Genomic DNA, 72089 nt, shown 5'->3' on the forward strand with positions numbered 1-72089 from the left:
TGATATACAGACAATCACACAAAAAATAGGACAGAAATCAGCAAAATTTCCACAGTTAAAATTAATATTATACATTAATTAAATACTTAGATCTTTAAAACTACGCAACGGATTTGAATGCGGTTTTTTTAATAGATAGAGTGATTCAAGAGGAAGGTTTTCAAGTATAATACCTGTGCGAAGCAGGGGCAGGTCGCTAGTTTTTCATAAGCGTAAATTATATAGTTTTATCCCGACTGTCTCCTAACATTTGGTCACCCTAAAGCACGTGACGTGTTCATTGGGCAATGACTGCCAAAGAAATAGATCTCTTTGAAAACAAATAATGTTTCAAGGTTTCTCTTATTGTTCGTACCCGCAGTCAAAGTTAACGTAGATGTTTCAATGTTTTTTCCAATACTCGTTATTTTTTGTAATTAACAATAAATTTTAAATGTAATAAAATAATACAGTCCCCAATTAAATTTTTCACTACGCATTAGTTTTATTGATATGTACTTACACTATGTTTTTATAGCAAAATCGCATTTATCTTAACGAAATAAGATGCCATATTTTTTATCTAAATGAGCCGTTGTCTGTACTAAATTTATGGTACATAAGTACCACTATAATGTTTACAAATTAAATAAAATGTACCATTAGTTTGGCAATTGACAAAACCAGTGTTAGCTATACAAAAACCGTGATACCGGTCTACAAGTTTTTTTTTTCTATTTACGTCATTGAGCGTCAGTATAGGTACCCACATGTACATTATGTACTTATTGTCCATATATAATTTTTGAGACACCATTTGCGTCAGAGAGCCTTTCATATCATCAGTAAAAGTATAAACGGTTAGCGAAGTAACTTATTCATATTATTGTTTACTGAAAAACCAATGTTTGAAATTTTTATTTCACTTCAATGCTTATTTCTCAGTTTAATATTTATTCATGGTGCTTAAAATGTTGATGTGTCTTGCTTGTGGTTCTAAAATCATGGGACTCTATGCTTACCCCACTCCTATCTCTTCCCGTAGTCAAGTCGCCTGTTCACTACTTATGGGTTGTAATAATATTGAAAGATGAATGGACGACACCATAAATCAAGTTAATACAGTGGCATATTAATTGTTGTCAGGCTTATTTTGCAAAAAAAAATCATAGTCTGATGTGTTATTGATTGTACCAGTATTATAGAGTGTTGGGGTTACTAAAATAACCGCCTCTGTGGTCTGGTGGTAAGACCACCTGCTGCAGAGGTCCCGGGCTCGATTCTCAGTAGTGGCAGATTTTTCTGTTCGGTTTGGTTGGTTGAGCTTGTTCCAAGTCCGCCTGGCTAGCTACCACCATCTTACCTAAGTCTGCCGCCATAACAACAATGTTAACAGCATTGTTGTGTTCTGGCAGTTAGAGGTAAGATAGCCAGTTCCTCCGTGATTGAGGATTCCGGGTGAAGCTCGCTTCCACCTTCGGGCCTGATCATCACTTAGCATTAGGTGAGATACAGGCCAAAAGCTTCCTCGTTATGGATAAAAAAAAAGTTCAATTTAGCTACTTTTTTGCAAATCTTTAATAAGTAGTTAAATTAAATATTCTTGAAGAAATGTCTTCTTTACCTTTGAAATAAACTCACGCGCGTATACAATTTCAGTATCATTTTATTATTTACTTAATCGGCTAAAATAGTGTAACGTAAAAAACCTTGAACTTTGCTATGCTACTCGAATTTGATCCTTTTTATTTTGTAGGCGCATTATTTTATAATACTTTTACATTAAATAATTCTAGAACCGATATCAAATGACTTTTCATGGATTATGTAAGTATCCAACCTATTTAAAAGCTTACAAGACACTTCTGGTGAAATTAAGTTATCTTATAGGTAATTAAGAACGAGTCCATTTTTACATCATTATGATTTTCAATTGATGGGACTTAATTATTTACAATTTATTGAATTGAATCTACCTCAATTAATAACCATCTTGATCTGAACACTTCAATATTAATTATATAATATTTTATTGGTTCATTCATATTATAATGCTTTGAAATGATCTATGTTAAACATTTAAGTAGTACCCTAGTACTAAATAGGGATGGTATAGGTTAATGGATTCCAAGGCAAACAGCGTTGATTATTATTATTGTGTAAATTATTGGATGTTTATTTCCATTTCATTTATAAACACTTTATCTTTATTCATGAAATTTCAGTCTTCTGCTTTAACAGTGACAATTTCTATTTACATTATTTCTTTATCTAAAAAACATCGTTTTCCTTATTTTTCACCGAAAATTAAACTGGTTTTTAAGCATTTTATTTCTGAAGACACGTTAGTTTTTTTAACAGTTTGTAATACAGTTTTACATTAGGATACAGGTAAGATTAAAAAAAGTGCTGGTATACTTAAGTTTCTTTCAGACGACCACCTTCATCATCATCATCATCATCATCATCATTTCAGGACGTCCACAGCTGAACATAGGCAACTCTCAATGATTTCCAGGTCGGACGGTTAGCGGCGCGGTCTGCATCCAGCGCCTTCCTGCTACCTTGATGAGGTTGTATGTCCACATTGTCCACCTTAGGGGTGAAACATGGTTGTTAGATATTTTTTTCGTAACTATTGGTGTCTTTAAACCCATGAACTATGTTCAGTACTCAGTTACGGTCGAGAACCTTGTAATATTATTCTTATTTTAACGAGTAACAATGAAGAATACAATCGAAGTTTTTTTTCCCGAAAATAAGTTTAACGTCAAAGAATTTTTGTTCTTCTTAAGTGTTTTTAACAATGCCTAAGTACTTAAGGTACTTTAAATAATATTATTAATACAAAACAAGAGAACTAATGACATAGTCCTTTTAATTTATACGCATTATGTTATTTTACCTGTAAATTCATTCTTTTAAGCAAGCAAATAAGGAAAAAATCTATCATATTGTTAAGTAGGTAGATGTTCAAATCTATTTTTCTTATAGAAAACAGATTAAGTAAAAACATGTTAACAATAGGTAGAAATTTGTAGCTAGGAACTCATGAAAATATTTCAGTCCTACAAGATAAAACAAAAAGCAGCAAAAAAAAAACACATAGGTATTGTTTTCCTTTTTTTTTTTAAGTTTTTATTTACTTCGTTGCCTAATTTTAAAAAGGCTGGTTTTTTCATTTGATTTATGGGCAAGTTTTTTGTCCATGACATGAAAATAACACTACGTTTGCTATTTTTAAATAAACTTTACACATGGTTGAAGACGACCACGTGTAAAGTCACGTGGAAAAACTCGCTTCTTCTCAAGAAATAATATATTTATTTATGAAAATTTTATCAGCCATACTAGAAATATATGGGTGTTAATGTGATTGATTGATTATAATGATGATTGATTTCTCAACTAATGCGAAGTGACTTCCGTGGTGCTATAATGGAATAATGTACTTATCTTTAAAAGGAGTTCCTTTGGACGCATCATTTATTGTATTGTTTAATGGTTTTTTTTTCTTATAATTTTGTTATTTACTTGCAGAATCATCCAGACGACATGACGATAAACGATTTCTTCCGCCAACTCAGAAACTCTGGCGCTGATTTGTTTCGCTAAGTTAGATGTGTTCGACATCATAAAGGTAGCAGGAAGGCGCTGGACGCAGGCCGCTACCAACCGGGCAACATGGAAAGCATGTTCAGCGGTGGATGTCCTGTGACTGAAATGATGATGATGATGATGTGTTAGGTAGCAGCTGTACTTATTGGGGGATCTAACAGGCTATATGAAACACCTAATCGAATTACATTGTCATTAGCTCTATGTGCCAATCTAATCCAATAAAACCCTCTACCACTCACTATTGCTTCGAATCAGGTCGTTATTTGAGAAACGACAACTTTTGCTGAGCTGTGCTTCAACGTAATTTGAAGAATGAACGTCATGATTCTTGATGTTCTTGTTAATGAATCTTGATGATTTCTACCACCATTGCAGATTTACAAATTTCAAGACTGATTTCAGAAATTATCCTAAAATACCCCCAATTTTTCGGACTGTAAGTGTAAGTAATTTTAAAGGTATGTTATACCTCACATCCTAAAATTGGAGTACCCATCTGAAACAATCCCGGCTGCGGTCACCGTGGGAACTCACCATCAGAAATGTTAATGAGCTGAATGCCTTACAATTAGCGTCGCCGCGTGCTCCCGCGCATGAGTCTTGCGAAATCGCAGGCGCCGACCGCTAGAGAACACGTGCTCGCGAGCATGATCGCGGCAAGGCAGAGAATATGAGCGGTTTAGATGCCTATTCTTAACGACTGAACTCGACGCCAAGCGCGATGACATGAAGGCCCCATCTGCCGCCATTCACTATAACTATGTTGGCGGCGTGCTCAGATGGCCTCAATGTGCGAGGGGGTTTGCCACGAAGATCGGCATCGTAAGCCATCTTCGGGCACACCAGCGCCGCCAGGACAGCTAGGAGTCGGAGTGGTCGCCATGGCCGAAATCGGTCGGATGGATCATCTTAGCTGCGTGAAGAAATCATTCCTCTGGACCGGTTTACATGTTCAAAACACCGTAAAAAACTCGCTATTTCTGTGAACCCAAGTGTCTACAGTATGAGTAAAGCGCTAAGACATTCTGCGCTTTCGTAACGGTCCCTGTGCTTACATAGGAACTACAGTAAGCTAAGCGCTTTCGTAAAGGGACTATGATCCTGTCATGATTGCTACTGGTACTCCTGTGTATCCAAGATTTATAATTTGAGTATGCAAGATTAACAGTCTGACGCCAAGAAATTCTGCACCTTCTTAAAGGGGCTATTCTTCTGTCGTTTCTACTGCTGCAAGTCCTACAGTCAGAATCTATAGTTTAAGTGTCCAGAAAAACCCAATCACTGGTCGGGTTTTTGGTCAAGACGTCCCAGAGGAAAGATAAAAGAAATGAATCAGAAAAGTTCGAAGTTAAGATCGAACTTAACTTCAACCGGCAATTTTTCGTTTGAGCGACTGCTTTGGCCAATAGAGCTACAGAAACTTATCGAAATTTTCATGACATGTACACTAGTACAATTCTCTGTAATTTATAAGGGTTTGTATGGTTAAAAGCAACATTTTCTCATCACTTGTCCCACTCCCGAATTGACCTTAAACATTGAAGTTAATTACTTATAAATTCATCTACCGCACGCCACTCGGTTCTCTTTGTTTGTTCTGTTGTAGTTTCTTCTGGTCAAATGTCTTCTGTCATCATTCCACTGGAAAGGACATTGACACTGCCTAAATAGGCTGGGCTATCATTATCATCATTTCAGCCACAGGAGTCCACTGCTGAACATAGACCTCCCCCAATGATTTCCACATCCCCCGGTTGGTAGCGGCCTGCATCCTGACTGGCTGGCTGCAGGCTGGGCTATGTCACTGTCAAAATGTTTTTTTATAGATAACAAGGAAGGTATTTGACCGTACAGTGGGTCTAGACAAAGTGCAAATTATAATCGCAAACCAATCGAAAAGTGGTCGAAAAGCCCCTTTTTGTATGGAGTTTTGACGGATTCGATTTTCGATTCGATCAAAAAGGGCGTTTTGTCTAGGGGGGCAGGTATAGCTCTTACCAAACTGGTGACTGAGTTTCTTGCGTTGTTGGTTATAATAATATCGGGACGTTAAAAACGCTTTTTAGAAGCCTATTTGACTAACTATTATGACTTTAAAGTAACTGTCTACTATACAAAGTAGAATTATCTACTCCGTGACTACGGAATATTTGCGTGCAAACAAATTTTTCAAGAAATTGAATCTTGAGGAATACCTAGTGATTAGGATTTTTCAATGCTAAATAGGAATGCATAATCTCAACTTCACTTTAAAAACTCAACTTACAATGTAATGATGATTATTGATTGATGAATTAGCCGGTTCAACAAATTATGCCTGGCAAGCAAAAGGTCGTGGATTCAAGTTCCATCTGATATTCCGAGTGAAAAATCATGTTTGAATGCCAACTATGGCTATTACCTACTTATTCTGTGACTATGGTAGCAAGTTCGAATCTCGTTGGAGGCAAAAGTTTTAGTATAGATTAGTGACAGACAACTGAACAGGCAGTAAGTACTGTTAGATAGATGGATATAGATAAAAAAAGCAAACTGGAAAAAATATGGTGATGAATTTTATTTTCTCTCGATTATGCATTTATTATTATAATTTAATGACTCACGTTCGTAATCAGAGATTAAGATTTAATCTAGTGTTTTTATGCAGTATTGACCTAAATGACGAGGAGGTAAAACCTAAACGTAATCATAACTATTTAGGTCTTAAAGATTCCGATACCTTGACCAACTACCTACCCGTCTGCAGCGCAAATATTCTTATTATTATTTACTAGCGGCCGCCCGCGACTTCGTACGCGTGGATCCCGTTTTACCCCCTTAAGGCCCTTTTCACATGTCCCGGTTGCCGGCTAACCTAAAGCTAAGTGTATGGGCATGCCGGATTAATTACGCCGGTACATGTGAAAGCTACGTACCATGCCCATACACTTCACCACCGGGTACCCGGCGCCGGTTAGCCGGCAACCGGGACATGTGAAAAGGGCCTTAGGGTTGAATTTTGCAAAATCATATCTTAGTGAGCACAAGTTCTAAAAGAAACCCTCATGCAAAGGGACTCCTAGCACTTGTAGTTTCTGAGATTTCGTGATGTGATTCAATCAGTGACCTTTCGCTTTTATTTAAATAGGTTAAAAACGTAATATTTACATAAGTACGTATAACATAACTTTTTATAGCTCCGTAGGTATATTCAATGCGTCACCTCAAATGAAAAAAATGTATGACGTAGGATGAAGTTCACTTTTTAGACACTACGATGACCATACAGTTTTGGCTTCTTCCTAGATTTTGTCCTATATTCTCACACAAGTCCGTCATTAAAATATGGTCGTAAATGCTCTACCATTTTTTGACTCATTCTTTATTACCAAAAGTGTTACCTATTGTGATATTTCTAATTTGCGAAAATTATGAAGAATTTCATCTCCGATTTCAGCCCTTTTAAGGTTTTACTACATAAGCTATCCTTCTTTTAGAGGGCTTAGTGTGAGTTTACATCAAAAGTCCTCACTAGTGAGCGCGTTAAAAAATATAACGGTGATTCTCACGATTAGGCGTTCTCAATTACCATATCATTTTTGAAATTTGGCTTAATTGACTTAAACGCATTTAAATATAAAACACCTGAAAAGTACGAATTGAATAATCGTAAAGGCGTCAAATTATTCAAAGCGGTTTTCGCGCAAATGAGGCCCAAAAATTTTATGGTCACGGTAATTAGATAAGGCTAATACTTAATCTAACGGTAATTAGAAAAGATATGTAAAATAACAAAGAAAACAACATCTTGCATTGATTTTGTACACAAATATATAGCGTAATAAAAAACGCTGTAGGTACTCTTAAAACCCTTTTTTAAAAAGAAAAACACTAATTTCTCTTATTTATTGAATTAAGATATTTTCAGTATACTGCAAGAATAGGGGCTATAACAGGAACACTTAGTTTCAGCAAGAAGGGGCTACGTGTCACATTTCAAATGAGAGCATTTAACTGAATCAGAATCGGAATCATCATTATTTTATTTGCTTTAAATGTGGTACAAACGATGGATACAAAATCAAAATCAAAATTTTCTTTATTTGTTTAGACTAATTAAATTAGAGATTTTTTTTTACAGATTACAGATAATGGATCAAGTCTCACAAATTTGTCTTTTCGGATAACCTAATATTATGCATATATCGAAAAATTATTTAATGACATTAGTGTTTTTTTCCCTTTTTTAATCTATCTGCGATCAGCCATCAGCCATCAGCCTTATCAGATTGGATTGAATTTGTAATAATGTCAGTTCCAGCTCTGCACATCCCATGATTTGTTACCTCGATTCTTTTACAATACGTTTTCAGATTGATGCTATTCGCTTTTTCCTGAGCCTGAATGTAGAGTTCTCAGAATTTAGAAGGGATGCAGCAAATAGATTTCCTCTTTGAAGTTTGGTATCACTTCAGTGGACTTTGTAAACCAAGGTGCACAGCTCAAGATTTTTAATACTTTAATTTGAAAACGTTAAAGTATTTCTACATTTGAGAGGCTGGGTCGATGCCATATGTTTACATGGCTCTTAGGATGCATTTGTAAATAGTTTGTTCTCCAAGCTTCTTCTGCCCAGTATTCATTGCATATCACGAAGTTTTTTCTATGCATAACAAGACAGGTAGGATGCAGTCTAGGATGGTACAAAGTGCCTATACACTCTCGCCTTGAAAAGGCCCATTGTCTGTTCATTTGTTCCCTTTTGTTCTTAATGTGTTCACGCCAGGTAAGTGTTACTGTTGGACAATCTCCTCTTCTTAGGGCGAAGGTAATATGGATAGAAAAATAAATATCTGGTACAAGACATGTTTCACACAGGGGTGACATCTCCTGGCCATCAGGAAGCCCCGATTTCACTCCAGCTAACTTCTTTTTGTGGGGTTACCTTAAGAGTTAAAATATACTCAATAATCCAACAACCATGCAGCAACTGAAGCTGAACATTCGTCATGAAATCGAATCTATTTCGAGGTAACTACCGAAAGCGTTTCAAAATTTTGATGTCAGATTGGAAGAAAAGTCCGTAAACATGTCATGCGAAAGTCTAGGTATTTTTTCATATTTTATTATCATACTTATTCAATCGTGAGTGCAATTTGTAGGTAATAATTTCATACAACGGTGATTATAAATATATGGTAATTAGTACATGAAAATTATAAAACGATAGTTTTTCTTCAAAATTTCCAAAATCTGCAGGGTATGCAAATACTGTCTTACTACAATGTACGGAGGCCAAAGTAATGTTTCTATTTAAACAAACAACGTGGATCTACCTTTATAAATCTAGTATAAAAATAAGGACATGGTAATTAGAAAAATTTAAAACCAAAGATATGGTAATTATACTCTAACGCAATTCATCGACGGTTACGCCAACGCAATAGACATCCACTTGCTAACAGGTTAAGGCACTAACTAAGGGCTAGCGCCGCGCGCGGTAATGATGTGTCAAATACTATTACTTAGGCTAGTATGACCACGAACAGAAAACGTAACGGTAATTCGCTTCCACCTTGGGCCTGATCGCCACTTACCATCAGGTGAGATACAGGCCAAGAGCTTCCTCGTTGTGGATAAAAAAAAAAAAAAAAAAAAAAAAAAAAAAAATTAGGACTTTAGCTCGGACAAGCGGTTTTTTAATTATAATTATTTACAGAATGGTTCTATTGAATAGATATTTTGCCAAGCATAATACAATCTTATAAACTCTTTAAAATGTTGAATGGAGTAAAGCAAATCTATACGACATAAGAATTACAGCCAACTTTTAACATTAAGTCGGTGTGCGGACGCGTCACGGTAATTATAGAACAGAGGTTCATGAAATTAATTTAGCCACTAATACTTAAAATAGAGGCCTATGATTTTATGCACAACTGGATAAGGTTGTTAAGTAACATATAAAAATACTTGCATGTCTCTAATTTGTCATTTTTAAGGATTTAACAGCCCGGACACGTAAAAACTAGCTAATCTGAGAATGGCCGATAAATGAAAATTGTAGTTCTTGAAGGGGCGCTGTACAATCCGTCATACATTTAATGTAAATAGATCAAGTTTGTATAAATCGACATGTTTTCAATCCATTCATGATTAAATTTCATCATTTAATACTACGTAAATTATCTCACATTTTTTATGAATGAATACAAGATAAGACTTATGGCGCAATAACACAAATAATATTATCAGTGACAAAAGTTGTATCTGTTCTGGCAAAATGATCGCATCACGTGTCTGAATGGGCGATGACTATCTGATACAGACACATTTTTACTTACTCGGTATGTTTCCTGGGTAAAAAAGCAAGAGTTGGAATTAGTCCGTCAATTAACTTATCAAAAAATACTCAAGACGTATTTTTCACTTTTCAAAATAATGAAAAATGGAGTGCTTATAAGTGTAGCACTTTGTGACGTCACTCATAACTTTGTAACTTCTTGTTTGATTGACAAATAAACAAATGTGTCCAATATTTTTGGATAATAGGGACGGACCAAAAGTTTTTTAAGGAAACTAGCCAAATGACTTTGATTTTTGATTGATCTGCCGATTTAGTTTCTTCGATTGTTTCGTTAGAGCACCTGGATGCAGAGTAAATACAAATGAGTAGGTCATCTTCATAGAAACGCACCGAGCGCGGTTTGTATGTGAGCGCGCCAATATACCTACGTATACGGCGCGCACGCACAAACCGCGCTCGGTGCGTTTCTATGAAGATGACCTACTCATTTGTATTTACTCTGCTAGATGCAAGCAGCGAAGGACCGATCTCTTGGAAATCCTCGAGGGAGGCTTTTGTCCAGCAGTGGTCGTCATTTGGATGAAACGCTATAAGTTATCGATAGTAGGACTGATTGCCGATTCATTATGATGTTGGATTATTTTTTCATATTTGCCATTACAAGTTGTTTATCATAAGGAAATTAGTCATAACTGGTGGAAAATCCAATTGATTATCGCCCACACTTAATTAGGTCAAGAAAAATATATGGCTTATCTTAAAAAGATCCGATCGACAAAAATAACATTGGCTATTTTTTTTATAAAAACAATAATATCTAACGTTGGCGTTGGTTAGAACCAAAAACATCCATTATGACGAATACTCTACATCTGCAGCAATGTCATAATATAATGATAATATTATTATAGTTAATACAGAGGTAAAGTTTGTAAGTGTGATTTATTTTATTGCAGGAAGTAATCTTTGGAACTACCGAATAGATTTTGAAAATTGTTTCACACGTAAAAAGCTACATTATTTCTGAGTGACCTTGGCTGTATCTTTCTATGATAGACTAAAAGTCACGAGTGTGAAGCCACGGGCATTAGCTAGTACTAAATAAATGACTTTAGCAGAGGCAAATGAAGGATTAACCCCCACTTTCCACCCGGACCACACGGGTTGGGGAGGCCTGATGTTCACATATTTCTTCCATACTCGCTTCTTACAACATCTACTTGAAGATTGGGACTGTTCCTACTTGGTTAAAGTAAAGTACTACTGGTGTAATTAAATCACTGGTGTGGTCACTAAATAAATAATTTCAAGCCAAGACTTTACCAGAGGTAAATGGAGGCTTTACCCTACACTCTGCACCCTGGTCAGACGGTTTAGGGAGGCCTGATGTTCGCATATTTCTCCCTTAGTCGCTTCTTACAACATCAAGAGTTGGACTGGTCTAACGCTCGTATTCACAAACGATGCTTGCTTAAGTAAAGCAGCAAATCGAACGCACAGCGTTGAATAGAGTTCTGTGATTGGTTCGTGTGTCAGGCACTGTGAGACCTCATAGTAATGTTTGTGAATACGGACGTTATTCTACTCTGCCGGAACCACTTGGCAGTGTACAAATGTAATCTTTTCGCTATTACTAAAATTGATGAGTTAATCTATCTGCCATAAAATCTGGTTATCACTGATAAGGGAATTCCCCATCGTTTAACACAACTTCAAAACTATCAGAGCGATCAATCTCAAGTACCGTATCACGGTTAGAAGTCATTTAAATCGTTTGTGATGTGCATGATTTAAAGTAGGTACATATTAATTAACAATGGCATTACTTCAATTTAATTTGCTTGACAGTATCAGCAGCAGTAGGCTGGACCATGTAAGAAAGTAACACACACGTAAGAGGCACCTTCATAATGGGAGCTATCCGAGCTAAACTGCAGGAGAGCCGTCTGCGGTGGTACGGACACGTTATGAGGCGACCACCTGACCATATGACCAGAAAAATGAACCTCGAATCACATGGATGTCCATAAATATAGACTTTAAGGAGGCAGTGAGACGACCCAGGACCGAGCCACCTGGAGACGCATGATTGGGAGGGCCGACCCCAAATAAAATGGGAATGGGCCAGGCAAAGAAGAAGTGGGACTTAATATTCCACCACACTTCCCCACCACTACAATTCCTGTGGCCAGGATCTTGGTTGGGCAGCTAGGCCTCAATAAAACCTCAATAAAGGTTGAGTAGTCCAGGTCGATAGCTAACTATCTTGGAACGCGCAACGAATTTCATTAGAAAGACAAACTACTACATGGGACTATTCCCACCTTTCATTCCCACCACTACAACTTCTGTGTAGCCAGGATCTACAGCTTGACCGCCAATAAAAACCTAACCAGTGAAGGTCAAGTTTGTCCCCGGGGAAAGTTAAACTGTACCTATTTGGTCCCGCAACGTAATTCACTTTGACCGGACCGCAGATCGCAGAACGCCATCCAGTGTGGCAAATCATTAAAGGTACTTTTTGTTTTGACCAACGATGGCCGTTGGGGTAGAAAAGTTCTCGAGTGGCAACCACGGGCCGGAAGACGTAGCGTGGGAAGGCCTCCTACTAGGTGGACCAATGATCTGGTGAAGGTCGCGGGAAGAACCTGGATGCGGGCAGCGCAAAACCGGTCGTTATGGAAAGCCTTGGGGGAGGCCTTTGTCCAGCAGTGGACGTCATTTGGCTGAAACGAACGAACGAACTGTTTGTTCAAATTAATATCTGTCGCATTACATAACATTTAAAACTATGAGCAACAGAACCAACGTGACATAATAAAGCAGAGGAAAATTTTTATATCAAAGTATTTCCAATTCTGTCAATTGATTTACAAAGACAATTCCAGTATCGTATTTCCATGCCAATTGAAACTCAATCGTTGTTATCGAAGGAATTCTGACGGCATTGAGTACAATGTCAATATTATTTGTTCTTACTGATTCATACTACAAAAGATTTCAGTATCAATATTAATTGTTTGCGAAGACATTTTACTTTGAAGACCTTTCAGTTATCGGTCATCATCTTGAAGCGTGTAAAAGTGTTCTGAAAACTCAGCCAGTCCCTGAAATAAGGGAGCGGCACGGGAAGGTGATTTTGTGACAGTCCTAAGTCAGCGAGACTTCAGTTTTGTATGCCCTGTCCCGTAATATTAAGTCAATAATAATAAAGCCTTCTGTGCCGCTCTCATACCTCAGGCACTGAGTCTGACTGAGCTAAACGCTACCTGATCTTTGTAGTCTGCCTGTTATGCTATTGATTTGATTAAAAAATCATAAATAACTATACGAAACGAGTAAACCCAGTACCTAATATTTTATTTTATACCGATTTGTCAATTAACTAAACATGCCTCAGTTAATTTCTAATTTATAAAAATATACATGATTGTAAAAAAAAGTTTATATTTTTAATTTACAATTTATTATGTTACGAATACGAATATTTTTTTAGAAACCTTATTGATTAATATAATTATAATTTTAGCAATAAATTATTGTTGATTTTCGTGTTCATACAAAAACATTAGCTCTGTACTGGTCCGAATTGAAAAAAAAGTTTTGTGTAGTTCATTTAACGAGGAAGGCTATACTACGGCCAATAGGAGCAGAGAATCAATGAAAAAAAATATTGCAAAAACGGAAAAAATCAGTCAAACTGTTTTCACGCGTACGAAGTCGCAGGCAGTCACTACTGGCAGCACTTGGGACAAACTTGACCTTCACTGTTTGGGTTTTTATTGGCGGTCAAGCTGTAGATCCTGGCTACACAGGAGTTGCAGTGGTGGGAAAGAGAGGTGGGAATAGTCCCGTTACTGGCAGCACTTCACATCTTTTCCACCTTATAGAAAAAATCTAACGCCCGTATTCACAAACGATGCTTGCTTAAGTGAAGCAGCAAATCGAACGTACAATGTTGAATATAGCTTGTGATTGGTTCGTGTGTGATCCTGTGCGTCCACGCGCACTGTGAGACCTCATAGTAATATTTGTGAATACGGGCGTTAGTGTACTAATAAATGATTATACACCTAAGTAGGTAATGGAATATTACCTACTGAAGCTTAATATTTACACATAGCACTTGACATAATATGTTTATTACATTACCACTTGAAGATTTTTCCTTCTCGAATCTAAATCTAAGAAAATATAATAATTATAATAATTTATTAGGTATACTCATTCTTTGATGAGGGTGACAAACAACTGCTTTCTAAAAATGTTATTAATTGGATTTGATTGATTCAAGAATGCATCCATCTTGTAGAAATGCTGGTAATGAATCCGAGACCATTGTATAGATGAAATAAATGTCTAAATTAATGTTTAAGAAAGAAATGTACATAATTACAGTCAAAACATTTGGGACTAGTAAGTAGTAAGTAAAGTGGACCGACGACCGACCTCATAAAGGTAGCACTGGATGCAGGAGGCCACCAACCGGCCATTGTGGAAATCAGTGGGGGAGGCCTATGTTCAGCAGTGGACGTCCTATGGCTGAAACGATGATGATGATGTAGTAAAGTAGTACAGTGGAATTTAGAGAAGAAAGAATTGGACTACCCTTACTCTTTTCCGTGGTTGTCGTAGAGTCTTCCAGCGACTTGGCCCACTTTTAGCTTGGTCCACGAGCCAAGTCGAACTGTTTAATGTTTTTTCTATTAGCTTGGTCCACTCCACGAGCCAAGTCGCCGAATTGAATTTCTAAATATTTTTTCTTCCGGCAACTGGACCGTTGACTTTAGAAGCGTAGAGAGCAAAAATGCTGTGCCTATTTATTAGTTAAGTATTTGGCAGAAAGAGATACATCTAAATATATATAACTCAAAGGTGACTGACTGACTGACTGAATCACTGACTGACATAGTGATCTATCAACGCACAGCCCAAACCACTGGACGGATCGGGCTGAAATTTGGCATGCAGGTAGATGTTATGGCGTAGGCATCCGCTAAGAAAGGATTTTACGAATCTCCACCCCTAAGTGGGTAAAACGGGATCCACGCATACGAAGTCGCGGGCGGCTGCTAGTAGTACATATTATTATGTAAAAGCATTTTAAAAGTTCCAATTCGTTTTAATATCGGTGACTGTTGATAATTTATACTAACTTACTACTTAATCGGTAACCTATACCAGCTATAAACTATAAATACTTACATTCACCGAGCCAACCGGTTCATTAAAAAACAAATTGATATCATAATACTAAAAATAACTTCTAGTGCTTGACCGCTACGTTTTCACTTACTTATACAAAGTTTGTATCTTACTTGCCAGTATTAAAATTAAGTGACTTATGCCCGTTTTCAACATCAATCTCTAATTTTTAAGTGACCCCTATGGTAACACATAACAGGAATTTTGTTTTCATAGGGGTCACTTAAAAATTAGGGATTAATGGTGAAAACGGGCCTTACGCTTGCCAGTCTTAAAATTATGTGACTTACTTGACTTGTATTCACAAACGATGCTTGCTCAAGTGAAGCAGAAAATCGAACGCACAGCGTTGAAAAGAACTCTGTGATTGGTTCGTGTGTGACCCTGTGCGTCCACACTGTGTGTGTGTTGTTTGTGAATACGGGCGTTAATAAGGTCCTATGTCCCCTAGATGGGGCAGAGGGCGTCCACAACTTAACAGTCCTCCATCGCGTTCGGTGTTAAGCTTCGCGTTTGGTCTTGCTAAGTCTTGCCGATTTTCTTCGCCTCGTCTGCTCAGAGACCATAATCCTAGTGTTTTAAGCCAGATTAATATAATGAAGTTCCTTGAATAAATCAAAACCATTAACCTATGTGTCATGTAAACCAAAATGTAGGTATTTTTGGTATTTACTAGTTGGAGTCGGTTCAGTTTTTTATGACTAAACTCTGCAATTTCCAGAGTTATTTTTTGAGGTAATTCCCTTTAAGTTACTAACGCCCGTATTCACAAACATTACTTTGAGATCTCACTGTGCGCGTGCACGCACAGGGTGACATATGAACCAATCACAGAACCGCGAAGTTTTGCATCTTCTTTTGAATATAGACCTAAAATGTGACTAACTAAAAATGCTAATCTTTTTCATGCAAATCATTGCACTACAACAACAAAAATGTAGGGACCACATTCATGTTAGTTAGTCATAGTGAATGAATGACACTTTATTACCTATTACTAGTTAGTTGATAAGAGTTTTATTGATTCTAGTTGTCACCTTTTATTGCTGGTGACTAAATGACCACTTTGTACATAAGTAACAGATTTTTATCATAAACTAGCCCTTTATGTATCAATACCTCCCCCTTCTTGCTCTAAAAGGGGTATGGGAATTAAATAACTACATACTTGATAGGATAATACGAGTAATTTAAAAACAGGTCCTTGAAAAATACTTTGAACTCTTTTGAAAATCTGTATGCTTCTTTTAATGCTTTCTTAAATTTATTGACATTCATTTGTTTCAGTTCCTTTTTCAAAATGCCAATAAAAATAATACACGAAACAGACAGTTCCTTTTCCAAAATGCGAAAAAAAAGTAAACCACGAAACGACCAGTTACTATCGACACCACATTATCGCACGGCATCAAAACATTCTTGCACCAATTCGAGACCGAACGGGAAACTCCGTTCATGACACGGCATTATCCAACCGTCTACCAGAGCCGAGGAGGGGGGCGACCCGACCACGCTCGCTCGCGCCGACACCGACCGAGTTCAGTTGTCAACCGACAGCGCTACGAGAAAGACGCCTGCACCCGCCGGCGTGTTCTCCAAACTTACACGCGATTAACAGCTGCAGCTTGGATTACAAACTAAACTGAAAGTGTCTAATTGTGTACAAGTGTAGTGATGACATTTAAATGGAAACACCCTCTATATCACCTGGAGTAACCACAGGGATGGAACCGAGGGACCGACTTGTTGAGGAGATTCTCCTACTGGCACTATTCCTGGTGTCCACCGCGGCCAATTCCTTGGCTTTGCTGGTCTTCTGCAGACGGCCTGGCCTGAGGACCATATCCAATAGGTGAGTCGAAACTTTCCATAACTTTCAAAGTAAAAGTTTGCTTTGGTCCAACTACTAAATGGGCCTTTGGAATTCCAATGTTTACATTTTTATGAACCACAAAACGTAAAATTAATTCACTGTATTTTATTTCATCTTCTTTGGTCTTAAATCATCTTTTCATGCACAGAACATAAAAATGAAAACTTTGACGAATTTTAAGTAAAAAAATTTGAACACAGAAATCAATCAAAATCGGCAAAACACTCGTTAATCAGTATAAATCTTTGTATAAAAAGTTATTCACACTTAGAACAATGCGAAACAAAACTCCGAGATGGCCTACGAGCAAACAAAACATAGAAATCCGGTCAGATGTTTAGACCATAGTTTTTTGGGGTGCACCTTTCCTAGCTTGGGTTGCAGCCAATACTGGTTGTATTATTAGACGATTAGTGTCGTCCGTCTACCTGAGTTTCTGACATTTATTTTCAATGCTTGGTCTTGCAACAGTTGATTTATGAACTCATACACGTTGCTCAATAATATTGATGGTCACATAAACTTGTATTTAAGACTCAAATCTTGACATTTATCTATTTGCCAATTCCCTAAAATGTACAAGATTAAAAGAATTCTTGTAAGACTAGATCATTCTCCAGATCAAAGGTCACGAAAAGGTTTTTTTGTACCCATTAAAAAAGCACGGTCATCTCAACGGTACTTCGATATTGGATGTTCCAACCGAACCATTATTAGCGGCAATTTTGCACGCCTCTCAAGGAAAAAGGTATTGAACTTGCAAAAATTCCACACAAAAACGATACTCGGAAATTTTATAACCAATAGATACTGTTCTAATTACCGATAACAACTTTAAAGTATGAGTAGAACGTCCCAATTCCAACTAATTAATCTAATAACACAACTGCAAGCTTGTAAACATTAATTTATCGCCTAATAATTTGTGAATACAAACAAATAAATATCAATCTAGCATTCTAGCGGATCGTTAGATGGAAAATTACGATTTGCTTTTAATTTGGCCATTTAAAATCATTTGACCACAATCGAAACAATTATTCTTAAAACTGAATTCTTACTTACGGCAATTACAGCTGTAAATTGCTTTGGTCATTTCTTTTAACTCGTTAACGCTTCATGGACAAACGGACAGACGATGTCTTTGATTAGTAACGATCTCCAGTAACCTCATTTCAGAATAGCTATTTCTCAATCCCGCAACATTGTTTGGTGAACTTTAAAACCACGTGGTGGTGTATACGGTAGTTATACTCCTATCTTTGGACTCTGTAGTTTTTTATTTACCTTACAACTTTCCTAGTGGAGCAATCCGTTGTTAACAAACTCCTCTTATGACTATGACTCACTATTCTGACCCTAACGATCGTAATAGAGCCGAAGTGATGACCGTCGGTTCAGAGAATTTATTGGCAGCCTCATAAATTCAAATACAGTTGCAATGACCAGTATTTGAGCACTAATAAAAGTTTTCCATGCACTCAATCTTACAACGATGATTTATGAAATTCATCAAATACTGCGAACACTAAATGAATCATGAATCAATTTGCTCAACAATAAAAATCTGGTTCATATTCCAAACTTTTTCAAGCAAATGAAATGAATCTCGCTAAGTTCCTTTCGGTGGTTTGAAATGTGACCGAACTCTTGTGGTTTCAACACCACGTTGTGGAATTTCGCAAAACTTTCATTGAAGGATCACGATCTGCGACTTGTGAATTGGCACAGAAAATATTAGGAGTAAGATGATTTTTACTTATGCAATTGTTATTAAATATCCGTTGTGACAAATTCAAGGAAATTTAACAGAAAAAGAAGAATACTCTGTACAGATACGTGTCAAATGTAACTGTAACGCTTATAATAATTTGTACATTTAATAAAAACATTCCGTGATGTTGCATTAGCACGGATTTCTTCATCAAGCTAAAATCACGTTATTTCGTTTCTTCTGTCTGAAAGAATTCAACGTGCAGGTTTTAAATTATATCTTATCTAGCTAGAACGAGATAGGTATGCCATTTCTTCTTTCACGAGCTATTTCTTAATTTGTATTTCAATTGTAAAGGAAACATGATGTATTCAGCTCGGTAATGTTCGAAATACAACAATTTATTTCTGTATTTGTAACCTTGTGGTTGCGAATTGCATTTGCCGTTGCAACTACAAAATTTTGTGATGAAAACATTCGTCAGCTGTCTTGTGGCGAATAGCTACACTTCACAATGACCAAGTACCTTAATGACCTGTCTGTCGGAGACAAATTGTTGGTAATCAAACGATATGTAGAACTAAAAGACACGCGGAATAATACAGAGTCCTTCAGACATCGGCCGATAACGATTGAGTGAAACAAATCAGTGAAAACGCATCAAAACATTGAAAACGGTTCATTTTACTCGTTAATAGGATGTAGTAAAGATAAATGAAAACATTGTAGTGTTATTGATGTGTAGTGAATCAAAACGAAGAATTTAAGGTATTTCCAAAGAGTAAACACTTACAAATGAACTTAATAAGGATATTGATAATGATGGTGTTGATCTCATTGTTAAAACACATTCATGATTACGTCAGAAATCTAGTGGGAAACTTCTTGGTACTACCATAGCATAGTAATTAGCAACTCCATTAAATAATATTTATCAGAACCCTACATCTTGCTATCAGTCAGCATACATTTCCATTATGCATCACGATGACAATAATGATACTGATTTTGAAAGACATTGTATGAATTTCATTATTTTGTTAACATTAATAAATTGCGTCTTTGTTCTAATGCAAGAGATAGAAAAGGACGGTGTCATTTGCTCAGTTATTTAACTGAGGATTGACCAACTCTTTATTATGTAATGGTTAAATAGTTGTCAAGCCTATTCCTAATAAGGATTACTATTATCTATACATTATGTCACACTCGACATTGACACCTTATAGGAAAATGATGCATTCATAACAATTTACTAAACAGAAGTTCATACAAAGATTTACCGCGTTATCAAGATTTGTTTATTTGTTAAATATACACAGTGAATCAGAATTTATGAACTTTAAACCAGATAATGTTTGTATGGAAGAAACCACTGCGGTCAGGTAGTCTCCACAAATTTATTGCCACTTAATGCGTATTAATACAGTTTAATCCTGCTTGACACTAGGTTTATCTAGGAAACCTACAACTTTGACGTCATTTAGGAGCCTTCTTTTGTCTTTTCTAGAAAGATGCCTAATTTGGCTCAGACAGTATAAATATAAATTATACACGCCAATTTTTAACTACTAGTGTCTCAAGACAAGTTTTTTTACGTTCATTCGATTCGATTCTTAAAATAGCTTTTGCAAAATTATCCAAAATAGACTTGATAGAGCAGTTTTTTTTAGTTTGATACATAAATAAAGTATCGGTATTACTGATGCTATGAAATAGGAATTTATAATCTCAACGACTGGATACATTACAATAGCTAGATTCTAATACCATTGCATGCTCAGCATACATTGGAATAAATAAAGCAAAAATATGTCCCTTTGTTCTACTGTATCATAAGTCTTAAAATATCTTCGATAGAATAAAAGTCACGATACTTAGAGTGATTACTGAATAATGCGTTATAAGTTTCGTTAATTTCAATTAAATAACGTCCAGATCTGAAAAAAAAGACCAAAGATTTCTAAAATATAAGTTTCGGAGTAGAATATTTATACTAGGATCCTAATTGAACCAATTTAGACGACAAACACATTATAAATGTTGATGGTCATCAAATCAATTAACACACTATTAGCGATACAGTAAATAAACATTTCCATCAAAGGGTAAATGCATCTTTAATGTCAGTTAATGATTGGCTAATATGTTGTTTTAGTTTCACGTTAATTAGGGAAGGAACCTAATTCAAAACGGTAGAAACAAAGGTTACGGTTTTATAACAAGGCCCTCCAACCTCCGGCTTCTAGAATTTACTTAAGCTACCGTTAAGGAAATTTATGCAGATTGTAGCAATGTTATTCACTTTACGAACTTCAAGGTATACATTTTGCCGGATTAGATCTGTCTTGTATTTGGAGTATAAAGGAGTTTCTAAATGTTATTAGTCATAAGATTTGTCGATGTTGGATCAAAACACAAGCGTGCATGATTTAGAAGGTGCACAGGATGTGTCTTTTAGTATGCAAATTTCAACAGCAGCTGATCAATTTTCAACCTTATAGCTAGCAGTCTGCGTGAGCGTGTTGTCATGCGATAGACTCCATACAAACCACTCACCGAAGCTAAACTTACTTTACAGGTTTTGATTGTAGTTTCCTTATTTTATGATATTCATAAATATCCTCTATTGAAAATTTGTAACTAGGGAAAATTTGGACTAATATTTTGAAGTCGATGATTGATTAACGTTAATTTTATTGCGTTCAAAATTTATTTTACCAAAAGAACAATAGTTTTGTTTGGTAATATTATCAAAGCAAGAATTAATAATGGATTCTGCTTCGATAGTTTTTATGTTAAACCCTTCAACGTTATCCTTGAATATTTGTAGGACATAACCGTCGTTTCAAAACGTGTTTGTAAATACAAAATGACTTTGAAATGAATTTGGTTAACCAGCCATACTTAATTGAAATATTATCTCTAGATCTGTTTGCAACAACTGCAAATTGTGATTTGCTATCATTATAATTAATACAATAAGAATATTGACAATGATTGTTTGATCTCCTGGGCATAGTAATATCTGAGATGAATCATTCAACAATACCATGTTTAATATTGCAGATAGTAAATAAAATATCAACAGCTATTCTTCGTTGTGAGTTGACTAATCCCACAGCATTGCATTCTTGACTAAAAAAATGAAATATTTCAAGCTGGCGATCAACTCTCCTCCAGTAATCCTTCTAATAGTTCAACCACCTTTCGCAATAACGATAATAATCATGGACCGAAAGCAGCAGTAACAAAACATTGCTCAACAACCTCTATCGGCGGAACAAAACCAGCAATAGACTACGCACACACCAGAACTGTCGTTGCAACGAGCATGCATGCGTGTTGCGAGATCGTTCTTGACCGCTTATAACATCGCATCCGAAAGTAACGTTTACTTGCAAATAATAAGGTCGGTTCTTCATTGCAAGAGCATACAGCTAAAGTTAGAGTCAAAGATGCTTTATTTTTTAAACCTTAGAATGCTCCTTGCCAACGTTTGAGAGTATGCATACCAGAATTGTTCGAACGAAAGTGCTTTCTAATACAGCAAATAATTCACCTTCACCGTTTATTGATAAAGTATCATTCTTTAACGCAATGGAACTTGACGAAGAAGGAAATAATCAAAAAGTAAATGTAAGTAAAGACGAATCTTCTCTTAATGTATTCACGGTACGTTAACCTTGTAAAAGTCAAACAAACACCCAAAACAATTTCCTGTATTTAGTTACCATCGAAACAATAGATTGGAGTCGTTGGTTATAACATTTCATCTCAAGCCCTTATGTCATCATTAATTGGTGTGTCGCAATCATTTCTCCGTCGCCTTGTCAGTCTGTTCATTGAATTAGGTCGCTGCTAACTGAAATATGTGTCTGAATTTATAGAGAGTGGTCAACACATCACTATACCTTTTCGTTGAGAAATCGCATCTATTAGAAGTGCATAAGATGTTTATTTGGATTCATCAGCGTCATCTGTACCTATATCAAGAAAATATATTGTAGGAGGGTTTTAAAAATCGAGCTGATCGAGAATCAAACTCAAGACTTCTATAGTGACGATATCGTTGCGCCACTGCGCTAAGTATTTATCAGTATCTAGTCGAATAAATTCCACAACACAAGCCAAATTAGCTATTGATAAAACGTTCATTGGCACATATCGGAATATAGGTCAATAGATTACACCAATACAAATATTATTATGAAGATACGAGCGTAAACTTTTGAATTCCTTGACAAAGACATTGTGCAGGCCCAGCCAATTGATACCAGTAACTGTGTCAAGAACTATGTATCTTTACACTTTGTACTGTTTTTTATTTACAATCACCGCGTTACTGTGAAGTAATTCTTTATCAATGATTGCTTTTGACTTTATTGTTCTATGAAATACGCGGAATTTCGCACTGATAATGTTTGCATGCGAACCTAAACCTTGAGATGCAATCTTGGTAGTTCTATAAATTGATACAACAGTTAAGAATTAAACGGCGAATATAATAAGTCATTTCCTTTGACCTATGTTATTTCACGGTCTTCTGACGCAACTCGTAATAGACTTTATGGTCTGATAAGACGAATTTTAAAGCATTTTACAATTTTACTTAAAGGCTAAAATGAAATTCCTCATAAAGTTAACTCGACAAAATTACAAATGGCGGTAATAACGTAGACGGCCGTGTATAATTTTAAAAATTCCCATATTGTGTTATAACGATGCTCATTAAAGTTCGCCCGTAAAATATCCATTAGATTTGGAGAATTCTACAATCGTTCGCCCGTATCAATGTCACATGCAAATAAATTTTCAACAGCTAGTAAAATACGTTTTACCTTAAGTGGTTCTTGGGCAACATTAGTAAAAGTATCACTAAAGTGGTAGAAACGTTCCGTTTTACTATCTAAATGCATTGAGAATTCTCAAACGCATTTAGTTGAAATTTAAATTCCTTAAAGAACGTGGCACGTGTAAATAATACCGTGTGAAAAACTTCTGAATGGATTCAAAGACATATTTTTTTATTGGAATCAATCTTCAATAGATTATTAGCGTTTGAATTGAAATATTTACTCTTAATTGCTAATAATCAACGTCAATTTGAAATAGAAATCACACAATTTATTTCTTTGATAAAATACTCGTAAATCTTTAGAATCAGTTGTAAAACAATCTGAAAATATATCAAGAAATGCAATGCAACTTGCAACAAGTCAGTCATTTGGTTTCCAAAGATACATTGTGTGTTAAGTTTAAAAACAATCGATTACATATTAATGAGTAGCAGTATTCGAATTACTTAAACATCTTGGTTCATTGTCTCGATCAAAGGTGCCTGGTATTTATAAATTACTTTGGAATGATTAACGACAGTTGGAAAATTACATGTAAGAGGTTTAATAGCAAAAACATTCATCATTATTGTTATTTTATTGACTTCCACAGCAAAGGAATAAATTTTCAAATTATTATTTATCATCATTCTCCAAATTATTATTTCTTTGCAAGCAGATCGTATAGTTCGTCTCCATCATTCTCCTTTGAGATGATCTTCCATCAATGTTTCTTTATTAGCCGTAGGTTTTTATTCTTTCTTGACGCTTATTCATTGAGCTACTTAAATGGATAATCCTCTTGTTTGATCTTTAAATGGTAGTAACTGGAAGTAAATAACATCCTATCAATTGTTTAATCTCTGATTATGTATACTTGTAGCCTACCAGTTATACCGGATATAGGAGACATAGACAAATGACTGATGTCAGCTTTCTTTGGACAAAACAAAATACCACTTTCAAACCGCACGTTACTACTTTTGTAGTCATGAAAGCATGATCTTTATAAATGATCGTATCACGACCATTGTTTACATTGTCGGCTTTAGTCCTGTGCCATTAAATTTCACTTTTCAATGGACGATTTTTGACTCGTATGTTATTGCATCTTAAATTATTTTAATGATGAATTTCAGATTCAACTCCCGTCTTGTCACCTTGGACTAAAAAATCCATTCAGAAACTCGCGCTGTTGAAATTCAAAATAGCATTATCCCTTTCAGCACGGATTGTACTAAACTTGCGTTGACACTCAAAAAATTCTAGAGGTCGCGGATTTTGATTTTGCTGCGCCGAAACGGTCTCGATCGTTTGTGCATTACCTATTCTAACCATTAGAACATTCGCGCGGGAAGAAATACTTGCCAGTGACGCGTCAGAACTTGTGCAAGACAGGAGTCATGTTTGTTGACGGCCGAGGAAGACGTGAGTGTTTTGTTTCTATATTTAATGTGATATTTATGTTATGAATCGTATTTATTTCATTTGTTTATATATCCCTTGACTATAAAACAAAAAAATATTACAGTATTTATCAACATTTTCTTATAAAAAGAGCCATTTTGTTGCAAGCGCACGTTCGTGCGTTGTCGTTTTATGTTGTGCTTTTAGGTAACATTAAAATAATACTAAAATGTTTTATTTTTAACAGGTTGTGCTCTAAACGAGAATCTGGTGGAACAACTGATCGGAAATGGGTTCACATCTGACTTGGAGGAGGAATCGGACGAAGAACAACTAAGCGAAGCATTTCTGTTTCTGGAAAATGATGCAGATAGTCCACACAACGGTGAAGGGAATGAGTCTGATGAAGAAATGGGAGTCCCCTTAGCACAACTGCGGCAATTAAATGTGACAGAGCCTAGAAATCAGCCAGCAGCCTCTACCAGTGGTCTACCAAAGCAAGAAAGACGCAGAATTTGGCGCGCAACTAACTTCGAAAACAAATGCCATGATTTTCCACCAAGAGTAACAGCTGGTGAGGTAAAGAAATTAAGGCTAAGGACTTGCTGTGGTTCAGATTGGACCTTACTGATGCTCTGATTGCTTCGGTTCCTCAGGCTGATCAAGTTTTAGAAGATGAAGCTCCTATTTCTGAACCATCAACTAAAAGATATAGACCAGCTGTGGTTCCATCGTCAGATAAACGATTGGACAAATTTAACCATTTCCTGATCTCACAAGAGGTAGAAAATGCAGGTTTGAGAACTGCACGTCTTCCACTACTATCCGTTGCACAAAATGCAACGTTCATTTGTGCCTTGTTAGGAATAAAAATTGCTTCCTAGCATGTCATACCACAAAATTTTCTATTTGATTAATATTGTTACTAAGAAGACTGATTTGTTTCATTAAAAATGGTAGGAAATATTTTTGTTTGTTTTTGATTAATGTTTTTGTTCAATAAAGGTGTCATTATTATGTTAAGTCTAAGCATATCGAAAATGCTAGATATTTTTTAAAAATCTTGTCATTAAAATGTAATTAATATGCGAGATTAAAATACTTATGTTGATGAGACTGATAAATCGGGCTATAATAAATAAAGTACTTATAATTAAACAAACTTTGTATGATTTATTATGGAATGCACGATCCTGCGTTAGCTGAGTAGAACCTGGAACGCACGTACATGCGATGTCTATTGGGGGGGAAAGAGGGGGGGGGGATTTTTTTTACTATTTTTGTTGGGGACTTTGATTGCTATGGGTTACATATAAATACAAGTTTTTTCAAGTTTTCACTTTTTGTTCTGTCGTGCTGAAAGGGTTAAGTGTTTCAACAGTTTAACTCCGCCTTTGTTTAAATGCATTAATATACTGCCAGCTTGTCAACAAATCACTGCTTTACAAGTTGATTGAAATTAATTTAATTGATCTAAAACTATTATGTTATTTATTTGTCACTAGAGAACTGTAATAATGGCTTTCATGACTTTGTATTCGATACAGTTAGTCGTTTCCTTGATTGTAATTGAAAAGGCAATTTGTAGTTCTTTTCTTTTAAATGTTTCCTTATTGCTCCTGTTTTTTCATAGTAACAGACTTTAAAGATATTTTCTTATTTGGTAGAATTTAAATACAGCTAAGAATAATCAAACCGTATTAACTTGTATTATCACAATACTTATTTATTACAGTAAGTATAGTTGTCAGGATCAGAAGCAGTAGGTAACCGAAACTTACTTTTATAGAAAGAAAGTTAAATTTTCATTCCAAAAATAGGGCAAACAATTCTGTTACAACATTCTAAGAATTCCGAAGATCAGGTCAAATTGTCTAGACTAAAACGTAATCGTAGTCCAAGTTAATGTAGGAAACTTTATCACAATAGATTATTTGCTGTAAAGAGGACAACGGTCCTCATTCCCGCAATAGTTATCATTATTAGGGCAAAGGTCTCTCCCTTCTGTGTTTCTTGGCACCTTTCTATAAACCAATTGGTACAGACAAAACAGGCTCCATTTCTCTCGAAAAATCGCCCTTATTACCACCATATGATGCCACAATGTAGCCTTACAAGCGGTCGTTGTAAACCAACCATTGGTACAGTCAAGACCTCAAGATGCATTTCACTTGCAAAATCTCCCTTATTACATTACAAATACATAACATGGCAAAAATGTACCTTTACAAGCGGTCGTCAGTCCATTATCCTGCCGATAAAGATTTCCCCATCGCCCCAAAAATAGAACACAAAAGAGTTCCGAAATTTTCCTCGTGATTACAGCTCAAACTCTGCCCCCATTTAAATTTGTAATTTGCCTGACACTTAACCCGGATCGACAGACAATGCTTTTGGTCTTATTCAATCTCCAAACTATTGAAAGTGAAGATTTTATCAGTCGAATTTCGCAGCTTTGTTCTCTTTGGTTATGGTTTTTACAGCAGTCAAAGTTGTCAAAACATTTCTATTTATTTATAAAGTCTGATGAACTCACAGGCTTAATGGCGCAGTTACACTATGCGGGATATTGATCGAACAAAAGCACGAGCACCATACCGAAGTATGGACGACGCACGGCGAAACAAAATTAACTACTTGTCTCGATCAATTCCCGCAAAGTGTAACTGCGCCTTATTAAGTAACAACTAAGCACTGTCATCCACAGATAAGAATGTCTTTCATTACCATCTGATTCTGTAATCTTTGTAAGTTGAGAAGACTTTGCAAAAGGTGAATGAAACTTATTGCTCTTCAACTCACTCATGCCAATTTAACTCTCAATATTTAATAACCTTGATCCGTTTTCGTAACTGTCAGTTTGAAAGAGAATACGAACGCATTGTTCGAATCTTAATTTTGGCCATAGACTAAGGATCATCTAGACTGACAGAATGGCGCGAAAAAAAGACAATTAAATGTAGAGTAAAGTAGGTCTAAACGAGTAAAAAAATATTTACCTGTTGTAAAAGTAGGTAGGTATATTTAGTTTTAATAAATCTCAAACTTACAGTAAATATTTCAGTAGGTTTCTTAGTAAAAATTTCAAAGCTTTAACTGACGGAAGCATTGCAAACTTACATGATTCTTTTACATAGGTACAACTCTCTAATACAAAGATAAGTCGCCGAAAAAATTGAAAACCTAACATAACATCTCTTTGTCCCTCAAGGGTATTGATCTACTGTCAAATCTATAGAATTATCTGTCTACCTACAAGTTTAACGTGTGGTTTATAACTATTTTAGTACAGGATGTATTTGGAAGCGGATACGCGTGATATTTCTAGCGTTCGCTCCAATGGCTGCCTTTAATGACGTTTTGTGTTTATCATTTCTGTTTCATAACTATGGTTTTTGTGTCTTTGTTATATTCAGCTTTTGTTGTAATCTTTTGATCAGTTGATTCTATTTTAGTGGTTTTGTATGTACAAAAAAATTTAGCTCAAACAAAATGAACACGCTGAATTCAATTTTCCCTTAAAATGTAGGTAATTCTGAATTTTACTGCAGAATGGTTAACACAGACTTTTCCTATAACTTACCCTAGAGTTGGAACGAAGGTCACATACATCGATACAGCTAGCACAAAGTGTATTACACAATCATTACAATGTACAAGCCTGCAATTAAACAACATAAAGTATTTATAATGCAATCGTTTATTGAACGTTTCCAAAAATATTCCTTTAAATACATTGGATGGACTCAACCTGTATTTACATGTTACATCATAGAAAATAACCAGCTATCATTTATCAAAATCATACGTCTAGCTCGCTAGTTGAGAATCCAAACAAAAAAGAGCTTAATCGGACGTCTACAAGCCTGGTTTTTTAAATAATCGCGTGGGCAATGATCTTGGACAGAGTTTAAGACCGATTTGATGAATCACTTTTATTTATAAGAAACAGGTTTAAAAATAGCTTTACGAACAATAAAAAGTAAGGATATTATTATCTAAGTACAAAAACTTTTATAAATAACTTTGGAACATAAAAAGTGAACTAAGTACTGGCCAGATACAAAAATCGCGTGACAAAAAAGACAATAAATTGCTATTAGCACAGATAAAGAAAAATCGCGTTTGACAGTTAGGTTCGCGCGTTAATTTTGCTCGTTCACGGCCAAGGCTGGCCGGTACCACGCGTATTTGGCAATAAATTGATGTCGTTCCACTGTCGTTTTTCACAGTCATGGTAGAGGGACCACAAAGTCAGTCAAAACGTGAACAATATTTTGATACATTCAAAGTTAACTCCAATAGTTAATTGTAAGCGAATAACGTTATCCAATAATCCACGTCATTGTATGTGTACTCGTAATAGGATGAATTGTTATTTATTACCTAATTAATGAAGGTATTTTCCTTCAAAATTTTCCTCTATCGCATAATATTTAACTAGGTATGTATGTATTAGTCTTGTACGTACTAAATTGTTGGTTACCCTCTTCTAAACCACGGCATGATAGCTCTATATTCATTCAGTCACGGATTTCTTTTTTTAATTTAGTTAGGTTTATCATGCGACCGGCCCGTTAGGAGGCCATCGCCAAAAATAAACCGAATAGAATACTGACATGTAAAATTTCAAATTTCGAACATGCGAAAGCCATTTTTATGTTCATTTGCTAACTTTTTTTTAAATTTTTCGTCAACAAAAGGCAAAGGCATAATTTTTGAAAGTCTTTGAATATTCATCGTCATTTTAAATGTTGACATTGAAAATAAGTGACAACAATAATCTAGTTTATTAGCACAGTGCCCTTACTTGTGCAATAAATGAGCATTAAAACTTAAACCAAATGGTTTAGTTAATGCTTCTTATTTTATGTCTTAATACGACTGTTAAATTGCTTAAACATTTGGCTAAGAAGGTTCTCGTGAAACAAAAGACTCAAATGCAATATTTCAAGCCGGAAATACTGCAATAATTTTAATGTACTACTTTAGTTTACTTACTCTCAAATTACACGCTTGTCTATGGTCAATGACCATGTGGTATATAATAAGTTTAATGTACCTAGCATTTCTTAAAGGGCTCTATTCAAACGAAAGACGGCCTTGCTAATAATTGCGATAGGGTGTGACTACACTGGGTCCGTGAGGAGTCAAAGTACGTGAACTGTTACTTCTGATAATAGTGATTACGTCACTATGAATAGTGATTGCTTAAGTAAGTAAGCTCTTGTCCAGTTAAGTCTTTGTTCATCACAGTTTTAGTTACAATTAATTTATTATTGCATGCTACACGTATTTAAAAATAATAAACTTTAAGCTCCTTTAGATGCTTTGGCCTGTCCTGGAATTAGTACAACATGGCGGATAAATTAAAGAATTTTTACGCCAAGGTACGTCATTGGTTACCACACGTCGTGGTGTGTATTCAGCTTTACTCGTATTGATACAGTTTTTAATTTTGACCTTAATGTTCAATGCAATGAGCGAGTGCAGCTACCGTATACACGTTTTGTTTGCATCGATACTGACTGACGTTAATTTAAATAAAGAACGCGTCGGTTACTTTTTTATGCGATACGATTAAAACCTCTTTTGTTTTTTTTTTGTTTTGTGCCAGGAATTTGCGGTGTGTTTTATTTTTTTAAGATACGGCCGCGAAGCTTTAGGGAAGCTGTCGAAAAAGTTAAGCAAACCGAAACACTGAAATACCTAATAAATTCTAAAAGATAAGTCGAGGAGGCCTTTGTCCAGCAGTGGACGTCATTTGGCTGAAACGAACGAAGTCGATATTATCTCTACATTATTGTATGTGAAACATAATGTACCAAATTATGCATGAAATATTGCATAGTTGTTTATAATTTTTTATTGAAAATAGTTTCAAACTCTGTTTAGTTTCAACGCATGAGAATGCGAAGCGCCTAGTTTGAACTATCAAGACTTGAGTGACGTATGATGTAATATTCAGATTTTTTCTTCCTTGTCGTAACGAAGTAAAAAATAAGACGCTTCATTTACGTAAGACTAGGTCGTGAGAAAGATTGTACCTAAATGTATTGCCGATTTAGGATCTAGACAGTGCAATTAAATCAATACATTTAAATAATACCTATTTGTTGAAAAACCCGACTATCTATTACTTGAGAAAAAGAAGAATCAATCGAACATTCAGAATAGTTTAAAATTACTTTTGAAGTAATTTTGTTGAACTTTTTAATGGAAAATTACAGAAAGTACGTTTAGCGTAAATAATTAAATCAGTACAAGCTATTGTTCGATATTTTTAACACGTAGCATTTTAAATAAAATTTCAAGTAACTGACTTAGGTTACTGTAAAAATGCTACACAGGGTGCTTAGGGACGTACAGACATAAAATATAATAAATATATAACAAACAAAAAAGATCTCAGCTTAATGTCACGATGCTTGTAACAATACTTCAGACATTACTGTAAATATATTACATACAATGGTCACGTTTATGTAAAAAATACAATAGAAAAAACCTATTCCACCGTTTGTTGATTTTAACTAGTACGTACGTAGAAATTAGCTGAATAGCTGATGACGTAAAATGACGTAAATTGTTAATATTGACAACACAATAATGATGAATATTAAACAAACATCTCAAAATTTTCCTTCCTTATTAATGAATCAATCCTTTTATAAATACCCCTCTTTATTAATTTAATTCACTTACATGGAAATTAGATCACGACTCTACATAAGGATCTTAAATATTAATTTTATCAATAGTAAATTATTAATACTCTTTATTTTAATAATTAATTATCTACTTACTAACCAAAAAGTCTGCCTCAAAGAGGATTCGAATTCACTACATTTCGCTTGTCTAACAACGGCTCTACGTGCCAAAAATCTGTCAACCAAAAGTCAGCACTGTAATAAATAATCAATGATTTTCTTTAAACAATCTTTACAAAACCAACCACATTTTCCTTAGATAATGCAGTCAATTTCGTTCATAATTAAACAAGCGAAGGCCTAATCGAAAATTCGAAATCATATTTCACATTGGCTAAACGCTCGAGGTCTTCGCAACACGCCACCTGGACCTAGATATTACCTTGGGGCTGCTTTTAGTACTTGCATTGACCTATTTTAGACCTGCACTGCATACAAGCATGATAAGGTTGCATTAGAATCTTTCCTTTGCCACAGTTTTTCGTTTTAAAAACATTGGCTTAATTATCTGTGGGGCGCATTTCGCGCCAATTATGAACACTGACACTAAAAAAATATTATCAAATAATTAAACTGTGTTATTTGTAAATAAGGTAATTAGGTCCATTTCAGAGAAATAGTTTTATATTTTCGCAATCTGGAAATACCCTGGCAATCCAGTAGTATCTTTCAGTGATAAAACATTTTTAATACAAACACAAACATCGGACTATTCGCAATCAGTTCGTAAGATTTAAAATATTAAATGGCGTAGAAAAAGTGGAGATAAAATGAATTCATAGAACAGCCAATGTCTAGCACAGTTTCCAACTTGGTTTTCCTGGACTAAAAATAGACTTGTCGGTCTGTGGTATATAGATTTCTTAAGAAAGTAGGCCAGGCTTCTGGAGACAATGTCAAATCCAGCAATATTTAAATGTCGAGTAGCGACATTTTATTCTAAAGAGTTCATAGATGTATTTTTTAAATTATTGTCTGAGTAAAGAGTTTATAATTAATTCAAATGTTTTAAATTCTCATGTCAGATAACCTGTCAAAAGATGAAAGAGTACTGGACGAAATGAAAGCATCTGCGAGAAAAATATTCAATGCTTTTTTTAGCGCGCTTCTTTTCTTTTGACAGTTAGATTTTTCAGCCAAAATTAGCATAAAAATGGCGTCATCAGATTTTTGTAATGAGTTCATAGACATTCAAAAGTATATGGTTGTTTAAAGTCATACTAATATCAAACTATTTATTGTCTCAATTTCTATAATAACTACAGTCAAAGTACCTTTTCTGTGAGAAATTCAATCACAATGTAATACACACAATATTCAGCACCAGAGCGGATCTAGTGCGAGTATAATACCTATACCGAAAAGTATTTTGCCATTCACTTTGCTAAATTAATAAAGAGTAAAACTATACTTTTTTTTCAGTGTTTCCTTGTTCCCCAAGGCCATTCACTTTTAATTGTGAACGTTCAGCTGAATTGAAACGGGTATCTTTTGCACCTTTGTGCTAAATGATTGTAAGGACAACACTTATCTAAACAACTATCTTTATTAATTTGTTACTCTGGTATTTAAATGGTTAAAATGTCAGTAATAAATAAAAGTGTAAGAAGATTTTTTAAATGACTTTTTAAATGCACTCTAATAAATCCTACATAAAAATAACACTACAGAATATGCCTCTGTGTTTAAATAGCTTATACATGCTTTTGTTTATTTTAATATCAGGATAGATTTAATTAAGTAACTACAAATCAAACAATTTGAAAGCTCAAAAGCTCGTTCAAAGGTCCCTTAAGTTTCTTCTATGTTTTAAAGCACCAATACCGGAACTGGCCCTACATTCCAATACCTAACAGTACAACTCGTTTTACATAAGCTGATTAAATGCTTTTAGAAGAGTTCAATGACCGATAGCTGAGAAAAAGCTCTTACAAAACTTTCTTAAGGTGAAACCGCTGATAACGATGGCATTTAGAAAACTTGAGGAAATTCGTAAATAAGCGCTTTAAAAGCTTTATCTGTCAGCTTAATTGTGCCTAAAAGTTCTACTGAAAGCTTTTTAAGTAACTTTTGTAAAGCTTTATAAAGAGTTAGGTAGATTTAGTATTCCTCAAACTCTATTTTTTCATAAATCGTATAAGTTTTGTTTGTATCCCGAATTGAAATAACAAGAGTTAGTTGTTTTTTTTTTACAAATTAAATACCTATTTATCATAATAATTGCGCGATTAAAATATGAATCAAATTATTGTAATATCTGTAACAATTATGAAGTAACAAATTGATTAAAACGAGATTGTCTTTGACCATGGACTATAAAACTATTCTTTAACAATCTTTCGTAAGAAGAAACAATCGCGACCTTCAATAGAGATGTTTAATACTCTTCAAAAGAATATTTCTTCGTTTTATGAAACAACGTAGGGTTGCCATTTTGTCTAGCAGAAAAGTGAAATATTTCAAATATGAAACCTAATTAAAAATAAATTAGTCATGAAATGAGCTGAATACAATAAAAATACACTCAGTTTTTAGGTTTTTTAGGTTATTAGATAAAATGATATGAAAAGAAAAACTGTTTTTTGAAAGTATTCTAAATACGACATAATCATGACTTTTTTGCTAATCAGCCGATAAGTATGTGACACTCTAATCGAAGTTTAAATTACCTTTTGTTTTAGTTTAAGTTGTACTGCCATATCATGTTTGTATGTAGTCTTATCTTTCTACGAAAGAGCATAAGCTCTTTCGATTCTTACGATAATAATATCGTGGCATATTAAGTCTTTAACCCTCTCTTTTTAAGAAACATTAGGTAAACCATTCCGCTCTTTGTAAGAAAATAATTAAAAGGTACATTTTCTCTTTCACTTTTCACGATTAGTCACTTCCGTAGAACCGTTATTGGCACGGACAGCCCTGCATACTTCGTATAGGTACAAGCAGTAATTAGGTCACTGCTATGTCTCTGATGATATAGCATCGGTATTAACGTTTTCAGGTGAAGGTCTTAGTCGATACGGCAGTAATCGTGAATCTGGTAATGGAAAGCAAATAACTTATGTAAATAAACAGCATTGAAAGTATTGGACGTCGAATGATTGCATTAATGCTACAAAGTATACGAGGGAAGAGTATTCTATAATCTAAAATACTTTAGTGTAAAGAAACATTGGAATTATTTTATGAGGTAAGTCACCTCTGTCACTTCTTCTCAGCGCCAGCCGATAAGTTGATCCAAAGTCGTGGAAGGACAATGTGTTTAGGTGCCCAAAAAAGGTCTTACATAATATTAAATAATTTGAATTATTTTTCAAGGACATTGGTGCATTCTAAACTTAGAACTTTACCGAATACATAGTCATAAAGTTGTAGGACGAAACGATAAACATATTTTTAAATTTTTCAACAACTACATTTAAAGATTAATACAGACTTCACCGACATAACATTGATGAGTAATGTTTAGGTTTGTTTAGTCACCGGGGCTGGCACGCGTCGCGCCTACTATTAGCTAATACTCTAGCCAAATAATTGCCTTGATTAATTATATCTAGAGTTCTAGACTAATTTCTACTACTGACTTACGTATTTACAAACTTGACCTTCACTGGTAGGGTTTTTATTGACTCAAGTTGTAGATTCTGGCTACACAGGAGTTGCAGCGGTGGGGACGAGAGGTGGGAATAGTCCCGTTTATTTACATTTATACTAAGGTAGATTATGTCATAAAGTTCAGCGTTTGCCGCGTCATTTCTATGTAAACATGTCCATAGTATTTTGAATCAACCGTAACAAATAACGAATCACCAATAGTCATCAATAAGGAAAACGATATAAAATAAAACTTCGACACCATAATAGGGATTTTCCCCATCTGATTGGGTAAGCTATACGTGCTATGGTTTTAGATACATACCAATTTGTAGCACAATGGTTTGGTAAAATCCATGGCATGTTTTGTTATTCCATGGACCTACTTAATACACTTAAACAATTTTAATGTAACAGCTCTATCTACCTCTTTTACATATTATATCACAGAATAAAGCCTGAAAACTAAAGGTATATCTGTGTATTTCCACGTAAAATTGATGAGGATAAAAATCATTAACCAATGAATGTCTGGGGCTCATAAACAGAAATCAAGTATACTCCAGTGATACTAGATATCTTCTATAATCTATAGCTACTGTAATAAGACATTAATCTAAATTGGCATTATTAGACGCTATTGTGATAAATAAATAAAGACGGCAGATAGTGTCGAACAGTCTCGAAGTAATGGGTGACATTTAACTATGACATCATTTTAAATCGTGGGTTCTGTTACCACGTAAAATACTTTTAGATCTTTTTCTAATAAGTGCCCTGAAAAAGGTCTATACATGCTAATAATTTAGTAATAAAGGGCCTAATAAAGAATTTTAATTTGAATTGATACCGACGGGAGTTGAGCCCAGGACTCAAGGCAATACAACAATGAGTACCATGCGCGTGCGCAAACAATGAAAACCATTTGTTATTCTACGGTATCCGCCGACGAAGGCCGCGGTCAATGGTGGAACAATGTGCCTAAAACTTGGAAGATTGCAATACAAGGAAAGAAAGTAGGTACAGATGATGCCACGTCAAGCTTTACACGGTACTCTCTATGTAGTTGTATTAGATTATTTTTTGGTAGCAAAAATCAATAGTCTGATGTGCTGTCAACTTTACCTACTTACCTATCTTTTGCTAACTAAAAACATTTGACTGGGAAGATAGGAAGCATGTATTTAACGCGAGCAGAAAACCTAAGCAGCGTGTTATGAACTAAGTTCTAAATTATATTGAAAAAGGAGTTGTCCCAAAATGTATGGAGCCTAGGCCCACAACCTGTACACCTACCAAAAAGAAGGGCTTTTAAATGTACAACAGTTTCTTATTGTTCAATTTCTTTTAAATGGTTTAGTTTATTCGCTTAAAACAAAAGATTGTTAAGAAAATAGCAATACTCAACCACAAAAACCATCATGGTGGACGAATGTCATTTTGATGACATCTGTCACTTTTGACATTAAGTCGTATCTTGGTGGAGAGTGACAGATGAAATCTGACAGCGACTGACGTTTAGTTAGTCTATGGTTCATCTTTTTTTTTATCTGACGCCATACCTACGCCATCTTGTGTATGCATTTGAGAATGATAATTCATGAATAGTTTTTGATTTTGAGCGGCTAAATTATATGCTAGATATAGTTATTTATATTTTTCCCTTAATCAGTAGATTTTTCTTGATTTTTGATATGGCGTACAACCTCTGGGCCGAAATTGGGACATCTCCTTTTTAGGTTAAACTTAAATTCAATATATTAGATCAATCACTACAGGTTGAATAGAGTTTTGAGATACGAGTATGGTTTGTAAGTAACGGGCCTTTACACTCACTTTAAACTTAGAGTTAAGTCTAATTTTGAGTATAAATAAAATTCTAACCATTGATCCATCAGAGATTATTGCTAATGTCGGAAATTAGGTACCTTTTATTGAGTGTGCTTTACATCAATACTTCATTTACAAAAGGTATAGGAAGGTAGCAACATGCAAAGCGTTTTCGAAAGTGAATTTAATTCTTTAAGAAATTGTATAGAGCGAGTTCATTTATATGCTACTATCATACCCACAGTCAAGGGCATCTTTGGTACGCATCAAACTCTGAGTTAATGTAGCAAAGAATTAATTAATTTCAAAACTTCTATCAACCTCGAACCATTTTAAGCCGGCATTGTGATGGATAAGAATCGAGGTCTTACATCTTTCTGAGTTCACAAAAACCGTGAGAATTCTCTGTGCTAATAATTAAGGTGCGAATACTGCGAATACGTTGGTTCGTAAGGAGTTAATTGAAATCATAGATTTGATATTAGACTTTCATTTCTTTCTTTCAAGTGTCGAAAACTATTTTTTGCTAGCTGTTCCCGCGACTTTGTACCTACGCGTGAAAATAGTTTGAATAATATTTCCCGTTTTTGCAACATTTTTCTTTACTGCTTGTTATTTTTTATAGGTTAAATTATAATGATTAGGTTGAATTCTCATACCAAATAAGGTATGATATCAATGTTCTGTAATATTCTTAGACCGAGAGCAAAAAACTTAAAGCCGCCATAAGTCACATCAAGGCAACTTAAAGGTTAACTTCCCATTCAAAAGTTCAGCGACCTCTAATGTAGTTATCTTATGTAATAGTTTGTATACGACCTTATAATATACATTACCATAATAATGAATCAAGTTCTTTATAGCTCTTGTTGATAGTTTTTTGTTTTTATAGACAAATGTTTCAAATTATTATTCTTACATACGATATTAGGTAGATAGTTTTTTGTTTTATGTTTTTGAAATTGTTTTTAGAAGAGCATTAACCTTTTGAGGAAGTTCGTCGTCAAATAAAGACCATAATATACATAAAGAAAGTTACAATTGTTACGGCTTCCTTACACTTTGTTGAGAAAGATCAAAAGTTATGTGTCAAAATAGCTATTGAGGTTAATGACTGTTATTGCTATAAAAATATACTATAACTAATTGGGTATTAGAGACATATCAAAGCACAATTTCTAATACATAAAATCCTCGTGTTACAGTGTATGTAACAAACTCCTCCAAAACGGCTTGATTGCCGGCGCGACGGCCGATTCTAATGAAATTTTGTGTGTGTATTCAGTAGATAAAAGGGGGATATTAACAAATTTTTCATACCCCTAGGTGCAAACAACGTTTGCTGGGTCAGCTAGCACAGTCAGCATCAAATTCGTGACACCGAAAGTAGGCCAAAAGTTCCCAACACGTCTTTGTTTTCATTGGAATAAGGTTGTGTTATCAATCTTTTGGCCACTTTGGGTGTCACGAACTATTTGACGCTGACTGTATCTACCTTAAAACACTTCATTTTAGCTCGTGTAAATTCACTAACCTGTCAACTAGCTGTCAACGTCACATTCCAACTACTTCAGTCTTTATGTCTTTCTGCATTTCCGAATTACGTCATTTAAAGGTCGGACAAGGTCGCAAATATTTTTTTTAACATTTTAAGTTCCGATCGATTTCGTGTGACGTCAATGCAAATTATTTCTTAATGCCTAGAATTTATTTGGGTAAGTGTAATATAAAGATCTGAATTTATTGGGTTTCAATGGTTCAGTTTTAAAAAGTTAGCGAAATAGTCTGTTTTTAATTTAAGCTTCATTGTATAAGAGCTCATGTAGAGGCATAAGTGCTTTGAAAAGGCTCAAACACTAATAAAAAAAAATTAATCATTTTGTAGCAATTTTATAGAAAAAAGTTCTTTTTTACACTAAAGTTATCACCATAAACCAGTCTAGAGAGAGAGTTGAGCTATCGTAAGGATCGGAACAGGTTTGTTAGACCAGACCTTATTATTGGCTAGTGCACTCAATATTTTAGCCGTTTCTTATATCACGAACTTAAGTTACATCATTTAGAAAAAAAACTTTTACAAATCCTAGCAAAAGAGGCTGACAATAGTGACTGAGTTTCTTGCGCTGCTTCTTCTCAGCACTGGCCCATTTATTGTCCCGAAGCAGTGGTAGGGTTAATACTGGGACGTGTAAAAGCGTATTTAGAGAAAAAAAAACTTCTATGACTTTTAAATCCTGAAACTTAACGACTAATTTTTAATAACAAAGGTATTTTTATAAAAGAAGGTTTATAAAATTTTCCGTCATAAAAAAATCTTATCGTTTGCAGACATTTACTATCAAAGATATAAAGTTAACAACAACAATAATAATATTTAAAACAAGTATTTAGCATAATACCAGACGAATAGAGGAGACGATTATTTTGTGTTTCAAAATTCACAAATTAGATGTTTGAAATGTTACATTATTGATTCTATTTTTTATTCAAAACTAAATATACCTGTCCCCAAATATAGCATAGTAACCGATTGGCAAAAAAGCTTCATATATTAATCACATCAACTCTATAATATCAAGGCCGTAAAAAATACGAGAGCAAAAAATCTTGTTTTGAATTTTAAAAAGGTTTCTATTATTTTGAAAATCATGTTAATTTGTGCCTAATCATTATTATTTGGCATTATAAACATTTTTTGACTGATTAGCATACAAATCCAGTTTTTGTTTTGATAAACTGAAGTTTTAGTAAAGTCTCAAAACAAGTTTCACTCAGTACCAAAGGGAAAAAGGTTTAAATGATGGACACTAATTTTTGTACATACTTCTTCAGTTTGTTTAACTTTTTATGTTTTTATATAAGCATAGGAAAATGCTTACTTATTTCAATACTAAGCTCTGCTAATTAATTATTATTTTACTTAAGATCTTCTTTCAAAAAACAAACTGTTAATACAAGCAGTATTTTAAATAGGTACATAATTTTCTTGACTGTTTTCATGTTCTGTTTTCGTGCTACATAAGGCACCTTTAACTGTCGTTCTGGTTAGACCATACCAGTAGGTCTTCGTTAATATTTCAAAATCCAATCTGGCGACTTGGACCGTGGGCCAAGTTAGAAGTGGGCCATGTCGATGGAAGAAACAATCCTGAAATTTTCCTCGGAAATAGCTCACATATTATCCGTCAGTTAGCGATGTAAACCGCACCTGTGCGTCAATCAATGGGTACTAATTACACCATCACTCCTGATTCGTGCTTAATTACAATAATAATGGGTCGTTTTGGCCAAATTTAATGGACACGTGCATCGTCATTACAACCGCCATTTTGGGACCATCCTTGGATTGTTTATTGGTTGATTTATGAGTTACAAATCTCTCTTAATATTATATAGGTGGGTACTTCTCATTTACACTCAAATTTGATGGTCACACAATAATAGTTCATAAACGGTATAAGTTAGAACAATAACTTTGAAATCAGATGATAAAATATCTATTTAGCTACATACAAAATAAATTTTATCGTAATAGAAGCAAAAATAATACGAAAAAATCTCATGAAACGATAAAAAACGGGGTCATTTTTCGCGTTCTCATCGTGTCACACCTTCGGTTGCAATGAAACATTTGGTTACTGCATTCACAATTTTCATTCAATTTGTGTGTAGCATATTTTATTTATTTTATTTTATTTAGGAACCAACGGCGTTACAATGAATAAATCTTAAAGTAACTTAACTATAAGTATGGCTAATTATAGGTTTCCCTGGAATATCCTTAAAGTAAATCTACCGTTCGGATTACCGAGACGCAAACTCCAAAAGATGAAAACTAGAACATTACAAATAACTTACTTACATAATATTATTATGAGAATACATTTTGACACCCTATAAAGTTGAGCCACATTTGACGACTAAATTAAAGTTAATTAACTTAAAATGTAATTAATTTAAATTACTTAAACCACAGATAATATAATCTTAAACTAAGGTTTATAGTTTGACAGACAAATAGATATCAGATACCCGAACAAAATCAAATAATCACTCACCCCACAGACAACCCAAAAAATATGTAGGTCAATTTAATAATAACTAGATTTTACCCGCGGCTTCGCTCACGTGAGATTAAACTTATTACGGATCATAACATCATTTATTAAGCATATGTATTTGGATGTATAAACTACTATGCAGCTTTTGCCCGCAGCTTCACCCGCGCGAAATTTAGTTTGTCACAGATCGCCACAGACCATAGTAAATATGTCATTCTGGGCTATAAACAACAACACTGCATAGTCTCATCAAAATCCGATCAGTAGCTCTTGCGTGAAAGAGAGACAAACATCTAGATGTCCAGACATCCAGACATCCAAACTTTCGCATTCACAATATTAGCAAGATAATACTCTAACGTGTCATCAATTTTTTTTTCCTCTTAATGTTAATTAGTCAGACTACTACGGATTACTTCTTCAAGCTTCGACGTACTTGTATTTTAAAAGTGTTTTTTGAGCAAGTAAACAGATCAAGGTTATTAAATTTGTTGTTATAGTTCTCAGGTAATCTAGCAAGTACAGTATTAGCTCCATAATTAGTGCGGCGTTGCGGTATATGCAATAAGGGAGTGTGACGAGTACGACGTTTAGGCGTACAATATTTCACGCCTTGCACCAGTTCAGGGCAGTCGACTCGATCCCGCACTATATCAAAGAGGAAGCAAACGTCAAGCATATTTCGTCTGTCTTCTAGTGTTAGAAGACCGTTTACATGACAGGCATTTCTGTAGGGAACCGGTGATAGACGACGTCGATATGAGATGTGCTTAATGAATATTTTTTGTATGCGTTCTAGTCGTGTTTTGTGTATATTGTATTGAGGTGACCAAATCGGGCTGGCATATTCGAGTAAGCTGCGAACGTAAGCGAAGTAAACAACCCTAAGGGCACCTACATCCTTGAAAGGCTCACATGCTCGCAAGACAAATCCCAGGCTTCTATACGCTTTTTTTGAGATCAGATCAATATGGTTCGCTAGTGTCATTTTACTATCTAAGTACACTCCCAGATCGCGCACCACACTGACTCTTTCAATTGATATACCGTTGAAGTTATAAGTGTGTATGATGGGATTAGTCTTGCGAGTAAACGATATGCATTGACACTTTTTAGTATTAACAGTGATCTTATTTTCTGTATAGTATTTATGTAGAATGTCAAGTTCGGACTGAAGACTCTGACAGTCATCAATGCTGCGAATCTTAAGGAAGACCTTTTTATCATCTGCGTACATCAAGTGTTTAGCGTGACTAAAACATTTAGTTATGTCATATATATATGAGTTATAGAAGAGCGGTCCTAAATGCGAGCCCTGGGGCACTCCAGTCGGTATTTCTATGAAGTCAGAGCGGAAACCACCCATGACTACTGCCTGAGATCGCCTGCTTAAGTAAGAACTGATCCATCGCAGAAGGTCACCATGTATGCCCAATCGTTCTAATTTGTTAAGTAGTATGGAGTGATCCACACGGTCAAACGCTTTTTCGAAGTCCGTGTAGATCACATCCACCTGTCCTCCGTTTTCCATGCTCCCAATTACCTCCTCTGTGAAACACGCCAGATTAGTGACCGTAGAGCGTTTTCTCAGGAAACCATGTTGGCTCTCAGGCAATCCCTTACTAATGATAGGATAAATTGCATTATAGACAATCTTTTCGAAGATTTTACATATTACATTGAGAATCGAGATACCTCTATAATTTTCTACCATCATTATGGAGCCTTTTTTGTGGATGGGGACTATATGGGCTTTTTTCCATATCTCAGGGAAAACGCCTTCTCTCAAAGACCTATTAAAAATCCAAGCAACCGGAAAAGATACACTTTTTGCACATTTGACCAAGAATATAGGAGGTATGCCATCACTGCCAGCACCTTTGTGAATATCAAGGGATTTTAAATGTTCTTCCACGGTGTCTACCGATACAGAGATCTGAGATACTGAGTCAGCTGTGGGGCATTTTGTGCTATCCAAACATGCAGAATCAGACTGAGTACCAAATACGCTTTGAAAGAAATTGCTAAAAGCTTTACAAATAGAGTAACCGTCCGTATAAGTGTTGTTACTGTAGGATACTTTTTTAGGATAATTAGACCCTCCACGTAATGGATACATATACTAAAATCATCGTAATTAAATATACTTTCCACACAATAATCAAAAAATATTTTCTTATAATTATTTTGAATTGAGAAAGCGAAATACGTTGGTCACACGATTTTAGGTCCCTAAAATTTTGAGTAATAAAACAAGATTGCCGTTAAACCGAACACCAGCAACCAATCACAGCGTTCTATTCGGTTAACGTCAGTCGCGCTTCGACCATTGGGGAGGTGAGATAGGTCGATCGTCGCTTCGCGAAAAAAATACGCAAGTTTTTGTGATTATCCATAGACATACCGTCGCTTGCTTGAACAATATTTTCTACCTCTAAAATTTAAACAATTTAATTGAAACTTTGCCATTGAAAACTTAACATGTTAGACTTATTTGTGTAGTATTCGACTTGAACCGTTTAATTCAAATTAAAGGATAATTCATAAAAAACTAAAATTTTCGTCACCTTCGTGGCATCACCTTCGTGGTATTTTATACACGAAGGTGATTTTAGGCCACGAAAGTGATTTCTTGCTTTGGTTTATTTTAAAATATAGTGACTGGTGTTTATGTTTTTACAATATTTTAATAACTAATAAATTATACGAGGCCCTTATTTATTTATTGATGTACTGATCTCTACTTACCAAGTAGAGATCAGTACATCAATAAATAAATAAGGGCCTCGCATTTTTTTTGTCTGTCTGTATGACTGTATGTATGTCTGTATATGTGATTGTGTATCTGTTTGTAAGATAAAAGACAATGCCGGAAATTGGCGTCTTTTTTTTTTCGCGCGGCCATCGACCAAACTTTGTTTTTTGATTACAAAATAGTGTAATAAACCAAACTTACTATGACATGTATACCTCTAAACTCAGTCTAAACTGAGTTACGAGCATTCGAAGTTTGATGATTTTCATACTAGATTTGCTTTATGCGCGCAGTTTTGTAAGAAATTGCAACAAAATAGTGAGATTGTATGTGTAAACAAACAATACCATCTATTAAAGGCTCCAGACATCAGTATGGAGCAGAATCAGCGCAATAAAAAATAGCGCAATATTTTGTTGCAATTTCTTACAAAACTTGCGCACAAAAAGCAAATCTTGTATGAAAATCATCAAACTTCTAATGCTCGTAACTCAGTTCAGACTGAGTTTAGAGGTATACATGCCATAGTAAGTTTGGTTTATTACACTATTTTGTAATCAAAAAACAAAGTTTGGTCGATGGCCGCGCGAAAAAAAAAAGACGCCACTTTCCATACAAAATCCGGCATTGCCATTTAATCTGAAGTTCGAGTTAAAAGTTGTACAACAAAAATACGAGGTCCTCTGGCCTAAATAAAAAATATATTTTTGTTGAGGGACTGATAATCAGTTAGAGTTTTTTTTTATTGAGGTACTGATAATCCGTTTTTTACTTCTTTAGCATTTCAGAATGCCACCAGTGTCACCCTTAAAACCAATTGCGTAGAATCTTGTAACTTAGTAGGTGACGTAATCGGTAAAATTTTATCTTGTATTTAAGTAGGTACCTATTTATATTATGTTATTGCTATTTATATTCTATGAAAATAAGACAAAATATATGTTTTATAAACACTTAAGAGTCATTTACAGTAGTAAAGTTTGAAAAAAATTTTGCTGTGAAGTACAGAATCACTTTCGTGGCATCAAAAAATTCAAAACGTTAAAGCTTCCAAACGAGACTCACTATTTGACTGATTTACTGAGAATACAATCTTCACATCAAGCGCTACAATTTTTGTTTAAAAAAAGTTGAAATAAGTTAGAAATAAAATTCGCCACGAAGGTGACGATGAGAACCGTGGCGATGAGAAATACCCAGGTACGAACGTAACTCTGTCTGTCTTTCGCGTCTAAACTACTGAACCGACTTTAATGGAATTTGGTAGAGATGGTAAAGTACCGGTTTTTGAAACAGGGCCGCGTACGATAGAGTTTTACTATGATAGACATGGCTAATAACATATTAACACTTTCCGCGACAGTGAACTGTTATAGCAGTCATAACAATTAAATTTCTATTGTGTCTGGGTTACTGTCCGGGAAAGTGTTAATAAGTTTTTTAAATCAGAAATATGTTTCTTGTTCTGTTCTGGAATATTTATCATAGCATTTCAAAAACAATATCCCGTCTATAAAAATCTTATCCATATTAAATTCAAAAGACCCCGTCATTTACACATGTACATTTTTTCATAGAAAAAAACTGAATTATATGCAAAAATATGTAATGAAATGCTCCCACCGACCCTGAATACTTGTAGGGAATATTTATTTCTTCTATAAAGTTCCACGTTCTTCTTTTTAATATTAAAACAATGGTAATCCTTTAAAAGCAAGTTTAAGTATTGTTTTCCATCGACTGAGCACTTAATAGATAGATAAAAGGGGAATTCTAACGGTGTCCAAAATATACCTGACTAATATGTTTTTAATCTACTATAAGGTTGGCCATCCCTAAAAAGATATTTGAATCGATTACGATGAAATATCGAAATCACAATTGACTTTTTTCATAGTGAAGATGATCAGGATAAAAACTTCAAGAAAACTGAAAGAATCCCAAAAATCAAAAATTGTTTTGTAATTTACTCTTTCATTACTAAAACTAAATGCAATCAGTGCCTTGTAAAATTGTTATTTCTTACTTTGATTCGATCACAAATTGGCATCCCTACTTGTCATTATGTAGGTACTTACTCATATTATCATCTACATTCCTTGTTATATTTCCAAAGTGTTTAAAATATGATATCTAACATTAACTGAACAAGCTTTTATTTTTGGACGAACTCCGTTTATCAACTTCTTACATAACAGGACCAAAACAAATATAGATCCTCCAATTTCAGCTAAAGAATCCTTAAAAATATAAACTTTGCCCTAACAAACGAATTCAAAATCTAATTGTGGTTTTATATTTGCTCCTAACTATTTTTAGAATAAAATTACGTGATCAAAAGAGAAAGTTCTAAACAATAACGCGCCGTATCAAAATCAAAATGGCCGCTATAAAAAATGACAGCTGACAGATGACGTCATTGGCACGCAAAAGGAAGGTGAATTTGAGCAAGTCCTTTTGACTCCCACAAGTACGTAAGGCGGTACACAGACTAAAGATTATTTTAATTAATAAAGACAAGAACTTTTAAGTAATTGATAGGTAATTAAAGGATTGGTCTGGAGCTGTAAAACTTGTCCCGTTGAATAAAATTATTTTTAACTAATAAACTACTTACTCTCTTTGTTAGTTCTGAAGAAGTGTCCTTTAATAGAAATAATATTATGTATTATGACTTTTTTAGGTGTGATAGTGATTCTGATATCTGATGATAGTGATTTAATGATTGTGTTCGATAAATAAGTCAGTGTTTGCGTTTCTGTCTGCGTAGAGCCTTATTTTCTTAACTCATTAATTAGTCTGTTAAACCTCATATCCTTTGTCTTTTAATTGATTCGTTATTGTTATTGAAGTCTTTGACTTCCTAGCTAGTATCTTTTGTGCCTTGTAACGCCTAGTATACCATCACTTCAATTGAATTTGTATCTTAAAAAGAAGATGTAAAGTTTAAAATTGATCATAAATGTTGAAATGGTTTCTTTAGATCATTGACAATGTTTTTTTAATAATAAAAATCACCTGCAATGTCCTTACAAAACTCGTGCAATAATTTAAATATACTAAGATTTCATCAATGCTCTACAAATTATAGTAATAATCTATAGCAAACAGTATATCAATCTTCATTTCTGTGGTAAGCATACTTGCGGTTGTTACTTTGCATTCTGTTACAGCCATCTAAGTATACATAAATTTATTAAGTACCTAGTTTATGTAAATAAGGGTTCTCTATACAGGCTGTTGATTTCAATCCTCACCATAAGCTACTTAATCAACTCTCTAAATATGGCGAGGATTGAAATCAACACCCTGTATATTAATAAATGTATCTTTATTATGCACGTAGCCAATCTTCATTTAAGTTTGATAACATTCGTTGATTCGTCATGATAATAACAATAAAAATAATTCACATTGACTTAGGATAGCTGCCATATAGCTCCAAAACTTAAACAAAACTTAGTTTGCAGTAATACGGCTAAACTAACAAGCCACATACAAACAAGGGTTCGAATTAGTCGACCTACATTACAAATTGGTCGGTTACTCCCATCGTAGTGGGTTAGGATCGCAAACATGGAGTCATTATGAGAAATGAGATTGGGAAACCCTTCACGACCTATTTCGTAAGGCATTTGTGTAGAAACTTAAACGTAATGAATCATTTTCGCCTTTGGAAACTGTTTATACTTATTTATAACTCTCAGATCATAACTGGTTTCAATATAACACTTTATTTGGTCTCTCAAACTAGTTTTTAAAGTTATAGTCCGATTTTTTGGGTTTCCCCGACCTTGTCTTCTAATTTCGGATTATACTGCCTCTTTATCACTAAAACATACAGAAAACCTAAATTACAGCTTCGTTTTGCAAAATGTAAACATCTGAAAACAGAATGTAAACATGAAAGGTCTTGTTGCTTAATGTGACCTTTAAATCCCTAATAGAACGTAAAACTGGCCAAATATTTGTATTTACAGGTGATTTATCTTTGGCAATACTGATAAAGATTTGTTCATAATGGTTGTATATTTGTGGGCATCCTTGCGATGTTACAGTCTCGATGAAAAAGTAATGTAAACGGTTTCAAAATTCAACCTTTAACGCGAAGACTATTGATAAATCACTGAGTGAAAATTAAATATAAATTACCTGCTGCAGGCATCTTACGATAACATTTTTAATTCAAGAACAACTTTCGATAGTGAAGAAACAAGACTATGAATCTTGAAAAAGAAATCTCCGACATTTAAATAAAAACTGGGATCAATTTATCATTCCGTATCATCTCAATTATAAATCCAAGGCGTTTGGCACGGTATCTTTCCGAGGATTTGTAGTCTTATTAAAAAAAAGGTTAGTGATGACACTTTTTATTAATTTCATGATGATGCTTCCTGCCAACGATGAGAGATATCAGCAATAATGCTTTATATTAACGCATTCTAAAGACTTTGGGTTCATACAGTTCTGTGTACTCACAAAATAAGAAAATAGGTCACGTATTCACGGTTCACGTTCTTAGAACTTCGTGTGAATTCAAATTGAGAAACTCTTTTTTCTTTAAAACTAAATGTAAATTAATTTGTTTTTCAAGCCAGTACAGTTCTTTCAACTCACGAAGGCGAGTGAGCTTTAAAAACTTTTTAAAAACGAACAGTAGCGAGCCACCACACATATAAAGCTCACTCGCCTTCGTGAATTGCAACAACTACACTATATTCTATGTCCAGATTGTCCAGTATAGTCACTTCTTAAAGAGATTATAAATTCAAAGGCGTGCGAATGTAACAAAAATGCACCAAAACACAACATTGTGGGCAGATCTCATGGTATAATTGGCCTCGACACAGTTTCGAAAACTGCCGGTTTGTTGTTGTACAAAATGGAAGGTTTTTGACCATTATTGCCTCCTTCTTTGTGGGGACTTTGCAAAATTAGGCCTAGAAAACAAATTAGCGACGTAAATGGTTGCTGAGGACGGTTATTGTTATAAAACTTTCAAGAAAGATACGGTAACAACAATTAAATGTTAGGAAGTTTGGACAGCAATACTTTCTTTTTTAACAGTAAAATATTATGGCCAATAAAAACTGTAATTAATTTTATTGTTTCAAACTATGTTTACATGTTAAAACATATTATAATACCAGCCAAGGAAAGCGCTCCTTGACAATAAAAAAATACATTACATTCATAAATGCACGTCGATTGCAAAAACAATTCCGCCTGCAGATGAAAAAATGCATGTAAATAACGAATATGTGCAGTTTTAACTATTTGATTTTCAAATGGCAATCTACGATGCACCAAGGTCGGGCGCAATGTCACCTTATGCACAAGGGTACTGTATCACTTATACATGTACCTGTAGAACATTCTGGATGATCTATATAAGAGGGATGGCCATGACATACTGTTGCTATGGACACGGTGGAGACCCGGCCAAGAAGTATCGATCAAGAAAAAAATAATTTGGCTTTTAAATGTATTTTTTGTGGCCAGTATAAAAAATAATCGAAAAGCTTAAGCCGTTTCATTGGAATTGGTAAACATCTTGAATTATGCAAAAGATTCTATGAAATTTTGATGAAGCTGTTTCAATCCATTCAATAAATATAATGTGACGTTTAATTCGGCCTCTATTATACCCATTCACTAAAATTAAGATCGTTTAGAATTCCTGAAATTCCTATTTTATGTTTACGATAACAATATAAAATCTCAGAGTTAATGTTTATTTATCCAGTTTTTATGTACCTACAGCCTTCCCTTGGCAGTGATATAAAGTGTGTAAAAATTAATGTTTACAGTTGGACAATCAAATCGATGATAAAATTTCGTGAATGAAAATATAATGTATCGACCACTCTCACAAATAATTTTGCACAAATTATCTTAATGACGCCAACGGAAGTGTCAAATTTTAATTCACCCCAAGGCCAAGAATGTTGTCAATGCAAATTCGTTGACAAGTTTACGGATTAAGGAAGTTTTAAAGTCGAAATTGGCGATGAGTTGGACACATTTCTATTTGGATTTTTTGCTCTAATGGTTAAACCTAGTTCCCCGTTGTCTACTGATTTTATCAAGACAGTTTTTCGCGGGAACGTGTTGAAGTGCGAAGTTGAAATTCATGTCTTACTAAGTAGGTAATTTAACGCTATAAAAAAACAAGGATATTAAGAAAAAAATACTTTATTAATATTAAAACCAATTGCTCTACCAAAGCTTTTAAATATTGATTTTGCTGAATAACAATACAACAGACATTGGTATAATATTATCGCCTCCATCTTACGACTATACGGTTATTGCTATATTATACGGTTGTTACCATGAGTTCAAAACAAATACGCACGCAACGGCTAGGTGGGGTTCAGGGGTGTTCACCCCAAAGATTATCTTTCATTCACAACCATTGGCGAATGAATCGGGAACATTCGAACTAGAACGTGTTTGACACTACTAGGGCGGTAAACCACGAGTGTGTTTGTAAACAACTTTCCAAAACACGTCAACAGTCGCTTTCCATCATATACAAAATTAATACCCGTTAAATCGAATCAAACGGACCATTCAACACATGTGTCAACTCACGAAATTACGGTGTTTGCAAGGAGTAACCTTGCGAAACTACGCACTACTACCTAACACACCTGAGGACGAGTCAACAGACTTGCCCCGTAAACACGCGTATCCGATGACTAACGATATGTCTCTGTTGTTGCAGGTTCGTCATTAACCTACTGGCGACGAATTTGCTGACGACCTCCCTGCTCGCGCCCGCTCTGTTCGGCGAGCACTCAGCCAGGGAGGACGTGGCCTCGTGGGTGGAAGCCGGCGACGCGGCCGCTTCGGGCTGTAGTCTGGCCGCACTCCTCGCCGTCATGCTGATAGCGTTGGACCAGCACCACGCCGTCACTGACCCTCTCCGCTGCCACACGCGCCTGCTACAACGCCGGCCCGCCGCTCTCTGCGCCGCTACCTGGCTCGCAGCCGGCACCGCCGCCGCCGTACGCGCCGCCATCGCCGTCGTCCGCCACTTCTACCCGCTCGAGCCCGTCGTCCAGGGAGTCGAGCTGGCCTACTACATCGTGTACTTAATCCTCGGAGTCCTGACTCCAGCAGCCATCGTCTGCTTCATGTACGCCCGGATCTACCGCGCGGCCCGCTCCTCTGGCCTTCGCGCCCGAGCTCACGGGGCCAGCGCCCTCCAGCTGCATGAACCTCCGATGAACCTGCCTGAGCTAGTCGAGGAAGCCGAGGGACTCACCCTCAGGATTGATGTGCCCGACGCACCTGATTCTAACGCGCCGGGAGACAACGACCGCAAGTTTGGCCCTTTCCTGCTACCGCCCGAGCGTCCGCTCCGTTGCCCCTCTGTCGCCAGTCTACGGAACACGCGAAAAGATGGAAAATCGAATGAGGACCTCAGGAAGGGCCTACCAGCTGTTAGCTCGGCGCCGTCGCTGGCCGCTCCTCTTCTGGCCGTGCACCCACGCCCGTCAGCTTCAAACAGTGCCTCAAGGATTACATCGATTCGCTGCCGCATTTCAAACGCTTCATTGTTTAGATATAGAGAAGAATCTCGGGCAGCTCGTGTTGGACTATTGACGGGTGCGCTAGTGATGTTGCATATCCCGCACGCGGCCACCGCAGTGGTGTCAGCCGCCGTGCCAGGACTGGCTGATTGCGTGCGAACGCCCGCGCTGGCCTTGTTGCTGTTGGCAGCTGCCGCGTCTCCTTTCCTGTTCGCGCTGCGCTCGCGGCGCGTGCAGCGAGAGGCGCGGAGACTGTTGTTGCCGGAGAAGAACGCTTGGGAGCGAGCGTCGGGCGCGGCGTCGGCGGCGGCGGCGGACGGCCAGCGCGCGCGCGCCGCCTTGGAGCTCCTCCGAACCCTGTCTCCTGGGAGCGGGGCGGAGCCGCCGGCGCCGGGAAACGGCTCCGAGGGGGCCGCTTGCAGGGGCTCGTTCAGCTCCGGAGGCAGCACCCAGCTGTCCTCAGCATCGGACGAGTGACCGCCGCCCCCTCCCCGCGTGCCCCCCCACGCCCTGCGGGTGCATTTCGCCCCGCGCCCCACCGCTCTACTCATCTGTGATACTAGGATAAGCAGCTCCGCACTGGGAGCGACCGTTAGACTGATTTAGTATTAAGTTAATTTATTAATGTGTCCATGTACCTTTCTGCTGAGCAGACGATTTTATTACCTGACATAAATGTATGAAAATTAAACTCGTATCGAAGTGTATATTGTCGTTTGTATTTTCTATTGACCTACTGACATGAATATCTTAGTTATAAAAATCACACACTCAACCAGAAATTGTGAAGGTTAGCAAAATAGAGCAAGTTTTTATTGATTGAGTCACATTACAGCAATACTAATTTTGAAATTAATTTGTGCTAGCAAATGCAATAAATAATAACTCAAGGGCAAGGAAATTAAAAAAAGTAGCAGTTGATTTAAAAGATACATAACAAGGGAAATAGAATAATAGGTACATATTTCTATTGATGCTCCTTCACATTGATACAAATACCAAACACGCAAAACCTGTTATTTATGGAAACAGTTTACTCCAAAGTTTTTGACGTCACACAGATCAGTTAAGATAACAATTAAATAAACAAACTTATTATGTTTCCGATTAGTATATTAAAAGTAAATAATGAGGCTCATTACGCATAAAGATGTAAGATTTTAGATTATAACTATCATTCAGTTTAGAATACCTGACTGCAAGTGGGAGAAAACAGTTGCAAAGTTAAAAAAGTTATTTTGATTAGGGGTTCTCACAAGGGATTAAGCTCTAGCCACTATTCTAATGACAATTAAGAAAAAATTTCAAGCCCTAGCTTTTTCAATTCAGAAAAAAAATTCAGTTAGCAATGGTACTGACATCACCACTCTTCAGGAGAGGAGAGATCTCATCAAACGTTGGCTTCAGTTACGAGATTTTGAAGAGACCAAGATGGAGACTGGAGACTTTCGAGAGACCAAGATGGAGACTGGACACTTTGGAGAGACCAAGATGACTTTGGATAGACAAAAGCGAAATGGATTAAGTATCATTAACTAAAAATAAGTATTTGGATTACCTAACTGGTATAACTTACACAGAAATAATAATCATGCAAAAAAACATGGAATAGAATTTTCCTTAGATATTATTACCAAAAAGCTTGTTGATTTGTGAACTAGTTGAGTAGGAAGTAGGTATATTTATCGTAAAATGTGATTTTATATTTTTCTTATGAAAGTTTCACCTGGTGGTTACGGTACTAGACTAAGTACGCCACCAACAATGCATTGCGGTTGCGGGTTCGAATCCCGCTACAGTAAATGAGAAAGTAGCTTCGTCTGTCTGTTACACAATTTCTATATTAAAACACAAAATTCTAATCTTTATAAACCAACTAGCTCTCAATGGTTCTGTTAAAAGAGTTTTATTAGCTTGAAAACGAATAAAAGTTATTAAATTGAGTTCGCGAACAGTGACTTCATAGGTTTCCTTTGTCATAAAATACCTATGGGCATTTCTACTGCACGGTGTATTTTTTCTCAATTCGGTGCTAAAATTTATATTTAGTTTTTTAAGTAGTTTCAATACAAAAAAATAAATTTTACTCCATTCTGAATGTGAAAATAGCATTGTCACTAAATATTGTGAAGTGATTTATGAGAAAAGTTAAGCACCGAATTGAGAGAGCACTGAATTGAGAAAATGAATCACGGAATTGAGAAATGAATCTCCAAATATAAAAATCGCTCCGCAAACTAAGAATTGATGACATTATGAAGAAATACCTAATGTATTTCAATAATCGATATAATAAATACTTAAAACGTTTTGATATCTGACTGCTGGTCTATTAGTTAGATGGTTCATTTTAGGTTTATGTGTCTGAAATACCAATGGAATAAAACAAAAATCCTAATCAATATGTTCATTTTAATAAGGAACTATAACTAATTCTTAATATTTATATATTATTTTAATTTTATTTAAATAAAACAAATAAATACATAACACAGGGTCTCATTGTTTATTTATTCTTAACCTTAATCATAAAACAAATATTGCAAGACCCAAGAGCTAGATTAACCTGACACTATACCGAAGATATATCGGACGTCAGTTTGTACACGATTAAAATGGCTCTCAAATAGCTGAAATACAACAAGGCACCGGGTGTTACAGCATTATGGCTGAGCTTCGCCGGTACTAAAGGCTCTACAGAAGCAGTTCAATTCCGTCATTCTCGAAGAAAAAACGCTTTCGGTATGGCACAGAAGTGTGGTGATAGCATTATAGACTCATCTCACTTATGAAGCATGTTTACAAGCTGTTTTCGAGAGTCCTTACGAATCATCTCGCTCGCAGACTCGACGACTTCCAGTCTTCCGAACAAGCTTGTTTCCGAAAAGGCTTTAGTATTATGGTACACATACAGGTACGCTACGGTTAGACAAAAGACCAAGGAGTCGCGATATCGCGGACGATATCGGAGTCATGGCTGAGACCTTGGAAGATTTAAGCACAATGCTCGATGGCCTCCGCAGAGCCTCTCAACAAGTGGGTCTCAAAATGAACATGGACAAGACAAAAATCATGTCAAATATCCGTGTTGCCACTCCTCTGAAGGTTGGAGACTACACTCGAAGTTTTTGACAATTGTGTATACCTGGGACAAGAGTCCAGATAGTTAGGTCCAACTTTGAGAAAGAGGTCTATCGCTGAATTCAACATAGCTAAGCATCGATCGGGAAGCTTCGCTATTACGTCTGAAATACCGCAGTGTCTTAAGACAAAAGTCTTCGAACAGTGTGTGTTGCCAGTGATGGTGTATGGATGTGAATCGTGGTCGCTTACTATGAGTCTAATAAGAATCGGAAATGAAAATATCGGCAAAAGAACCAAAGTGACCGGCATAGCCCGCAGAATTGCATAAATCAAGTAGCAGTGGGCCGGGCACATAGCTCGTACAGATAATGGCTGTTGGGACTGAAAAGTTGTCGAGTGGAAACCACGGACCAGTGAGCAGGCCCCCCACTAGGTAGACCGACGATCTGGTGAAGGTCGAGGGAAGAACCTGGAAGAATTATTTTGATAAGATAGCAATAGCAGTGTATTATTTTTAATGAAACCCTCAAAAAATAAGTTTTATTTTCTTCTGTCCAATGACTGGTACGGTCCAATGATTGGTAGTTCACCCTATTATTATGCTCTATTGATTTCATTATTATTTTAAGATACACAAACAATTTATAGCACAATAAAAGTCTCTATTTTAATTTAATATCAATTCGGTGTACGTGTTTTCTCAATACGATGCCCCATATTCCGCGGAATTGAGATCCACGGAATTGAGGAAAAATCACATTTCATCAAATTACTCAAAAATATTATAAATTACAACAATTTCTACCAAACGTAATGGCAGATATCAGTTAAATACTTAATTAATTCAGCAGTAATCTCATTAAATACTTCATGAACATTATTAATGTCGCACACCGGTTTGAGAAATGACCAGTGACCAAAAATTCGGAGTGATTTCAAACCTCTGAAAAATGCTCCTCAAAGCGACAGATCCCACTTTTATGCTGCTCGACCACTCGAGTGCAACTGCTAGTTTATGGGAATCAGTCGTGGGTGTTCGTACTGTGCGTAGTTAGTGATATAGGAGCACAAAAGTAAAAATCACGGAATTGAGGCACACACGTCGGACAAAATTTTAATGTGTTACTGTATTAAAACCCAAGGACTTACAATAAAGAAACTCATTTATATGGCTTTATTAACTATTCCTTGTTCTGTGAATGTGGGTATCATAATGGGGAAGTTATTATTTCAAAAGTTATGAAGCAAAAACGAGTAAATTCTGGAAACCGGACACTCCATTTTAGGCCAAATTTCGCCCGTTTTTGAACTTTCGGATTTTTTCAAGGCGAGATGTAAAACCTGGCGGTCTTCTAAATATGCTCTCCATCAAGTCAAGAGTCCTATAAATACGTGTGATTTTTTTCAAGTCCGTACTTCAATTTTAAAGATACTTTTTTCGCCCCAGTAGGTCGATCGGTCGTCCCCGTAGAAATGCCCCTATGAAAGTTTCATTTTGAGTTTTTGACAGCTGATCATAAAAAGCAAGTCAATTTACTCGTAGTAGTGTTGTTAAACTTGACCTTCATTGGTTGGGTTTTATTGGAGGTCAGGCTGTAGATTCTGGCAACATAAAATTGCAGCAAAGGGAACGTGGTGAAAAATTGACGTGTTTTAGTGATGTGGATGACCATAGTGTAATATAGCAAATACTCAATAGCAAATAGATCAAAACTAGTCGCAGTGAGCCTAGGCGCAGACCATCGACTTTTAGTCGGCCGATAGCTAAGCCCGATTTTAATTTGTATGAAAATCAAATCGGTGTAATGTGTTCACCTCCATACATGCCCATACAGATTAACTGCCCGACTAAACTATCGGCCGACGAAAAATCGGTGGTCTGCGCCTAGGCTGATACCTACTAGTCCTAGTGTTATCTAATAAAGTAGAACAGTCGCTTAAATAAAATAAACTGAATTACAGATTTATAAAATAGTCATGGCAGTCTCAATATACTTCCTTTCAATCAAAGCTGTACACACCAGCCTATTGTAAAGAATAAATATGGCGACACTTCCGGAAACGTTTGTAATGTCAGTGAGCATGACAGAATTTTCGTAATCTGTGATCATGAAGTTCTAACAAGTGGGTAGATTGCGTTATTATATTGACAGAATAATTACGATTGCAAAGAGGCTTTGTTAGGCTCATTCATTATACTTACCTACTTATCAAGACGGTTCTTGAATAATTCTTGCTTTTTGCACCGTCACCACTACCGGTGGACAGGATGTGTGTGGGACTCCCGGCGCCCTGAAAAAGACGTTGCTCAATCCTGAAAAATTGAGCTTGTTCCAACAGCTGCAACTCCTGTAACCTGGATATAACTTCGCCAGTGGACCCACAAAGAAAAGTAAGTAAATGAAAATAAATTATATTAATATCCTTAAACATTTGGATCCAAAGTAATAAGCAAAACAGCAGCTAGCAGATGTAAGCATCTGTGCACAGTTATGAAAGATCATATTAGACTACGATGGCGTCGATCGAAGAGTAAGTATTGTATACTTCGAAAAAAGTACGAAATAGTTTTTGTATTGAAACATTCTTACCATAGGTACTAAAACATACATTTAATTTTGTATGAAGATATTAGTCAATATTATGAAATACATTGTGACGAAACATTTCAAATATTTACAAAAAGCTGTCAAGGTCAAGCAATTACAATTTAAAATGTCATGCTTACCGCGAAACATAGTAAATTAGTGATAAAACAAAAAAGTAGTTAGTTCCAGTTTTGATGATAGGTACTACAATTTAATTTAATTTACATGAGATTAGATCTAATTTTAATCCGACTACGTTAGATGGGGTTTTGTTTTTCTAGAGTTACAGTTAAAAAGAGTTTTGTTTTAACCAAAAAAACTAAGGATTATAAGTATGTTTGAACCGAACAATTGAATTAATTATTTTCTTCATTTAAGTTATCATTTCTTGTTTTTTGTAAGTGTCATAGCTTGCAAATTTTAATATAACTAGGAAATAGGTTTACATCTGTAATCATATCAAATCAAGTTATACTATACACTGAACAATCTTCTTACTTGATTAGAAGATGAGGACGCACACTGTTACTTGCCTGAAAGATGACGATAGCTTTTATTCTGCTTGATTACTTTATAATTATGGCCTAGTCCCTTTATTTGAAATAAGTAAAAGAGTTATTAATTTAACTCATAATTTGTAACAAAGGCACTTGTTTATAGAACGTTTCATCCAGGAAGACGCGCCCCACCAAATTATGGAGTTTGATCCGAGCAATCAGAGTGTCATTATTGTAGCGTGCGTGTGCAGTCATGGATAATTTAGCGTGTACCGATAGCACTCAAACATTAGCGGAAGAATGGTGGGGCGCGTCTTCTTGGATGACACGATCTGTACTCGTTACAACGGAGACTCATTAATCCTATTGATCCATGTAAGACGTACAGACAAAACCACACTGTGTCATCTTAAGAAGGGATCATAGGTAGTATTTTGGACAGAAATGTAGAGTCTGATGTGCTTTAATAGCGGTTAATAGAGTATACCTTCAGGGCAGGTGACTTTAATTTATCTACTCCTTTGTTTTTTTTATAGATTTCTAGTAATTTGTGACATTAGCACCTTTTAAATATTTATCATTATACACTTAAGCTTGGTTCCTGAATTAAGATTTTTGGCTGTTCGGTGATCAATATGAGATGATGATACAGTTTGAGCGTATTAATTTCTCCTCTAGGTTGAATTTAATATGAAAAGTTCAAATCAAATCAAATCAAATCATTTATTTGTAAAAACATGGGTAAATGTGGAATTCAGGTGGTACATATAATGGGTAGAGCTCTATGTTTGGCCTATGAGTGGCATACAAATTATATTAGTCCCATATAAAGATACAAACAAAAATTAATAGTTACATAAACATAATAATTCAATGTCAATTTTAAGAGTTTAAATGACATTGGGAACTTTTTGCCCCACTTTTCGAAAAGTAGCGGACACAAACGAAACCTATCACAGATGATACATACTAATGTCCAATGAATTTCCGTGCATTTTTTTTTCTCTCTTATATGGGAATATTGAGAAAATGAAGTTTTAATATTTTATTTTATTTTACATTTAGGTAACATTTTTGACGACCTCGATGGCGGAGAGGCGCATACACCGGTTTTCAAGGTGTGCCGGGCCAATCCTGAGGTCCCGGGTTCGATTCCCGGCCGGGACAAATAGAAAACGATCTTTTCACATTGTCTCTGGTTTGGGTGTGTTGTGGTTCGTCGTTCCCGATTTCCATAACACAAATGCCTTAGCTACTTATTTTGGGTTGGAGTAATATATGCGATGTTGTCTAATATTAATTTAAGTATTTATAATATTTTATTTATTTATATTATTTTATTTATATTTTTTATTTATTTATATTATTTTATTTACTTTTATTGGTTGCCAAACAACATAACATATAAAAATATCAAATCATTTTAGACAAATATCTATCAACTTAGACTCGTCATATCTCAGAATTCCCATATATCACAACATAGCGCTTTAAGTGAATATACCTACAAGTATAAAGCTTTGAAATAAAATACGTTTCATCTTTGTCCGCCGTGGGGCATTTTCTCATATTAAAGTTCCCAATGTCCTTTAATGCTTACAAAACTATCATGTCAAAATTATATTACAAAGTATCAGTCAAATATTCAGTTAATGTATAGTATGATTTTCTCATTAAAAGGGTCAATATTTCATTGCGAAAAGTGTTCAAGCTGGCGTCTCTTAACTTTTTTGGCAATTTATTATAAACTTTAGGAGCCATACAGTAAAAGCTTTTCCTTTTTAACGCGGTTTGAAAAGTTGGTGCGCTTAAAGTGTGCATAAGACGTCTACTGGATAGTATTCTTTTTTGATTCATACTTAATAATGAGCACACTCACGCCAAAAATCTAAATTCAGAAGCCAGGCCGTATTCCTTTATCCATGTTACTTTCCTAAAAGATGAAAAAAGCTTTTATTATGCCTCATTAGTTTCTAAATGTCCTATAATAGTCAGTCCCCTTTGATCTAAAATGAGTATTTTTAACTCTTACTTTATAACAATGGCACCTATCGACAGTATGCTGATTCAAGCGGACACCCAGCCCTCCTAGCAACACCATTTGCATGGAGACTAGATGAGCAATTGACAATCACGTCCAATCGACCGGTCACGATTACGTTGTGCAATCGCCCCGGTGATAACAGGGGACTTTAATATTTATTAATCCACTGGCTTGGCTGTATAAAACCATGTCCAGGCGACTATGGCGGCTTATAGATAAACGCCCGTATTCAACATTACTATGAGGTCTCACAGATCGCATGGACGCACAGGATGACACACGAACCAATCACTGAGCTCTATTCAACGCTGTGCGTCCGATTTGCTGCTTCACTTAAGCAAGCACCGTTTGTGAATACGGGCGACAGTCTAGGGCCCCTATTCTCAAAAATTCATATTTTTTGCAAGTATGCTTTTATAAAGCGCTTTAACACGTACCAAATAAACTTTAGCTTTCAGCAGTCTGCAACTTCAGCGTACATTACTGCCATTATGTTTTTCTAGGCCATAATTATAATGTTTGAATTTAAGTGCTCTATCTTAGTATCATACATTATTAAAGTGTAAAAATTATTTACATTAAAAAATGCTTATAATAAGTTTATACTTATACCGTACCGAGCCTGCCCTGCATCTTCAATAGACGTGTTGATACCACTAATCAATTGACGTACTTTTTAAAACTGTTAAAACGAAACTCTCCCATAGATTTTGTATGGCAATACAATCAAGTGACGTCACTATTTTGTGAATTCAATTAAACAACTTTTTTTCAATTACAATGCGACTAAAAATCGTAATTTACTGGTAATTTCAAATTAACTAAGTTTTTAAGATCAGCATGAAGTATCTTTTTAAAAAAGTTGTAACATCGAATTATCGGGGAATGGTGTCAAATCGTCTATTGTGTGGCAGTTGCAAGCAGAGCACATTTATTTACCTCTTTTTTATACCTTATCAAGCCAGCATCATTCAAGTAAAAATACCGCTTAAATGTCAGAGAAGGAATCATATATCACTAGTACATACCAGTGCCAGAGATTTATGTACAGCAGACTGCATATTAGCCTATCCATTTTTAAAGTAAACTCGTCCCTATCACAGCTGCATAAAATTCAAATCTATACATAGATATTGTATTTATCTGCGCATACGCTAGATTTAGTGACACGTCGATGCGCTAGAGTTATTTAGTCTAAAACTGCATCCACTAGCTTTCGACTGATTTTACTGATGATATTTCTGGTATTCTGTAAAAGAAATAAATTATGATGTTAATTTACATTTTGGCATTGTTAAATATCGACAGCATAAATAATTACATAGTAAGTAGTGATATTCTATGAGCTGGTATGACGTTGCGGGTTCGATTTTCGACAATACAAACTTTTGTGTGCATGAAATAATATGCTTGGTTTACGTGTTATCTATGTATTATATTCAAATTAATGATTCATATTATTAAGGCCCTTTTCATAGTACTGAATTTTAAACGTGTAAATAATGCAGTAGAAACACTGAAACCTTCAGTTTAGTGAAGAAGGTACCTTCTATCTAACTAAGACGAAGAGCTACCAGTAATTTCCTTGTTTTCCAAGAAAACCATTGCCTCATATTATACAATTTCATCACACAAAACTGCAGCATACCTAGTTTAAAAATATCCATAGACAATCAATTACGCATAGAGCCACTTAATAGCTTGTCTATGGTATAACAGCATAGATTCCAAGTCATCGAACCGCGCTCATGTCCCATCGTCACGCCGCCCCTACGTGCTCGTGATTGCAGCACTCCCTGTACTCACTCCGGATTCAATGCCAATTGTTTAAGTATCCCCCGCTTCATCGCAATCAAGACCGTTTTCGCGCTGAAATTACCTTTTTCCTATGGCTCATTCGAATCGTAGGTAATGTACATGAAAAACATAGAAACTAAAAATGACACTGTAATTTTTATACCTAGGTATTCGTTTTACATTATTACTCATACTGGTGTAGGTAATAATCATCATGAATCGTGTAAATTTATCTCGGAACATTGTATCTTTCAGTGCATAAATGTTTTTTATCATTAGCTTATCATTATCTACACTGATATACTTACCTACAACACTGAAATTGGCGGGTTAATACGGCACGTATAAATCTCGACGTGGACAGTAGATGCCTAAAAGTTGTAATAATTAAGACTGTTGTTTCTAAATTATAAAAATCTATATCTACAAAAGCGAAAGGTCACTGACTCACTCACTCATCACGAAATCTCAGAAACTACAAGTGCTAGGAGTCTCAAATTGTGCATGGGGATTTTACGAAACCCCACGCCTATGGGAGTAAAACGGGATCAACGCGTATGAAGTCGCGGGCGGCCGCTAGTATCGTATAAGTACCTAAATTATTTATACGCCAAAAACATGTTTTATACTCACTTGTATATAACGGTTTATAAAGACGAAATATCCACCGTATAAAAACGTATAAAACCGTATAATTTAACTTATCAATAGCGTCTAATTCAGCGTCATTACCGCGAACATAATCGTCTCATTGACACCTCGAACAATGTGCATTGTTCTGTTTGTTTGTCCTACAACTGGCACGGTTTACATAATACCTCGAAAGTGAGGAGGCACTCTCACCCTCTATTGTTGGAGGGCTATAAAGTTAGTGGAGATGAGAGGTACGAGTTGGATTCAGGTTGACACCTGCTGATGATCCCTATATTACAGGGTGTCCCAGAATGGGTGAATCAAACTGATATAAGGTTACCCAAAAAAAAAATGAAAAAAAAAATAAAGCGCATAAAGAAACAAAAAAAAATGTTTTTGAAAAAGTGAAAATAAATCAGCTTTGCTTAAGTAAGTATCTGGCTATAATTGCTGCGTTTGGAGTTTATTTGTACTTTTTTCTTACTATATTAATTACAATTAATCACTTCGTTTATCTGTAAACAAACTTTTGAAAATAATGACTAGATTTCGAGTTTAGACCACTTAATTTAAAAAAAAATCCGAACTCAAAATTTTTTTTTCATATTATTTTGGAATAGTACATTAGTAGAGCTACCTCCCCTATCAGTTTGATTCACCCATTGTGAGGCACCCTGTATACTATACCAGGGGTGGCCAACTTGATTAGATATAATATCTTATGTTTACTAACGAAACCCTGGGGGATCTACCACTTACATACTTCTTGAAATCTTAAATGAAACAGCATAGTTTAGTACACAATCATGTATTATTTTTTGCCTTGCCACGATCGACTGGACTAATAGTCGCGATCGACCGGTTGGCCACCCCTGCACTATACAAACATAACAATAATGTGTGCATGCACATTTGGTTTGGGTGTTTACTGTTTACAAGTACCTAAATAGATAACTATGCACTAAGAGTCAATGAGCGCCAGACCTACGTCATTTTATAAAAGCTGAAAGTTTGACAGCGCATGCTCCTAAGGCAGGTAAGAACGTTGGACCATCATGAAGTTTGGGTCATCGTGGCTTTGGCAGCTACCCTAAAATGCTTGTCTAGCTAGGAGTTGAAAGGTCAACTATCTAGTCCAGTTAGTAGGTTTATATCTATTAAAAAATATCAGTTTTAAGTAAGTACACATTATATTGTTTAAACCGGTACAGAAAGTTGGACTTTTACTGAATAAATGGGACACAAAAAAATCTTTTTTAACACATATACATAACACACATATTAAGATTTTCTGACCGTATTATTCCTTGATGTCCCATTTATTAGTACACAAGTCGAACTTTATGCCATGACATTATCTGCCAGTCAGCCTTTTGGGCTAATCAGAAAAACATCGTTTACCAATACTTGCTTTAGACCATAAATATTGTGAGCAGCACGATCGTTAAAAATACTATGACACAGTGAAGTCCATGCGGGTGAAGCCACAGGGAAAACCTAGTATACTCGTAGTACTAAATACTGGCTTCAAAAACCGATGGGGAAAAGAAGTGTGCTCTTTCACACATTGCGAAATTATTATCAATTGAGGAAAACAAGCCGGTATTAGATATGTATGACGGAGTCACGTGTGTACGGATTACATAATTTTATCTTCTCCCTATCTCACTTTAAATAATATGTAGGTATATAATATAAACATGACATAAATTCACGACAGTCGTGCCCCTCAGCTACGTTCGTGATCGGAGTGTGATCTAAGAATATGAGGCCTGACAGGCTACAAACAATAGTTGATAGTACTTAAATAATACTTATTATAAGTACGTCACTCAACATCTTTTACATCAATAGAAAGATTATACAATAAAGTCTTTACAAAAGATACTAAAATAAGCCCACTCTTTCGTTTGAGTGGCATAAAATACATTTAATACACTTAAACCCTTCTTATAATAGAAATTAAAAAAGGTGTCTGCCACTTAATATAGATGAAATGTCCACCCACACATATTTTAAGACCCCGATATTATAAATAGATTGTTAATCTCAAATTAAACCAATCAGCTTAAAACAATTTGCCAATCGCTTTAGTTTTAAATTGATGTTCTAAGTAATTCAAATTCTATTTTTATATGACGTACATTTTCGGGTAGACCGCCTGCTCTCACCAGTGACAGGCCGCAGGTGCCGTAGGCTTTGTACTTTTAAATTGGATCAACATAATGCCGCCTAATATTTTTGAAGTTATTCAAATTCTTTATTTTTTTTAAATTTTGAATACCTGTTGCAGGTCCAACAGATTCATTGACAGATTCTCGAATATTACAAATATTCCAGAAAATTGCACAATATTTTTAAATTGTGCTTTCAAACTTCTTATGAATGAAAACGTATGAAGATTGGTAAATCTTTTCTCATCTGAGAGGATTCCATGGATTTATCATCTCTATTATTATGTCCCTCATAATGTGTCAAGCCATGCTAACTACTACAAGCTCTTCTGAAACCATCAAAATAGTCGTAATATTATACAAATAGCGGCCCACTCTGGCTTCGAATGGGTCATCATCATCATCATCTCAGCCATAGGACGTCCACTGCTGAACATAGGCCTACCCCAATGCTTTCCATGTTGCCTGGTTGGTAGCGGACTGCGTCCAACGCATGGGTATTTATAGATTATATCAATTTAAAAAAGCATAACTACATACGAGTACCTATGATCATCAGAAAAAAATTAGGACTCTAGTTAATTTTCCAAATCGATGAGTTTATTTGCTACTAATATACAAAAATAGAAATCTTTCCTCTTTTTACTACTAGTTAGAAATATAGATTTAACACCAATTTGTCGGTCATTGCCTCCATTAAAGTAAACTTACTCGTGGAAAATAAAACTTATTGGGAAAAGGTCTACATGAGCTAGAAATTTATTGGGAAAAATCTAAGGGCGTCTACCTTTTAGGTCTTTGCCACTAGAATAGAAAGTTCTGGAAGGTTATGAAGTTTTGGGTCGAACGTGTTCAAGAAAATTCTGATCGAAGAATTTCTAGATTCAAATTCAATCGGCATTCGATTCCTTATTCAAATTTAAATTGAGTGGGGCATTTAAAAATAAGTTTGATTTTTTTAATGAGGCGATCCTGGCCTGAAAACATTGGCCACACACAAATGATTAGTATTGTTTATCGTAGGTTACATTACATTATCCACTATCTACTCGTTCCCACGACATTAACGCCCGTATTCACAAATGATGCTTGCTTAAAGCGTGAAGCAGCAAATCAAACGCACAGCGTTGAATAGAGCTCTGTAATTGATTCCTGTGTGACCCTGTGCGTCCACGCGCACTGTGAGACCTCATAGTAATGTTTGTGAATACGGGCGTAAAGGCTTAGGAGTTCTACCTCCATATTGCAAAAAGTTAGGCTGAGTTGCACCACCTTATTTTAATCGTAACAATAACAGGTGGTTTTTATATGGAGTTTGACAGATTTTTGACGTTTGTCAAAGTTTAAGTAAGATGGTGTAACCCGGCCTTAAACTCTAGTTTTAAAATGTCATTTCCAAACTAAATCTGTAAACAAATGTTCAACGTGTGTTTTTAACTTTTTGTTTTAAGGCATCTAATATTTTGCATTAGAATCGGGAGATAGAGATCTAAAAGGGCATTTAAATCCTTTTCTAAGCACGATATATTTAAAGTGCTCTCTAGAGAATAAATGTGATACTATAAAATTACCTAGCCGACCTCTAAAATAGGACTTTACTTCATTAGAATGGTGTTAAATTCTTGTTAATTCCCGGTAAGTTGTCTGCAAACTCGATTTAAACCCAAATAGACTACTTAGTTAACTGAAAATTCTCAGAAACACTTCTACAGGGTGACATTTAAATCGTTGGGATCCTTATAAACTTAGGCCCAGTTTTTTGATTCGTAGTTAAAATAACCAATAGTCAAATTTGACAGATGTCAAATGACAAGTGGTTAAATAGCAGTGAATAATGTTTTTCGAAAAATGGTTTGAACATTTTTTAACTATTAGTTTACATTTTGTTAATATTTAACCATTAGTAGCAAAATTTAACAATTAGTTATTCTAACTATGAATCAATAAACTGGGCCTAAGACTCTACTCATGAATAATATATTGTCATGTGTATTCCCTGGATATGAGAACAAATCCAATGAGTTTAATTTCAAAAATTAAAACCTTGTACACACGACAGCACATCAATCTTAATACTGTGGTTTCGATGTATTAGTATTATTTTTCAACAATATGTAAATGCTGATGTGCTGTTGATGCTGGATGCAGGCCGCCACGAACCGGCCATTGTGGAAATCATGTCTATGATGAACGCCTATGTTCAGCAGTGGACGTCCTATGGCTGGAATGATGATGATGATGTGCTGTTGACTGATAATTTAAAACTCTTTATAAGAGCACATCATACATAGTAAAAATAATGACAAAAAATCTCATTGATTTTGTCTCTTATTTGGGGAATTCACAATTGTACATGTATCATGAGTAGAGTCTTATATTAAACTAGCAACCACCCGCGACTTCGTACGTGTGGATCTCGTCTTACCCCCTTAGGGGTGGAGTTTCGTAAAATCCTTTCTTAGCGGATGCCTACGTCGTAACATCTACCTCCATGCCAAATTTCACCCCGATCCATCCAGTGTTTTGGGCTGTGCGTTGATAGATCACTATGTCAGTCAGTCAGTCAGTCACCATTGAGTTTTATATATTTAGAAGGATGTCAACAATTTCAATATCACCCTGTATATCTATTTCATTCCTTTAGCTGATCACTAGTTACACGAGAACTATAGCAAACACGTGACTTTCCCATTACTCATCTCGTGAGAAAAGCACACATAAACACATAATTACTCGACAAATATAGATTTTATATACTCGAAGTTTGAAGGGCAAACAAAGATAGAACATTTTGTTTGATTAACATAATTTTGTTAATTATAAAACTTCAATATTTATTAATCTTACAGCATTATCTACAAGGATTACAGTTATAATTATACAGGGTGTTACTTTGCATTCTTGCCATATTTACAGAGGTTACTATATTACTGATACTGAACACAAATCCGTAAAAAAATAATGCCCGAAAAAATTTTTTTTTAATCTTGAGTATTTTATTTTATCGACAATCTGTTAAACACACCACTAATTATCGTAACGCATGCACATCACTTGTTGGCGATGGCGATGGAGACTTTTTTACTTTTTATTGTATTTTTAAATATCTATTGCAATCTATTGTCTTTAAAATGTCTTTTTGACACTTGTAAAAAACTGAGAAATCCATCAAACACAAATCACGTTATAAATAATACAAAAATGACTGAAGTGTATTCAAATAACGAATAATTTAATCAAAATGGTGCTTGGAGTGTCTGCAAGACGTCTTAGACGAAATGCTTGATGACGTACCCTTAGCGTTACACCAAATGCTCTACTACCAGCAGGATGGTGCTCCCCCACAATAAGGACATCAAGTGCGCGAATAATACGTTTGGTGAACAGTGGATTGGACGAGGGGTCGAGTAGCTTGGCCACCATGATCCTCGGACCTGACACCAATGGATTTTTGGAGTGACTTGAAACGACTGGTATGCGCAGAAGAGATAAACAGTGTAAACGCGTTACATGAAAGGATTGTTTTAGTGAAACTGTGATACAAAACGTTTATGTGTTGAGAAAACTAAAGCGAAAAACCTACGCTTCGCCGTGCTAGACTGTGCCTTCATCAGAACGGAAGACACTTTGAACACTTGCTTCGCAGTACGTAAACTTTGTAAGTAGGAACTTATAAATAAATAATTAATTGTGAATAAGGTGATTTCATTTCATACTTAATTTATTAATTTATAAAATTAGGGTACAATGTTGTAAATTAATTGAAACCCTATTAATTATTACGTATTTTTAACGGTCCTAAGCCCGTAAAGTAGAAAGGAAAATCTGAAATCAACTGAAGAGTATTTTAAAATAGTTATTATGACTGGATAAAAAGGCTGGTACCCAAAGCCATAAAATTAAGAACTAGGCCACGCCCACTAGGTTTATTCCACTTGCACCTGTAGAACGTGCGAGACAAAATTGGTTTATTCCAATTTGTACTGAAAAACCAAATTTACTATAATCTTAGTGTACTTTCTTTATGGGAGTCTTTTGTTTATCTTAAATAATAGGTATTGTTACCTACTTTTATCTCTGTGAATATGGCAAGAATGCAAAGTAACACGGTGTATGTTACAGTCAAAAGTGGTTTTGATCGATTAAGAGTTTTGACTGTTTTACGCAACGTAGAGCCTACTTCAATATTGCATACGTCATAATACTTATGATAGGTATCACGGTAATAATGCATAGCACATGGTCGGAAAAATTGTACAGAACGAGATTCCAAAGATTACCACACTTATAAACGATATAAAATATCATCGATTACAAGTTCTGAAGATCTGAGGTGGAATTGTGTAAAGCAATCGTAATCATTTGACAGTTCATAACGTACGATAAAGTCGGTTAAACAAAGCGTTTGACAGAATAATCGTACGTTATGAACTGTCAAATGATAACGATTGCTTTACACAATTCCACCTCTGGTGAGGGTCGCGGGAAGCACCTGGATGTGGCAGCACGGGACCGGTCGTTATGGAAATTCTTGGGGAAGGTCTTTGTCCAGCAGTGGACGTCATTTGGCTGAAACGAACGAACCATAAATGCTACGTTTATTTTACAAAATCTGTTACCTTTCCATAGTAGAGAGACAAAAAAAAAGCGCTTTATTTGGTCAGCAATTACAGGTCTTGCGTTCGATTCTCGGGTGGGGTCCAAATAGTAATTATGACTGCAATATTATGTGTGTAATTTTAGTTACTCTGTTGAGACGACACCGTGTGTATTTGTGGTTTATTTTTAGGTATTTAATATGATTGGCCAGCGTGGGGAGTGTAGGCCATAATATCCTCCATTTGCCTCTGGTATCTTTGAGAGTTTTGTACTCCTGCAGTGAAGACTCACTATGACCTGATGATGATGATGATTGACTCATCATTAAAGGAAAATCAAATTCATATAGAGTCGCCCTAAAAATCACCCCTTGAATAATACAGGTTTATGTCAACACTTATATTAATGACGTAAACAAACATCCTCACGACAATAATAGGTTTATGGCAAACTGACACGTAAATAATCGAACCATTAGCATTTTCTATAAATATTTCGATGTTGTCGTCAACAGATCCAAATATGGCGTAGTTGAGATCGCACCTTGTTCATAGAACCTTTACAAGATTAAGGTGGATTTAAAATGTAGGTTAAGTAAAAGGCCCAGTCTCTGAATTTATATTGTTGGCTTGAACGCTCTTTTTTATCCGACAAAAGGAGGGTTATGTTTTTCGAGATAATACTCTACGGTACTCTACACAAGGTGGACCGACGACCTGATAAAGGTAGCAGGAACGCGCTGGATGCAGGCTGCTACCAACGATGTGAAAGTCATTAGGGGAGGCCCATATTCACAGTGGACGTCCTGTGACTGGAAATGATGGTGATGATGAATAATGATGATGATGATAACTCTGTATAAGTATGTTTCTTTGGCACACTCTGTATAATCTCAATTGTGAGAACGACTCTAGAAGTCTAGATAGGTATATCAAAATTACTTATAACCCAATTTATTACGAAAGTTTGAAAATTTTGAGGCAAGTAATTTTCCGTTTACGCAATATTTTTTTTAATCTTGATGGAATTAACCATTCACCTCCCGAATCATCTACACGAGTTACACATATTTACAAGAATAACTATACCACAAAGCTTATTTATAACTCATTATCACACTCAAACTTGTGTACTCAAGACATTGGCACATAATCTGTCCCCAAATCGTGACAAATAAATACTGTTCTACGTATCGGGTGAACAACACCTCCTACATAATTTGGGAAGGAACAGTAGTATCAAACTCATAGACGATAGTATACAGTTTCATAAAACTATCAACTAAGGACGTCCACTGCTGAACATAGACCTCCCCTAATGATTTCATTGAAAATAGCGTCATGATTGGTTTATTTTTATTTTATGTTTTTCTTCATGACAGTAATACTTAGATTGATGCAAGCCATTCGGTGACTGAATTTCAATAGTTATGTATCATGGTCATGCTTATACATACATGTTCTACATTTTGAGAGTCTTTTTGCAGTGTCACTCGAAAGTTAAGCGACTCTACACTAAAAAAATGTGTTACATTCTCAACAGGTACTTTGCAAAACTTAATTAAAATCTTAAAATAGTTATCTATCCTATTATTTTGGTCAACTATTTAAATACTAGTTGAAACAAAAATAATAAAAAAATCCCATGACGGTATACATCCGAAAAAAATTACATTATTATCACAGTCATCCTCAGAAATGCTCTTGCTTGGATTCAAACCCACTGCCCCCTCTTCCTTTATGGCATGCGTATTACTATGTCCGTAGGGGGCGTGTCGTGTCGTCATGCAGTCATCGTCATTCTGATAACAACGTAAATACCTGATAACTCGGCTTTATCATTTATACATAATGACCGCAAAGGTGAAGGCCTTCAGGCATTCTTATAGTCAGTAATTTGTTTTTATTCAGTAAAGGCACTTTAAAATTATATTAGTAGTTAAAGTATTATATTGTATTATAATGTGATGTAATAGTATTAGTTTATTCATGTACGCTGCAGTTGTATTTGCAATATTGCGCAATTGTTTGTTATCTATCTATACTAATATTATAAAGCTGAAGAGTTTGTTTATTTTTTGTTTGTTTGTTTACTTGAACGCGCTAATCTCCGGAACTACTGGTCCGATTTGAAAAAATCTTTCGGTGTTAGATAGCCCATTTATCGAGAAAGGCTATAGGCTATACAACATCACGCTACAATAGGAGCATAGCAATAATGAAAAATATTGGGAAAACGGGTTTTCACGCGTACGAAGTCGCGGGCACAGCTAGTCCCAAATAAAATAAATAAATAAATGTATTACAATTACATTAATAGTAGAACTGACGGCCGATGGGGCAGCAAGGTTCTGGAGTGGAGGCCGCGTACCGGAAAACGCAGCGTGAGACGTCCACCCACAAGATGGACCGACGACATTATAAAGATAGCAGGACTCAACATGGAAAACATTGGGGAAGGCCTATGTTCAGCAGTGGACGTCCTATGGCTGAAATGATGACGATGATGATGAGTAGTTAAATTATATAGTATCTGTCATAGTGCCCGTCATTATTTGGATGGAGGAGCGGTAACTAAAGCAAACGTCGGTTTTTCCCATTTTTTTTATACTTTTAATGAAAAAGGTTGCTGGTCGTGACTGATATACAAATGTAAAAAACAAATTCTAATAACCCTCTTTCTGGCGCAGTCGGGTAAAAAGCTTATAGTTTTTACTTAACTTAAAAAATAGTTATTAATTGCAATGACAAAATTAAATGTTTATCATTGACATTTATTTATCAACAGTCTCAAAAAGTAATTCAATTGATTGGTGCTATTTACTTAATATTGTAAAAATCTCGGACCACCTTTAAATATTTTTTTCTTCGTCTGAACTCTGACCCCATGTCAGTGTCATAGACAATTTTCTCCGAAAACTATTTTGTCCTTAATTTTGTCCTATCATTGAGGACAAAAAAGGGTTTTATTTGATGGAAAATTGCAGCAATTTAATATGCAAGGTATGAAGAAATCATGGGCCAATTCAGCTCTTTTGTCTATTGAATTGAATCATATTGGATTAGTGATTATTCTGAGAAAATTCAGAAATTTGATGTGAAATTGGAAGACATGTCTTTGGCTTACCTTAGACTTTAATAAAATAATGCATTTGAGAGGTAATCTAACACTTAAGTAGATGACGGTCATGAGCTATACCTATCACCTGTGCTGTAATATAACTCTAAAAAGTGTAGGTAATTTTGTACATTAACTA

At 35.4% G+C, this 72089-nt stretch overlaps 1 protein-coding gene across 1 annotated transcript; it reads left to right on the forward strand.

Moving 5' to 3' along the window:
• Window positions 1-16600: 16600 nt before the first annotated feature.
• On the forward strand, window positions 16601-52124 carry LOC135081975 (tyramine receptor 1). The gene is made up of 2 exons (XM_063976722.1): window positions 16601-16943; window positions 50607-52124. Exons 1-2 carry the CDS (start codon window positions 16777-16779, stop codon window positions 51892-51894), a joined length of 1455 nt encoding a protein of 484 aa, XP_063832792.1. The 5' UTR covers window positions 16601-16776; the 3' UTR covers window positions 51895-52124.
• The last annotated feature ends 19965 nt before the right edge of the window (window positions 52125-72089 follow it).

The sequence above is a fragment of the Ostrinia nubilalis genome, chromosome 21, assembly GCF_963855985.1.
Source record: "Ostrinia nubilalis chromosome 21, ilOstNubi1.1, whole genome shotgun sequence".
Lineage (NCBI taxonomy): Eukaryota > Metazoa > Arthropoda > Insecta > Lepidoptera > Crambidae > Ostrinia > Ostrinia nubilalis.

Excerpts from the sequence above, each read along its gene's own strand:
- LOC135081975 (XM_063976722.1), top strand. The coding sequence starts at position 16,777 with ATGGAAACACCCTCTATATCACCTGGAGTAACCACAGGGATGGAACCG. Across the intron at positions 16,944-50,606 it reads CTGAGGACCATATCCAATAG|GTTCGTCATTAACCTACTGG; the intron begins GTGAGTCGAAAC and ends CTGTTGTTGCAG.